General features: G+C 36.4%; 3 protein-coding genes across 3 annotated transcripts; 1 reads left to right on the plus strand and 2 right to left on the minus strand.

Annotated features, from left to right (window-relative positions):
• Nucleotides 1-23,748: 23,748 nt before the first annotated feature.
• LOC110791407 (uncharacterized) lies at nt 23,749-30,825 on the plus strand. The gene is made up of 5 exons (XM_021996148.2): nt 23,749-23,925; nt 24,945-25,431; nt 26,119-26,197; nt 28,223-28,399; nt 30,529-30,825. Exons 2-3 carry the CDS (start codon nt 25,043-25,045, stop codon nt 26,135-26,137), a joined length of 408 nt encoding a protein of 135 aa, XP_021851840.2. The 5' UTR covers nt 23,749-23,925; nt 24,945-25,042; the 3' UTR covers nt 26,138-26,197; nt 28,223-28,399; nt 30,529-30,825.
• A 5,787-nt stretch (nt 30,826-36,612) lies between these two features.
• Nucleotides 36,613-38,197, minus strand: LOC110791406 (2-hydroxyisoflavanone dehydratase-like). Its single transcript, XM_056839990.1, has one exon. It carries the CDS (start codon nt 37,775-37,777, stop codon nt 36,851-36,853), a length of 927 nt encoding a protein of 308 aa, XP_056695968.1. The 5' UTR covers nt 37,778-38,197; the 3' UTR covers nt 36,613-36,850.
• A 144-nt stretch (nt 38,198-38,341) lies between these two features.
• LOC110791405 (ARM REPEAT PROTEIN INTERACTING WITH ABF2) lies at nt 38,342-57,650 on the minus strand. Its single transcript, XM_021996147.2, has 19 exons — nt 57,209-57,650; nt 56,928-57,085; nt 55,713-55,885; nt 55,506-55,626; nt 55,321-55,395; nt 55,081-55,175; nt 54,262-54,337; nt 50,748-50,855; nt 45,750-45,878; nt 45,563-45,631; nt 45,329-45,388; nt 45,119-45,242; nt 44,863-45,002; nt 42,997-43,060; nt 42,768-42,847; nt 42,142-42,206; nt 41,924-42,041; nt 41,672-41,796; nt 38,342-39,123 (listed from the first exon to the last, which is right to left on the minus strand). The coding sequence occupies exons 1-19, from the start codon at nt 57,441-57,443 to the stop codon at nt 39,039-39,041; spliced, it is 2,100 nt and encodes a 699-aa protein (XP_021851839.1). The 5' UTR covers nt 57,444-57,650; the 3' UTR covers nt 38,342-39,038.
• Nucleotides 57,651-72,089: the final 14,439 nt, after the last annotated feature.

Raw genomic sequence — 72,089 nt, forward strand, 5'->3', positions numbered from 1 at the left:
AGTCTAGATTAGTAATTTAATAGTAGAAAGAACGCTTGTTTCCCTGTGGATACGATCCCTGCTTCCCTTGCTTTATTTTTAGTTGGTGAACGTTAGGTTTATCTTTGATAGGAGTACGATTTAGCCTGTCAGGCAACGCACAGAAACGAGTGACGTTGTTGTTGCGTGTGGTGTGCGGGGTGACGTGGGCAACAAGAAGCAGCAGGCACGGCAGAAGCGCCAAGGGAGAGGGGCGTGAGTGTGCGGGTGTTGGGCGCGAGTGCCACGAGGGAGGGGGAGAGCACGAGCTCTGGGCGTTGGTGAGGCTCGCGAGGGAAGCAGCGAGCGATGCTCGCGTGGGCGCTGGGCGTCGAGAGGAGCACACACGAGGTAGGGGGTGCACTCGGGGCTGGGCAGCGACGCAAGGGAGCAAGAGAGAGAGGGGAAACGAGGCAAGCACGTCGGTGATGCTCGTGAGGCTCAACCGAAGGGAAGGAATAGAGAGGAGGAGTGTCGTGAGGGGTAAGGAAGAGAGAGGGAGAGAATTAATTGAGGGTTTAATGAAGTGGGGATCTAATGAATACAAGGGGGTATTTAAAAGCTTCTATAATCCTAGTGGGCTAGGATTAGGAAGTTGGGTATTGGGCTTGCATTTAGGGATTGAGTTTGAATTAAAACTTTAATTGGATTATGTAATTGGGCTCAACATAGAAATGAGTTGCACTTTAAATTTAATTCAAACTTTTTTATAAATACAAAACCCAAATAATTTCCCGACTTGAATTTAAATTCGTTTGGTAATTAATAAAATAATAAATATTCTAATTAATAAAAATACATTTAAATGATATTTAAATGTGATTTAAATTCTAAAAATAATCATAAAAATGCTTCATAATAAATATAATAAAATATATTTTTAATTATCCAAAAATACGAGGTATTATAGACTACCCTCCTTAAAAGAAGTTTCGTCCCGAAACTTGGGAACATCAAAACTTGAAACTCAAACCTTAAGACTTTATTGCTTTTTCTTGCAAAATTTTAAGTTGTTGTACTCTTTAGATGATTAAACATGATAACACGAAGTGCAAATTCAATAGAAAGCAATAAATAAAGCATAAAATAAGGGAAAATAAGGTAAAAAGCGTGAAATTCTACTGCACTCTACCCCCCTTAAAAGACACGAGTTACGACTCCGAAACTCAACTAACCTCGGGAAAAAGCTCGGGATATTTCTTTCTCATTTCATCCTCGGCTTCCCATGTAGCTTCTTTTGATTCTTGATTAGACCATAAGACTTTTACAATCTTAACATCCTTAGTTCGGGTGCTACTCACTTTACTATCCAGGATTTTGACTGGTCTTTCCTCGAAAAATAAACTTTGGTCTAATTCTATGGTTTCCGGTTATAACACATGTGACTTATCCGGAATATACTTTCTCAATTGAGAGATATGAAACACATTGTGCACTCTTGGTCTAATTCTATGGTTTCCGATTACAACACATGTGACTTATCTGGAATATACTTTCTCAATTGAGAGATATGAAACACATTGTGCACTCTATGCAAGTCCATGGGTAAGGCCAGTCTATAAGCTACCTTTCATATCCGTTCTAGGATTTCTTAGGGACGTATGTACTTTGGACTCAATTTTCCTTTCTTGCAAAATCTCATCACACCTTTCATTGGTGAAACTTTGAGCAACACTTTGTCACCTATTTGGTATCTTCATCCCTACGTTTCAAGTCTGCATAACTCTTTTGACGGTCTTCCGCTGCTTGAATTTTGGATTGAATAGTTCTAACTTGATTCATTGTCTCCTCTATCATCTGAGGTCCTAGCACAATTGTCTCAATAATGTCATTCCAACATAGTGGACTTCTACATTTCCTTCCATACAAGGCTTCAAATGGTGCCATTCTTATACTGGCATGATAGTTATTATTGTAAGAAAACTCAATCAGGTCTAAGCTATCTTCCCGTCCTCCTTGAAAATCTATCACACATGCTCGAAGCATATCCTCAAGTGTCTGAATGCTCCTCTCAGTCTGTCCATTTGTGGCTGGATGGAACTCTATACTCATTTTCATTGTCATACCAAAGTTCTTCTGCACACTTTTCCAGAAGTTCAAAAGAAACCTTGAATCTCTATCTGAAACGATATCCTTAGGAACTCCATGTAGTCTCACAATGTTCTTGATGTAAGCCTTAGCAAGTTGCTCCATCTTCCAGATTTCCTTCATTGGTATAAACACTGCCGACTTGGTCAACCTATCTACCACCACCCAAATGGTATCGTTTTCGGTTTTCGACTTGAGAAAACAAGGGACGAAGCCCATTGAAATACAATCCCATTTCTTGCTCGGGATTTCTAATGGTTGGACCTTTCCTTGAGGTCTCCTATGTTCTATCTTTACCTTCTAACAAGTCAGGCATCTAACTACAAACTCGGCTACTTCATTTTTCATCCTTGGCCACCAATAGACCTTCTTTAGATCTTTATACAACTTGTCACCATCTGGGTGAACCAAATATGGTGTATTGTGACCTTCTCTCATAAGCTTTTCCTTCAGTTTTCCACACTTTTGAGGCACACACCATCTTCCTTTGTACCTCAAGCTCCCATCATCATGGTTCTTAAAATCTGTTTCTTTTCCTTGCGAAATCTTCTCCTTGATTCGCTCTAACTTAACATCTCCAGTCTGATTCTCTTTAATCTCGTCAAACACTAACGGTTGAATAGTCAATGCATTCATCATTCCCTCTAGACATTCACCGTTTACTATTTCTAGGTTCAATCGTTACACATCCTTTCACAACTCGTTAGCAACTACTAATGCATTCACACTATGGCTCGATTTCCTGCTCAAGGCATCTGCAACCACGTTGGCTTTTCCCTCGTGATATTGGATGTCCAAATCATAGTCCTTGATCAGTTCCAACCACCTTATTTGATGCATATTCAAGTCCTTTTGTGTGAAAATGTACTTCAGACTCTTGTGATTCGTGAATATCTTACATTTCACACCATATAGATAGTGTCTCCATATCTTCAATGCAAACACTATGGAAACTAGTTCTAAGTCATGGGTAGGTTAATTGGCTTCATATGGTTTCAACTTCCTTGACGCATACTCAATGACCTTCCCTTTCTGCATCAATACACACCCTAAACCATTCTTCGACGTATCACTTTATACGTCGTAGGTATAACCTCCATGTGGTAGAGTTAACACTGGTGCGGTTGTTAATCGCGTCTTCAAGGCTTAGAAGGCTTCCTCACATTTCTCATTCCACTCAAACCTAGCTTCCTTTTTCATCAAAGTAATCATTGGCTTGGCTATTCTAGAAAAGTCTTGCACAAAACGCCTATAATATCCAGCTAAACCAAGAAAACTTTGAATATCGGTGACACTCTTAGGTGTAGGGCATTCACTAACAGATTTAATCTTTGCAGGGTCTACTGCAACTCCTTCCTTAGACACAAAATGTCGCAAAAATGCAACCTTCTCCAGCCAAAATTCACACTTCGAGAATTTGGCATACAGTTGGTTGTCTCTCAGTGTACTCAACACAGACCTCAGGTGTTCAGTATGTTCTTCTTCACTCTTTGAATATACTAGGATATCATATATGAAAACCACTACAAACTTGTCCATAAATGCATGGAATACACGGCTCATTAAGTCCATAAATATTGCAGGTGCATTGGTTAACCCAAAAGGCATAACAGTGAACTCATAATGACCGTATCTAGTCCTAAATGCAGTTTTTGGTATATCGTGATATGCGATTCTCAATTGATGATAACCCGAACGCAAATCGATCTTTGAAAAGATTCCTGCTCCTTCCAACTGGTCAAACAAGTCATCTATCCTAGGCAAATGATACTTGTTCTTGATTGTGACCTTATTGAGTTCCCTGTAGTCTATACAAAGCCTCATACTTCCATCCTTCTTCTTCACAAACAAGACTAGTGCTCCCCATGGCGATGCACTAGCTAGGTCTGATGTAACCTTTCTCTAGAAAATCCCACAATTGACATTTCAACTCACTCATATCTGCTGGAGCCATTCGATATGGAGCTTTCGAAATAGGTGCAGTTCCAGGTACTAAATCTATGGTAAAGTCAATAGGTCGGTTGGGCGGAATTCTCTGGATCTCTTCCGGAAACACGTCCAGAAATTCATTCACTACTACCATGTCCTCAGGTTGATCCTTAGTTACATGTTCGAGGTTTCTCACATTTCACAAGAAATTTGGGTTTCCTTTACTGACTAGCTTCACGAGTTCCATTGCCATGATAATTCCTACGCTTCTATGTTTACCAAAACGACGATAGGATACTACTTTTCCTAAGCTAGACCTTAAATGAATCTTCTTCTTCTCAAAATCAATCTTGGCTTTGAACGTGGCCAACCAATCAATCCCTAAAATCACGTCTAGTTCTCCAATTCAAACTCGATTAGGCTAGATAAGAATAAGGTTTTGGCTACGGTCAAAGGCACATTTCTATGGATTTTGGTACACTTCACTATACTACCAGTTGGTATATCTATGGGCTTTCAAGCCTAATTTCTCCAAAATACTCATTGAGATAAACGAATATGTTGCACCACAATCAAATAGTACTTTAACTAAAATGGAGTTAATAGAAAAAGTACCGGCTATGACGTCGGATGAAGTTTCTGCTTCATGCCTAGTAATCACATTCAGCTTTCCTTGGGAAACTTCTTTGTTGTAGCCACCTCCATTGGCATTCCCATTGTGGTCTCTATTCCCATTCTACTGATAGTTTCCCCCAGACTTCCCATTATTCTAACCATTGTTATTGTTGTTACCACCTTGGTAACCTCTCTAATTTCCACCATTATTACCGGTATTTCCCCAATTCTGGTTCTAGTTATTCCGATTGTTGTTCTGAGGGTTATTTTGGTGATTGTTCTGGTTAGGCTTCCCATTCTTAACATAGCACTCAAATTCTCTATGGCCTAACTTCTCACAGAACCTACAAGTCACTAGATTTCCATCACAACCCTTTCCAGGGTGATTAGTATGGCAACGTCTACATTCATAGGTCCTCGTTCCATTTCCCCCAGACTGGTTTCTATTACCATTGTTGTTGGGAAAACTATTGTTGCGGTTTCCACCATTGTTTCCCCTGAACTAGAAGTCGTTATTTCCTTTGTTCTTCTTAAAATTTCCCTGATTCTGTTGGTTACCCCCGTAACATGGGTTCCCAATATCCTTTCTTTTCTCACCACCTCCATTCCTTCTCAGCTGTGTCCATACAAATGAGCAGCTTTTCCGTATAGGGTATCTAGAGAGGTGAAGGTCTCTCTAGCTAGCATCATCTGCGAATCCATGGTCAATCCACTCTCAAATCTTTGAGCTCTAAGCTCTTCCGTTTCCACCACTTCAGGTGCAAACCTAGACAGTTCTATGAACTTAGAGTAATACTGAGTCACAGACATTCCTTCCATTTTCAGTTCGATGAACTCCTGAGCTTTCTGATATTTCAGGTATGGTGGGTAAAACTTATTCCTTAAGAAACCTTAAATTATTCTCATCCAAAGTTAAGTGTAGCTCTCAAGGCATTCTCACATCTCTTCCACCATCAGTCAGCTTCTCCCCTAAGGTAATATACAACACTATTAACCCTAAGGTTCTCTGGGCAGTTCACAGCCAAAATTAACTTATCGAATTCTCTTAGCCAGTTTTCCAGTACACTCGGATCAGACTCCCCTTGGTAAAGTGGAGGCTTACTTGGGCCACCTTTTTTAACATTTCCCCAGCCGGGTCATGCACTGGGTTATTTCTAGCTTGTGCTAAGTTCTGTACTACTTCAGCTAACTGTCTAACCACATCAACAATTCCTTGGTTAGCCATATTCCTTCTCCTGAATAAAATAAAATACTAACTTTAATGACTGGGCCGGACATGACATTACTAAGGTATTAATCCAATTAAACAAACCAAATCGATAGCACAAAAGGCACAAAAATTTCGGACATATACGGGGAAGTGGCGCCACTATGGGCCAACATCCCACTTTGTTCGCATCACAAAAAATTAAGTGGTAGAAAATTCAACCACGATACAAGTAGAATTTCATTGTAGAAATAGAAATAAATCCCTTTGCGATAATTACTCAACTTAAATTTGAAACTTAGAATTTAAGGATAACGAAAAGAATCTAAGTACTTTTATTACTTCAGTGAAGAGAGTTCTACATCCTATAGATAATAACCTTATTACGCTAAAACCATAAATAAATCATTACTAAACCATAAGTAGTAGCTTTGCTACTTTATTGTTCAACGAAAACAAACAACTAAACTATTACAATGCTCATATGCTAAAGGCGTCACGTCGATCATTTCTTTCGTTGTATTGCTCTGGATTGAAGTCTTGATCTTCAGGATCATCCATGTCTTCTTCTGGATCAAAATCATACTCCATACCCTCATCATCTTGGTGTGGCATACTATTAACCTCATTATTAGTACATGTCTCAGGCTCTGCCTCAGATTCGCTAGACATCTGATCAATAGTTGATTAACGCTCTACAGGATTAGGATTCTCAATTTCGACTACATCGTCATCACTATCCTCCTTCACATCCTAGTCCTCATTCATTGCATTCTCAATATCATCATCTCCTTCTATATGATCTAGGTCTAAGCGTTCCAGTAGTCTACCATCCTCATAACTCTTTTCAGCAAGCTCTAGGATAGTGGTCATGACCTCAGTGTCATACCTCCGTCTACCATCTCCACTACCATACTTATAAAAGTTAGGAGTACCATCCTCATAATGCATGTCATGAAATTATTCATAAGTGCAATGTATGGTGTCGTATGAGGCAAGCAATAAATGACCATTTCGGACATAACATCGCTATTCCTTAGATGTGGCATATCTTCGATTGTAGCGAAATAGTTGCATGCAAATTCAATCTTCTTTACATACAAATGCGGAGGTTTACAATCCAGGTTCTCTAGTTGTCCTAGGTTGGAAAGTTTTGAGGGCAGCATTTTAAATCCTGAAACTACACAACTTAAACGTCTTACTAACGCGTTCCCAACAAAAGAAATCAATCCCCCAAAAGAACATGAATTAAGCTTGAAGCTTGAACAAATTGGATGCACAAATACATGCTTAATAATGAATTATGATGCAATTAATCACATAAAGCAAAACAAAACATGATCAAAGCTTTAGATACATTCCAATTAAGTAAACATTTAGCACATAAAAGACACTTAAATGCATATTTAGTCTAAGTTTGCCCTTCTTAATCCACCATTTCCTCACTTAGAATAATAATAATTTTCGAAAATAATTAAGAAATAACTTCTAATTTAGTTGAAATTATTCGAATTAAATCGAAAATTATTAATAAGTAATCGAATAATTGATTTTAATTAAATTCGAGTAAATATTTCATTTTTCGAAAATAATTATATGAATAAATAATTAATTAATTAATTAAATACGGATAAATAATTAAATTAAAAAAAAAACGTTTTTTTTTTCGGAAATTCGAATAAAAAGATTTCGTATAAATGGACCTAAGTCCGAAATAATTATTAAAACCGAATAATTGGTATTAGACTTTTCAAACTACTGAGTACTCAAAAATAACATTTTAACTTTAGGAAAATAAAATTTCAAAACATTTTAAAGTTCCGCAAAACCACTCAAATAGTATGGATTACCATTAAATAGCTTTTAAAATCGTAGTTTAAGGAATTACCACCTTGCATTATTATTTAATGCAAATCATCTCTTAACTAGAGCTCTGCAAATACCACTTTGTAGTATTCATTACTACAAAGTAGCCTTAAGCTCTTGAATACCACTTTGTAATACCCTAATAATTCCTTGCGTTTATAAAACCATTTTTCAACTTAAAATAAAGGAATTACTAAAGTATTATCGCCACCGTGATAAGGTTAGTACCAGAATTACGCAACGGAAATATAACTAACATTCAAAACATTTAATAATAGTTAATGGCCTTCATACAAACTGGAACCATAACGACCCAAAACCAAATCCATTAAAAATCCATTAACTAATCAGTTTTAATAGTCTAGACTAACAGAATATAATAGAGTTTAGAATGAAGGAGAAACATCGCTCAAACACATCCCCATGCCAGATAAGTTCTCCCGCAAGTTATCTCTAAAAACATGTTTATTAATAATCTACTCCCCAACAATTCAAATGCAATGGTGGATCATCATAGGGTCATTAAGGCGAAGGCACTGACCAAAAGACATGAAGCACGGAGTCAGTGAAAGATGACTACGAACAAACTAGAATGAAATCCTAGTACTAACATGTTTCACTCACAATAAAATAATTCACATGCAAAAGCCATTTAATAAACAATTAATCATGAAGGCAAGACTCGACTCATAACATGACTCTTGACTCATAGATTAATTAAGAATAAGATTCGAACGGGCCTAAAAAGAAAATATCCATTAAAGGAAGGGTGTTGGAAACCCACCAAACACCAAAATAAATAATAATAAAAATAACCCAAATGTCGGACCATACCGACAGAATTCCAGCGCATAAAAAGAAGAAATGAAACAACGTCTTGTATCATTAGCAGGAGTACAAGTTTCTGGCAAAACTCCCCCCATCGTTCATACTCAAGGTATATACGTTCCAAGAGTTTTGAAGCTTGTTCTGGTTGCACTTTACGTTTATTAATGTTTTATTCACAAGGTGAACTCAAGACACAACAACAAGACATTTAATAAACAGAAAACCAAACAACACTCCTTTTTAATCCATTAGGACTTTGTGATCAAACATTCAAGTCTTAAGTGATATTACTCCCATATATTGTTCCTTCTCAATATACTATTGAGATTCCACGACATGCCTGTTAACATGCGGGTTGCGCACTAGGCACGAAAAATCCTTAATTCAATTCACATATACTCCCCAAACATACCCTACATACGGGGTAGAATAATTAAATAGTATAACGAGGCACGAATACTTGGCTCAAAATACGCTAGACATTACGTGCGATAACATCAAATTAATCTCTTGCATGTGAAACGACCCATACATGCATATAATACTTGAACAACATGCTTGATATTAAATTCAACGATCATAGATAATCACAACATGCTTATTCAATAAAACAATAACTCCATAATAATCCAAACATGTTCGTTCACACATCAAACATGAATCCATAATAATAACATGTTCGTTCACAACATCAAACATGAATCCTTAACAATTCAATTCGCATGAATCACAATAATAACATATCACATGAATCCTCATGAAAATGGTGGTCACCCTAGACATGTACGTGAAGGAAATAATGCCCTTGGTCCAAATATGCATATAATATTAAGTCTAATAAATGCGGTTCAGTATTAATTAACAAGTTAATAATTCAGTGAGATCAAGTGAGATGAATGCCTAGCTAGAGGCCGCTTCAGTTCAAGTGGAATTAATGACATTAATCCACAGCTTACTCTTGACTGAACCCGTAGGGTCACACAAATAGTACGTAAACGGATCAGGTATTTAATGGCATTAAATACTCCATCTATGGATATTCGGAATCGACGGATCTTGGTTTCAGTGGGAGCTGAGATCGTCACAAGCAAGAAATGAATACTCCGGAAACGATGATATTACCGGAAACGGAAATATGGATCGTATCGGAAATATAAATATTATCCAAGTCGTAGATGTTGCCGGAAACGGAAACATGGTACGTATCGGAAAATATTATCGGAAATGGAAATATTGCCGGAATCGGAAATATTGCCGGAAACGGAAATATTGTCAGAATCGGAAATATTATCGGAATCGGAAAATAATTCCGGAAACGGAAATATTAAATATTTGTTCGAAACGGAAATTAATTCCGGAATCTGAAATATTAAATATTGTTTGTATCGGAAATGAATTCCGGAATCGGGAATTTAATCGGAAGCGTATCGTACGAATTAGCATCGGACGAGGCTCGCTAGACGAAGGCCCAGCACGAAGCCAGGCCGTCGCCCAGCAAGCCGCACGCATCAACGCCAAACCTCGACCAGGCCCAGCGCAAGCCAGGCCCAGCCAAGGCCTTGGGCGTGCGCGCGGACACAGGCAGGGGGCATGGGCCGAGGCGCTGTGCGCTCAGCGTGGGCCGCAAGGCCTGCGCGGGTGTACGGTGCTCGTGCGATGCTCGTGTGCGAATCCTAAAGCTATCGAGATTCGATAAAAGATTAAATCCTAAACCTATTAGATAAAGTTTATTTAATAGAGTCCTAGCAGGATTCTAATTAAATTAATTCATATCCTAATAGGATTCCAGTTCCTTTTCCATACCTCTATAAATAGGAGCCTAGGGTCATAATTTATAGACACAATTGAAGTATTCTAAAGGTAAGATTTTGAAGAAAAATCAGCCACTCTCTTGCCCCTAACCAGCCGAAAATCTATACTACCTTAAGGGCGATTCTAGTTGGTCAAGCTTAAGGCGGATCCGGACGTGCTGTGGACTATCTACGGAGGGACGACACTTGGAGTCCTAAAGACTTGTTCTTGTTCGGTTCGGGCGCAGCTAGGGAGGGCACGCAACAAAGTGTATGCATCTAAACAATGCTAAATGATTATGTGTAAATAATATGTTTCCTGGCATTAAGGTTTTTCCGCATGATTTATGTTTTGTCATATGTATCATAACCTATCAGTGGTATCACGAGCCTCTTATTATTTTCATAATCTAAATTGCATGAACATGGTTAAATATTACAAATTTGCAAGGAATTAAAAGGGGTGATTAATTTTCGTAATTGTTAATTAATTGCAAATTGCGTTTATTTAATTATATGTACGCAATTTTTCGGCAGTTTCTTCGTTACTCATCCAAATCGAGTAATTTTTGTGTCAATTCCGCATGTAAAAGGCATTCTAAAATTTTGACAAAAATAAATATTTTTCGGCCGAACCCAGAATTCCCAAATTCGAAGCCTAACTATGACTTTTCGGAGGTTTTAGTTTTTCGAACGCAAAAGTTTGTAAATTTAAGATGTTAAATTAAATATTTGCGATTCTTGTTGATAAATCTTGAATTTTTGATTGACCTACTGTATATGTTTAACAAGTTTGAATGCCTAGCCTTGTTAATTATGATATCTAATTTGTAATTATGATTAAATTGTTGAAATTCGAATAATTTAGAATTGATTTGTTTTTCATAATTAATTAATAATTTAATTAGATGCCTATGATTAAAAACCATCATAAAAATTGTTAATTTATGCTAAATTTTAAATTTTTATGAACTAGATTTGAATCCATGATTAATCGGAAATTAATTGATTAATAAATTTTCGATTTTTCGCCCTAAAATTATGAAATTAATATGTTTTATTAATTTGTCATTATTTTGAATTAAAAATTTTAGATTTTTATGCAATCGCTCATAAAACTTGCACGCACAAAGCAATGGACGCTACGTGTTACCCTCAAGGGGTGTTGTATAGTGCGGGCATGCGACGACGAGCAATGGAGCTCGTCGCCCATGCGGTACGAATGCAGCGAGCAAGGCGAGTGGCGCACGAGCACAAGGCAGCAGCCCTGCCTTGTGTCGAGTGCTGCGCGCATGTGGGCGATGGGCGAGCAGCGATGGCATGGCACAAGCAGAGGCGCGCGCGCGCGAGGGCGAGAGCTGGTCGCCCAGCGATCGCAGCTCAGCGCGCCAACACGCGTGGCCTCCAGCGCTTGCTTGCGCGAGCGAGCACCATCGTAGCAGCTGGGTTTGCGCGCGACTGCTGCGATGATGTGCCATGGGCCAGCGATGGTCGTGCAATCGATGGGGCTTGGGCGCAAGCCCAAGTGCTCGTCATGTTACGATTATCGAGTTTTGAATTTTAATTTGAATTTTCAGTTCATGTAATTTTAATTAATTTTAAAATTAAATAATTTAAATTGTTTTCTTGGATTTTAATTTTAAATATTATAATTATTATAAATTTTATTTATTTTAATTATTTTACTAAAATTAAAAACCTTGAATTAATTTAAAATTCGACTGAAAAATAAATTAAATAAATGGATTCAATTATAAATTTATATGAGCTTTAAATTTTAATTAAATTTGTATGTTTCCGGTTAGACTAGAAATACATTTTTATGTTTAAAATTAGTAAAGCATATGAATTTATTGGTTTAAGTGAGAGCCCTTTTTAGTCATAAACTCTTGATTAGGTCTACAAATCCTTTAAGGTTAAACAACTTGATTAGAATTAATAAGGACTGAATAATTGGTAGATTATTGGTGCCCTTGATTAATTGCTGCAAATGTTTATATGATGCATACAATGTGTTTTAACTAACCAATTATGTGGGCCATTCATGATAATGAATGGATGAATGGTATATATTGTATATGTACTGTTTTGCAGGTTATGAAGTGACTAGTATGGCCCAAATAGGATAGAAAATATGGTCTGCGTACCATTAATTTGAATGTAATTGGTCTAAAGTACCGAATTTGATTTTCAATTTAAATATGGTCTGCGTACCATTAAATAGTTGTAATTAGTTTTAATTATAGCTTATCCTATTTGGAGAAAATGGCGCCTCCCACGGTGAAATTCAAGACGAAGTTTCCATTTTCAAGACGGACTTTGAAGTTGAAGCTTCAAGATGAAGTCGGGCCATACTAGATCACATTTATCTTATGCATGCTTTAAGTTATTTATTGCTTTAAATATGTCTTAATTATGCATGAGATTGTGGCTTGATTATGTTGCATGATTAAGGATTTTAGTTCACTTAAAATCTAACCAACATAGTAAGAGCTTTAAGTTCCAAACTTAAAAATTGAGTTAAAAGGTGCCATGCCAAAATAACACTTACTTGGATATCCTTTACATCGATCTTAGTAATAGTTTTCCGCCATAGCGAGGTGTTACTTATCGATACTAAAGGGGTAAGGTACACAAATAATTTTGAGTACATGTTAGTTTTGGTGAAACTCAACGATATAAGTAAGGAGTCCTTTTATGTCGTGGCAAAATCGATAGGTTTACCTAATAAGCTCTTAGACGTACCTATCAACCAAGAGTAGTTTCTAGACTATTAGCAAAAGGTTTTTGCTTACCTAAAAGATTTTAGAATTGAGTCTAAATACATAATGTGCTTAATTCTTCAATGGATTTTAGGATCTTGGAATCATTTATTCACACCTGCCGGAACAATAAAATCGAATAAAATGCTAATAACTTGTTTGAATTGCATGATTGCTTTAATTTCAAGTTATTATTCATGATAAATGTTTAGACTTTGCATGCTTCAATGTATGTTTTAATTATTGTTTATAATTAAATATCTTGCACTGCAATAAATCCTTTTAGAAAGGTAATAGTAAATTTCCTCGATTGGTAGTGAATCCAATAACGATTCACGGAAATGAGAGAAAATGATGAACAATTTAAAATGTACGTTTCTTATAGCGACTTTTATGGTTGTTTTCGAGTATCAAAGTCGAATGGCAAACCGATTGGTGCTTGTGAATTCAAAATACAATGTAGTTTTGAGATCATAAAGCATTAAGTTTAAACACTCAGCTTTACCAATGGTTAACAACCTAATATCTTTCTCCATTTAATTCTCGAATGAGTCTAGTCCCTAGACATTCGAATAGATCGATGCTTAGAGAACTTTAGAAGCTTCTGGTAAGATCATCTAGTTGAAATAAAATATTCAACATAAATGGTAAGAACTTTGTTGGAGTGACATTGGACATGTCTAAACAAAGTATAAAAGTCAACACTAGAGAATTCAATTCTTAAGAAAGGGTACAAGAAATAGGAAAACAAGGAGCAAGTGAAAGGAATTTACAATTCTGTTTCTACCTAAAAGTTAATGTTTAAAGAGAAGTGACCTGGCAATCAAACTTCCTTGGTATCATATACCGCTTGAGGTTCTTATTTCGGTAATAACTCAAACAATGGAAGCTAGGCTACACTAATGGCCTACAATTGGGAAATGAAGCATGGCAATGCTACATTAGTTGTAGGGTCATCTAATTTGTTTTAAGTCCTTTCAAAGGCTGGAACTTAATGGCTATTTTGTTCCATAATCAACATACCTAAATTTCTATTTTCAAACACAGAAAGACTCACATTCAAGAAAAATAAAAACAATGTTTGTTTGTTTATTTGAATGAAATGGTCATTTACGGGTTGAGTCAATATGCTTGATTAAAACAAACAACTCTTTAACAATAAAAACTTTACTAGGTTCAAATCAATCTCTTGATTTGAGTTCCACTAATCTTTGGCATTATTACTTAGACCATGTCAACAAGTTAACATTCAAAAGCTCTATTTTGATGGACTTTTGAAAGTTGATTGATTTCTAGATCAATTTAAGACAACTAGTCTTACTTGTTGAAAATAACAAAAAATATGAACTATTGTTAGAACGCCTAGACAATAGAGTTCAAAGCTAAAGAAAGATTTTATGACTTTATTATTTCACACATATTTGAGTGAATATAGGTTTATTTACTCAATGTGATATAAGTTTGAATATGTTTGGCTAGTTCAAAGATTCAGAAGTATAAATCCCACTTGGTAAGAAATCATAAAGATCTAGGATAGATCATGTTAATGATTGCTTGAGACCAAAAATGATCATCAATGATTGTGTGTTGTAATTTCACAATCTAGCTCCATGAGATATGACATATCTAAGTGGAATGATCGAAGTCAATTAGTACTTGATTCAATCAATGATAATCATAAAGAATTTTTCCTATAATTTCTAAACAAAATGCTCAACTACCACCAAACTAAACCAAATTCGTCAAAGCTATTGAAAAGTAATTTCAGAATATCTTTTCAATAATATATATCTAGAGAGTTGCTAAACTCAGTGGGAGCTTAGTGTTTGTCATTCGACAAACTAAGACCCAAGTCTAGATATATGTTTCATTGTGATTTATTCAAATGAGACACAAGGGTATTGTTTCTACCACGAATTTTTGAGAACATAATGTTTGTTTGCTCGAAATAATGTCCTTTTAGAGATTCGTTTCCAAAAATGACAAGTGGGAGAAAATAGACCTCGAAAGTCTTCGAGGCGAACAACAAACATAAAACGGAGATTCCGGAGGCTTTTCGAAGTTCTTTAGAAAATCCGAACACTTATTCTTTGAGGACTTTATAAGTGGCTTTAAAGAATAGACATCTCTTAGAAGACTTTACAAATGCTTCAAGGAGAACAGAATATTCAAAGGACTTTAAAGTGGCTATTGATATTCTATCGTTTGATGTTCTATACCCTAGTAGGCATAGAGTTCACTGAAACTATGAGATTCTTCTATTAGATAGTAAAGAAACATAGATCGAGTTCAGGTCAATGAAACTATGAGATTCTTCTATTAGATAGTGAAGAAACCTACAACTTGCAGTCAAACTATTATCATGTAGATTAATGAGTTTGTGACCTGTAAAAAACCTATGACGAAACCCAGATTCCCTAAAATGGTTAGAGGCCATATATAGACTCAAATGTTTTAAATGGTTAGAGGCCATAAAACATACTCAATGTTTTGATGACAAAATTGAAACTTTGTTGATTTGCAAGAATAGTTTCACACCTATTGGTTGCAAGTTTGTTTTAAGGATAAAAACCATCAAACATGAAATTGGATGACAAAACGTATTCCTCAATCAAATGTTGGAAGAAACTATGTACATGGTATGTCATAGGATTTGTGGATCCAAATAAATGCTTGAATAGAAAGCTGGCTTATGAAATCTAAGTACAGATTTAAGCAAGCAATTGGGAATTGGAAATTTATTTTAGTGAAGCTAATAAGTATTTTAGTTTCATCAAATGTACATGATTCTTATATATATATATAAGAAGTTTAGTGGGAGTACATAAAACTTAACTGGTCCTATGTGTATCACACACATATCTCTCTATTGTGAAATAACATTCAAATGCTAATAACTTAGGTTTGAATTTATTCATCAATGATGGACCAAGGCGAAACTTAGTACATAATGGGTATTAAGATCCATTCACAAATATCTTATAATATTGTTTTGGATTAAGTAATGGCATTTACTAAATCAAACACGAAAGACTCCATTGGAGACATTCGACCCATATGAATAAATCTAAGTAATGAATGTTTGAACTATGTATAAGAATTTACTAAGTTAAACATCAAAGGATCTAAGTGAGATTCTTAACCTATATTATATGTCAAAGAATTTAGCTGGATTCAGTATCTACTGAGACTAGAATGAGCTAAAGTTACATGAATAGAATTCAATTGGGAATTATTCTGCAAAAGAATTTATCATGTATGATATAATGTGAGGATCGCCAAAAACGTATCGTATGACTTTAGGCATGACGAACATATACCAATCTCTATTGATCTAAGTGAAGATCAACTAGATTGAGATCAAGAATACTTATGGTACTTGAAGAAGTACATAAGATTAGTTCTTAATTCAAGGAAATAAAGATATGCTAAATATTGATGCTACACGCATAAACACTGGCAAAGGATCAAGAAAGATCCATTTGGAGTTAACCATTGACAAGGACGAGCTAAAGAGCATCGTGTTTTAAAATGGCAACATGGATTGCAGACCATGAGTTGTTGCGTGGGAAATTAAAAATAATAATTTCTATGTTCCAAGATATAGTTGGAAAGTCTTCCGCATATCTGTGAACTGCTTGGATAAGTAAATCCAAACAAAGCATCACTAGCAACCTAAACAGTTGAAGTAAAAGTACTTATTGCCTATGAAGCAATAAAACAGGGTTGTTTTAAAGAGTTCTTCACTGAACTTGTGTAGATCACCTGTCTGCTGACTTGATGGTTCTTCATTGCAAAATGCGTAGAACCACTATCGAAGTAAGAAAGACTAGATCACATAATAAACAAACTCAAAAGATCTTATCATCATATCTCCAAGAACATTCGATGAAAAGGATATTAAGATTGGCAAAGCATGATAACTAAACCTATGCAACAAGTGAGAAGCAACACTCACGTTGTAGCACTGGAAATCAAGCATAGCTTTGAATTCCATGAACTGTTTTAAAGATGGGTTTGAGGCCCATGGTTGTAAAATGTTGGGGTTGAACATTTATCATATATGAAATGTATTTTCATATTCCATTTAATCTTGGTTTAGTATTAAATGATGAGTCCCGTCAAATTTGACGATATATTCAAGATAGACTGTCAGGACCAGTCCTGTGACTAAGAAATGTCTATCAAGTGAACTTGAATGTCAAAAGTTGAAAATGGTCCCTGGTCGGAGTTTTCTATAAAGGTGGGCGCATAGAAAACGTTAGACGACTAGAATGAAAGATGACTAGTAGTTCTGTTTCTTGAACTATGTGGACATGGCAATGTCATAATCATTTGCATAGATACTTACTTTGGGAAGACTAGTATCGGACAGACCTATGAAACTTTACTGTAAGAGATGAAAATCTGTCATAAGTAAATTTCATTAAAATTATTAGACACTAAATCCTCAATACCTGAGTGATTTGAGATTACTTGTTTGAGAACTGGTTGCTTTGACGTTGACCAACCGTCGCACCGTAAAAGGAGGCTATAAAGGCAACGCTCAGGTAATCACCTATCAAACGAAGTCTAATCTCAAGATCGCAAGATTGGGATTGTCCTCCCATAAATCGGGATGAGATGCTTAAAAGTTGTACAAGGCCACTCGGAGAGCTAGAAACTATAAAATGCATGGCCGTGCTCGGATGAATCATAGGCTATGATTATCTGTTTATTTGATCAGTTGAACTCTGAAACCGAGAAACACCTCTGGACATAATAAGGATGACAACTCTTACCTTATGTTCAAGAGCAAGCATCGAGCGACAAAGGAATTAGGTAACGCACACTTGTCCCTAAGGACAAGTGGGAGACTGAAGGAAATAATGCCCTTGGTCCAAGTATGCATATAATATTAAGTCTAATAAATGCGGTTCAGTATTAATTAACAAGTTAATAATTCAGTGAGATCAAGTGAGCTGAATGCCTAGCTAGAGGCCGCTTCAGTTCAAGTGGAATTAATGACATTAATCCACAGCTTACTCTTGACTGAACCCGTAGGGTCACACAAATAGTACGTAAACGGATCAGGTATTTAATGGCATTAAATACTCCATCTATGGATATTCGGAATCGACGGATCTTGGTTTCAGTGGGAGCTGAGATCGTCACAAGCAAGAAATGAATACTCCGGAAACGATGATATTACCGGAAACGGAAATATGGATCGTATCGGAAATATAAATATTATCCAAGTCGTAGATGTTGCCGGAAACGGAAACATGGTACGTATCGGAAAATATTATCGGAAATGGAAATATTGCCGGAATCGGAAATATTGCCGGAAACGGAAATATTGCCGGAAACGGAAATATTGTCAGAATCGAAAATATTATCGGAATCGGAAAATAATTCCGGAAACGGAAAAATTAAATATTTGTTCGAAACGGAAATTAATTCCGGAATAGGAAATATTAAATATTGTTCGTATCGGAAATGAATTCCGGAATCGGGAATTTAATCGGAAGCGTATCGTACGAATTAGCATCGGACGAGGCTCGCTAGACGAAGGCCCAGCACGAAGCCAGGCCGTCGCCCAGCAAGCCGCACGCATCAACGCCAAGCCTCGACCAGGCCCAGCGCAAGCCAGGCCCAGCCAAGGTCTTGGGCGCGCGCGCGGACACAGGCAGCGGGCATGGGCCGAGGCACTGTGCGCTCAGCGTGGGCCGCAAGGCCTGCACGGGTGTACGGTGCTCATGTGATGCTCGTGTGCGAATCCTAAAGCTATCGGGATTCGATAAAAGATTAAATCCTAAACCTATTAGATAAAGTTTATTTAATAGAGTCCTAGCAGGATTCTAATTAAATTAATTCATATCCTAATAGGATTCCAGTTCCTTTTCCATACCTCTATAAATAGGAGCCTAGGGTCATAATTTATATACACAATTGAAGTATTCTAAAGGTAAGATTTTGAAGAAAAATCAGCCACTCTCTTGCCCCTAACCAGCCGAAAATCTATACTACCTTAAGGGCGATTCTAGTTGGTCAAGCTTAAGGCGGATCCGGACGTGCTGTGGACTATCTACGGAGGGACGACACTTGGAGTCCTAAAGACTTGTTCTTGTTCGGTTCGGGCGCAGCTAGGGAGGGCACGCAACAAAGTGTATGCACCTAAACTATGCTAAATGATTATGTGTAAATAATATGTTTCCTGGCATTAAGGTTTTTCCGCATGATTTATGTTTTGTCATATGTATCATAACCTATCAGTACGTACCTTGAATACCTAAGTACGGGGGCCACTTTGTGATTCAAGTCTCTAGATTAGAAATTTTCTCCTATCATTAAATTAATGAAATGCAATTATTATTCATGTTCATTAAATTTCCAGCAACTTTATTAACTTTGTAAACACTTGAATTAATTAGAAATTAGTCGTTTATGAATAAAATAATAGAATCAATTGAATAACTAAAACCCTAGCATGAAATTCATTTATTTTCATGCTAAAACTCATTCAAAATTGACACTTTAGGTCTTTAAAATAATCTGAAAAATTTAATTGATTATCATAATTAAAATCATCATCTATTTATTTTAAATTAGTCATTAGGTTAATATTAAAACCCTAACCCTAAATCATCATTAAAACCAATTTAAACCTTTAAAAATCAACACTTTATTTAATAATCCAAATCTGAAAATTAAAATACTTCAAATCAAAATATCCTTCAATAATCAAAACACATAAATCCTCAAGTTTGGTGTTCATAACCAATCTCAACAATATAATCAATCATAATTCAATATTAATAATAAAAATCCATAATTTAAAAACATAATTTGAAATAGAATAGGTTAGGAAGAAGAGAATTATACCAAGCCGGCCTATAGCACGGTACGATCACGAATTAATGTGACCGGGCGTAAAAGGGAACAAAATATACAGTGTATGGTGCGCGGCAACGCACAACAACAAATGTTGTTGCTGTTGCGTGTGGTGTGCGGGGCGACGCATGAAACAAGAAGCAGCAGGCACAGCAGCAGCACTAAGGGAGAGGGGCGCGAGTGTGCGGGTGCTTGGCGCGAGTGTGCGGGTGCTTGGCGCGAGTGCGCGCGAGGGAGAGGGAGAGCACGAGAGCTGGGCGCTGGCGAGGCTTGCGAGGGAAGCAACGAGCGATGCTCGTGTGGGAGTTGGGCGTCGAGAGGAGAAGCACACGAGGCAGTGGGTGTACTTGGGGCTGGGCAGCGACGCAAGGGAGCAAGAGAGAGAGGAACAACGTGGCAAGCACGCTGGTGCTGCTCGTGAAGCTCGGCCGAAGGGAAGGCAAAGAGAAGAGGAGTGCCGTGAGGGGTAAGCAAGAGAGAGGGAGAGAATTAATTGAGGGTTTAATGAAGTGGGGATCTAATGAATAAAGGGGGTATTATAGGCTTCTATAATCCTATAGTGTGCTAGGATTTGGAAGTTGGGTATTGGGCTTGCATTTAGGGATTGGGTTTGAATTAAAACTTTAATTGGATTCTTTAATTGGGCTCAACATAAAAACGAGTTGGACTTTAAATTTAATTTAAACATTTTTAGAGATACGAAACCCAAATAATTTCTCAACTTGAATTTAAATTCGTTTCGTAATAAATCAAAAATAATAAATATTCTAATTAATAAAAATATATTTAAATAATATTTAAATGTGAATTAATTCGAAAAAAGAATCATAAAAATGCTTCATAATTATAATAAAATATATTTATAATTAATCAAAAATACGAGGTATTACATATGAAATTAGAGTTTTACCATGGTATAGACTTATGCAGTTTGAGCTCATACCATGACAGAATCTTAAAATGCATAAGTCTACGCCATAGTGTGATCTTAATATGCATAAGTGTATCTTATTTAGGGGTTTGGTTTGTTGTTGAATTTGAATTAATTAACCCGGGAAAAAAAATTGAAGACTTATGAATTTAGAACTAAGACCATGGTATAGACTTATGCAATTTAAGTTCATACATACCATAGCGTGGACTTATAAAATTGAAATCCATAATTAAGGGTTGGTTTATAATATAATAGGGCAATTTTGAGTATATTTGGGGCGGCTTTTAGCGCTTTACCTTAATTATCGCAGCTTAAGTTTACTTGACGCAACCCTTTTTACTGTCATTTTTTCATTCTAAAAAAAATCTCTAACGTCATTTTTATTATTTTCTCTCAACCTTTTTTTATATTATTTTGGTTCAAATAAATTTGACTTCTTTGTTAGTGTAATGTGTATCTAATCAAATTAGAATATATATATATATATATATATATATATATATATATATATATATATATATATATATATATATATATATATATATATATATATATATATATATATATATATATATATATATATATATATATATATATTTTGATTGCAATTAACGATTTTTTTGACTTGGAAGGCCTTGGAATTGAGGTAATTTTCGGGTTTTTTTCCTCCCTTTTTTTCCGAGCTTTTTCATTCTATTTGCATGAAATAAGTACTTCTATTTTGTACAGATTGAATCGGATATAATTCACGATTTAGTACAGATTGAACAAAATATAATTTACCATTTCATATAGATTGAATACAAATGAACAACTAGTTATTGGAAGATGATGAACTTGGATTTTTACTTCAAATGTCAGTATTTCATGAAATTATGGACGTAAATAGGAAAAAACAAGAACGCTCTGTTGTTTTATTCCTTCCCATTCCTCCCATTTTATCTCCTCTCTTTTTCTCCTTTGTAAACCTAGATCTTTGTTGTTGAAATTAGGGGCTACCAGCCTACCATCAACCATTTGGTTGAAGGCTAGCTCCTATTTTCTTGTTTTTTTATTAGCTTTTGATTTTGTTTTAAGAGTAAAACTTCATTCTCTATTGGAAAATTATTTAGCAAATATATGAAGATTCGCGTGGTGTCGCGACAAAACACAGTTCTACATTTCCAATAAATTGGATCAAATTTAATTCAATTTCAAATTAACTACAACAGATCGAACCCCCTCGTGAAAGGTTTTATCAAACAACGATGTGAAATGATTCCGGATCCTCTAGAGTTTTAATAAAACTTTACAAGGCAGAGTTGTATCTAAACCATACATTTTAAAATCAATGGCTCATATTAGTGGGAAGGGAAAATCACGGGGTGGATATTAATGAGGAAAAATAAGGGGGGATTTTGGAAAGATAATATATGAGCCATTGATTTTTCATTCAATGGTTGATATTGCTCAAACTCTACCTCATAGAGTTAATTTAGAACTCTAGACGATCCAAAACTCTTTTGTATTATATAAAAAAAATAATGTTTTAAAGGATTAAATTGTTAATTTTATACATTATTAGTAATTTTGAATAAATATTTTTTATTAAAAAGAAAATTTTTATTTCTAAAAAATAGATAACTTTTACTTATATAAGAGTAATTTTTAAGCATTTTGAGTTAAATTTTACACCCATATACAATATTTAAGAATTTGTATTCACATATTTGCCATGGAAATGTAGGTAGCAATCCGTGGACTATAGACCGTGGTGCACATAGAGCATGGTGCACCAAAAGAACATATGTGCATAAACAAAAGAACATGACACTACGGCAAAAGAACATGCGATATAATATTTCACTTTTTTGTTATAAAAATAATACTTCCTCCGTTCCGGAAATATCGCACCATTTGTTTTTTACACTATTCACACTACGACTTTGACAATTTTTTGTGATTCGTACGTAAGGAAATTTTAGTCATGTGGGATCACGTTAGATTCATATCGATATATATTTTTTAAATATTAATTTTTTATAATTTTTACTTGCACGCAATTTGAGATATTAAGAGTCAAAGTAACGGTTAAAGAGGTAAAAGTCAACCATGGTGCGATATTTCCGGAACGGAGGAAATATATTATTTTACTATTTATTAAAAACCTAAATAAAAAAAATACTCATGTTCTTTTTTTGTAACCAGATGTTTTTTCAATTATATACTAGTGTTCTTAAGATGCACCATGATCTATGTGCACCATGGTCCACCTTCTAAATTGCGATTTAGGTAGTAAGGTTGTTAGTCAAAGGTGGAGGATGTCGGAGGGGGACATGAAACACGGTAGAGGAGTGGGAGGCCGGGGTAGGAGAAATGTGTACAAATGAGGGGGGATTAGTTTTATACCAAAAAAAACTTATGTATGACGGACTTATATACTCCTTATATGACTAATTTGACATATGCACTATAACGATTTGTTATAATTTCACAACTATTTCATAATTTTTTTCCTTTCTAATCAAATAGTTATACAATGTGATCTACGTACTCCGTCATAGGTATTTGTTACACTTTTCTTTTAGTCTCAATTTAATTATTGCACTTTCTTTTATGGCATGGACACACTAATCACTAGAGGAAAAATGCTTATAAGTTGCTCATCAAAAGTTACCCTTATTAAACAAGTGTAACTTTTAAAAGCAAAACAATTAAAAAAATTAAAATCTCAACTTTCCCTCAAAACAAACGCAACCTTTAACCTAGGCTAAAAAAAAAAAACAACACTGCTCTCCTCGTTCCCTGCTCACACACTCGCTCCCTGCAACCAGACGATACCATCTCCCTGCTGACCGGCGAAGCCACCGGCGCTCTCATCCTTCTCAGGTGACCGGCGAAACCACACTCACACACTCAAACCCTCTCTCCTCCTTCTCAGGCGAAACCACCACCGGAACTCCTTCATCCCCAACGCACCAGCCGTCTGCCGGCAACAAAAGGGCTCTTCTTCATTTCCGTTTCTCTCTCCTCAAGGTAATTTCAAAAACCCTGAAGTTTGTTTTCTTTTGTTATTTTTCCCTTGTCCTTTTTCGCAGCTTGGATCTTTCTGCTTTTTTCAATACTGTTTATGGGGGTAGATTTTTCATTTTTGATTTTTTAATCATGTGTTGCATTTTAGGGTTTTACTTTCTGATTCTCAATTTGATCTGGGTTCCTAATTTATTTGTTTTTAATTTCAATTTTGTATTTATTTTTTTAATAACCAGAGAATTTCTTTGTGGTTGATTTATTTATTTTAATTTGAGTGTTCTAAGCTGATGGCGTTGGCGGTTGGTGTATTGGATTCTTGAAGTTCTCAAATTTGTCGAAATCAAGGTTTTTAGTTCATAGCTGTAGATGTAGATAGGCAATGTTAATTCATAAGCTAGGCTGATAGTAGAGTTTTACTATTGATTGAACAATTTGAATTAGGTTTATAATTTTTTCATGTAATTGTTGTATAGTACACTGATCAATCTTTCGTTGTCGAATACCTGAAGTATAAATTGAATGGGGTTTTAAGTTATCGTGCTCGAGCTTCATTGCCCGAATGCCTATACTTACATACTTTTGGGTTATAGTTTGAAATAGCCTTTCTTTTGTTTAGTAGAAAGATATAGGATGGTGCCAAATTAAGTTTTAAGTTATTGTGCTTGAACTTCGTTGCCCTTACGGGTTACGAACATACCTTCGGGTATTTGTAAATGTTCGAAATGGCCTTTCCTCCGTGTGATAGCAAAATGTAAGATGGTGCTTTATACAATTTCATGTTGTGTGTATGTGTGTAGATGTCCTGTAGAATGATTCAAAAGTGTGCTTATTTAGGCTTGTTATAAACTTATAATGGGCATTTTCTACTTATAGAGCTTGCAACTTGTTTAAACATTGTCTTCGAATGCAACTTTGTGACTAGTGTTTTGCTCATGATGTGATTGCTTGACAACATTGTACCAATTACCCAACTAAAGTTCTGTTTGGTAGGGTGTTACGATTTTCCCATTTTCACATTTTAGGTCCTAGTGATGTAACATCTACAGGAACTAGTGACCAAAGTGGTCTTGATCGTGATAAAGATGGAGCCTATGTATGCGATCCACTAAACTCCGTGCATATGGTTACAAACGTGATGGAAACTCTGGTTAAAAGGGTTTTAATTGCAGAGTCTGAAACTGCTATTGAGAAGGAGAAAGTCAACTTTGGTAAAGAAGAAATTAAGAAGAAGGAAAATCAACTTGAAAACATGTCTTTGAAGCTTGAGGAAATGGAAAGATTTGCTTTTGGAACTAACTGTATATTAAGTGAGCTGCAACAGCGGGTTGAAGACTTGGTTGACGAGACATCTAGGCAGAGACAGAGAGCTGCGGAAAACGAGCAGGAACTTTCTCGTGTAAAGCGTGATTTTGAGTCTCTGAAATCATATGTCAGCAGTCTCATCAGTGTAAAAGAAACACTCATTTCGTCTGAGAAACAATTCCAAACTATTGAAAAGCTCTTTGAAAGGTTAGTATTTGTTCAATTCTTTACGTTAAGTGTAAAATTTGAATCCTTTTTTCTCCATTCAGCTTCATAGAGATGTTAAGTTTCTTGCCTCCTTCGTTATCATTTGTTGCTGTCATCATGGATGAGTATCAGATTATATATTGATCATGGTTGATTGAAATTAAAATTTGTGACTGTTGCGCGTTCCTCTGATTGCTTGAATTTAGCATCAACTGACATATTCAATTATGAAAATATTTTTATTTGTATGCAATATCCTGAAATCTTAGATGTAAACGTATCTGCCGTGTCCTTGTTATAACTTTGGGATTCACTAAGGTTGAAAATCATCTCAATTTAAATCATAAATGTAGATGAAATAAGCTGTTGTTTTTTATTTTTGGTATAAGAAGATTTTGTTTTTGGTTCTTGGTATATGATTTAAGGCTAGTTAGTTGTTAGGTCTTGCTTCCTTGTTTAACGGTTGTGGTTGTTCTAGTATATAGTGGATTTTTTCTGTTACATTGGAGTTTCACGAGCTAGATAAACGTTGATGTTGTTGATGTAATTAAACTTTGTTGTAATTTTATTCATTTCTTAAAATGATGTTATCTATTGATTTAATTTACAGTATATCTTATTATCAAAGCATATCATTCTATACTTTTATACTTTGATGAATTATGATTCTGTCTTTCAATTATCCAGATGGATTGTTCATTTCTGAATTGGCAGACCCGTAGTGACGCAAGAGAATAACTAGACTTGTTACTAAACATTTATTAAGGTAACATTCTCACATGTTTGAGATTTTTTTTGTTTAATGTCTATATCATTTCATTTGAAATCTAGAATCAATATCTTTTTGTTCCTAAATCCCATCTTACTCATCAGTTTCTCCTCTGTTTCTTCTTCTATCTTCCTCAAAGCATCAATCTCCCTCCTTTTCCATAGGTTTTCAGCCTTTTGATCTTTATTACTCAAACTAGAATATTCTCAATTGATAGACTAATTCTTCCTGGGTTTTGCTGATAATAATCCTCGAATGATACACCTTCATTGCTCGATGATAAAGCCCTGATCTTAGCCAAAGCAAGAGATTCAGCAGCCTTAGCAGCATCCTCAAGCTTCTTGGCAACAACCCATCTCATTTCTATCACTTTAAGGCTTTTTTTTGTCTGCTCTACATCTGACATTGCCTTCAGAACTTCTTATCTAGCTGCTTCAGCTGTCTGCATAAACTAATCAGCCTCAAAATTCAACTCTCTAAGCTCTCTTGAGATAGCTAATGGGTTAAACGCTTCATTCCTAACTTCCATTTCATGTCTACCTTCATTGACAGCACTCGAAGGTTGCAGTTCAACTGAGGCTTTCTCCCTGTCCATTTTTTGCTGAGAGCCTCAACAGACTGTTACAATGGTGTATTGGTGACTGGAATTATAAAATTATAATTGCTTCCACTAGAGCATTGATAGTCCTAGGAAACTACGTTGAGCAGCTTGGTATTGTGCGTACCGTAGAGACCCAGAAAAATACAACATTTCCTGGTATCTAGCAATCACTTTCTCTTGGTTTTAGATACTTGTGTTGTTATCTCCTTTATTCTCTGATAAATTGACGGGTTGTTTCCTTTGAGAGACTTGAGTTTTAGACCCTCATTCCCTGTAACTAAAAGATGAAATGAGTCCAGTTTTGAGATTGAAAAATGCGCTTGACTATGTAAGAGATGCAGATGCTGGAGCAAGTCTTTTTTGGAAAGAGTATAACTGGTGTTCAGTGTAAGTGGGAGAAGAACCAGACTGATGGTCAGGGACTCAGTTACAAGCCAAGCCCATAATTTGTCTTGCGGACTCTTGCCTTTATGGGTTTTGTTTGAGATGAGAGGAGGGTGGACAGGCTTGTCGAAATTGGTTGTTTAGTTTGTATCCCTTGCGACTTTAAGTTGATATGCACATATATTAGGATTTTATCAGCCACACATAAAATAATTATCTGAAAACCATGAAAAGTCAGGTTTTGTTTCTTTTGGAACATTCAAGCTTACGAGTCAGAGAACCGAGGGAAGCTAAAGTCATAATAGCGAAAATTCCCTAGTATGCAAAATGGATAAATTGATTAAAATCTTTGATATTTTGTTTTGTCCTGTCTTGTCCCTAAGTGAAAAGCTGGAGTTCAAACAACTTGGTGGAATCAACTGATGGTGTCAAGCTATGAGTTGTGGATGACATCAGGTTATATAATAAATCCAGGTTCTGTCATCAATTTCAGCCACACATTGAAGAGCCAGCTTCTTTGGCAAGCTCACTTGCCAATTTGGACTCATATATGAGTCTAGCGTGGTGAACTGTTGGAATGAACCAATGAGGCAAGGTATCACTTGCCAGCCAGGTTCTCACTAAATTAGTGTGCGGTCTGACGTAATGATTTGATGATATGTGGATATAACTTGCAAACTTGAGCTCATCTTGTGAAGGATTCCCCTGACTAGTTTATTAATACTTGCATTAATGTGTCCGTATGCCAACCCAAAAGTTAATACCTGATTTCTGGAATAACTCTGTCATTTAAGGGTGGTTATGTGTCAATTTCCTTCAATTTCTTTGCTATAGAAAGGAGACTTGTCAATATTGTGTTCTTTACCTTTTATTTCGATTTTACCTGCTTTAAGTTGATAATGAAATTTTTGTTTTTTGGGTGGATTGGGAAATTGTATTTGTGTTTCTATTTACTCAACTTGCTGGGTGATTTTTGAACTGTTAACTTTTTTTTTCCTTCTGGAATTTGATAACCCAAAACTTCTTTGTTGCAACAGGTTTGCAGCCTAATGGCAATGCTCCAATCTCTTGCACAGATAAGCCTGTAACACCACAAGATCAGGCCAACGGTACAATTAATGCAGAGTTCTCGACTCCAAGGCGGCTAACATCAGAAGAGATACCTTCAATTGTGAATGATTTTAGACTAGCTGCTAGGAATGCCATAGAAGCTGGTAAGTTTCTGCTCGACCCGAGAGTCTTTTTCATGGGAGATTGTAACTTTGTAAGTGCTTGTTCTAATCTTTTTAAATTGACGGTGGCATTTAACTGTCACTGTTCTGATGCTTTCAAAACAAACCAAATTTATGGATTTTATATATATATATATATATATATATATATATATATATATAAATTTTCCTATATAATATATATATATATATATAATTTTGCTTTAGACTAAAGAACTATATGACATTTTCAATCTATTTAAGCTAAAATGACATTTTCTCTCCCAAGTTTGAACTTAAGAACCTAAGGATTCATTTTATATTTATTACATGTTTAATATGCATAGTTTAAACTTTATAAGACTAATTCCAATATGTTTATGCACATTTAACTCATTGGGTCGTTTTAGGCCATATGTAGGCTAAAATGACATATTCGTTGCCAACTTTGAACTAAAGAACCTAAGGACTCATTTCAAACTTATTACATGATTAATGTGCTTAGTTTTAAGTTTCCAATACTAATTTCAATCTATTTACGCACATTTAAGGCTCATTGGATCGTTATAGGTCATATTTAGGCTAAAATTACATTTTCGCTCCCAACTTTGAACTAAAGAACCTAGAGACTCATTTTGGTTCTTTTGTTGATATTTGGAATCGAAAATGCCTTTTTGGCCAAATATGACCTTTATCGAGCCAAATGAGCCTTTAGATGTGCATAAAGAACTTTAAATGAATCTTAGTAACCTCTAACTAAACATATGAAACATAAAAAAGGTTTAGAAAGTGTCCTTAGGGTCATTTGTTGATATTTGGGATCAAAAATGCCATTTTTGGCTAAATATGACATATATCGGGCCAAATGAGCCTTAGATGTGCATAAAGAACTTGAAATGAATCTTAGTAACCTCTAACGAATCATATCAAACATAAAAAAGATTTAGAAAGTGTCCTTAGCTTCATTTGTTGGTAGTTGGGATCGAAAATGCCATTTTTGGCCATAAATGACCTATATCGACCCAAACGACCCTTAGGCGTGCATAACGAACTTGAAATGAGTCTTATAATCATATGACTAATCATAAAAATCATGAAAAACGTTTAGAATATGGAAATAGGTTTGTTTGTTGGTAGTTGGGTTCGAAAATGCCATTTTTGGCCGTAAATGAACTATATCGACCCAAATGACCTATAGGCGTGCATAACGAACTTAAAATGAGTCTTATAAACATATATCTAATCATATGAATCATGGAAAACGTTTAGAATATGGAAATAGGTTCGTTTGTTGGTAGTTGGGATTGAAAATGCCATTTTTGGCCATAAAATGACCTATATCGACCCAAATGACCCTTAGGCGTGCATAACGAACTTGAAATGAGTCTTATAAACATATAACTAATCATATGAATCATGAAAAATGGTTAGAATGTGGAAAGAGGTTCGTTTGTTGGTAGTTGGGATCGAAAATTTCATTTTTGGCCATAAATGACCTATATTGACCCAAATGACCCATAGACGTGCATAAAGAACATGAAATGAGTCTTATAATCATATAACTAATCATATGAATCATGAAAAAGGGTTAGAATGTGGAAATATGTTTGTTTGTTGGTAGTTGGTTTCGAAAATGACATTTTTGGCCATAAATGGCGTGTATCGACCCAACTGACCCTTAGGCTTGCATAACGAACTTGAAATGAGTTTCATAAACATATAACTAATCATATGAATCATGAAAAAGGGTTAGAATGTGGAAATAGTTCGTTTGTTGGTAGTTGGGATCGAAAATGCCATTTTTGGCCATAAATGACCTATATCGACCCAAATGACCCATAAGCTTGCATAACGAACTTGAAATGAGTCTTATACACATATAACTAATCATATAAATCATGGAAAAGTTTAGAAAGTGTACTTAGGTTCATTTTTTGATATTTGGGATCGAAAATGCCATTTTTGGCCAAATATGATCTATATCGAGCTAAGTGAGCCTTAGATGTGCATAAAAAACTTGAAATGAATCTTAGTACATTCAGAAAGTTGTTTTCGCGACCAATATAATTTCTGTTTTCGCACATGAAACTTAATTTAATTTATTGGTTTGCATGTACGTTGTTCTTTTAAAGGTTTTCACAACTCCAAGGGAGGGGCCCTTCACCAAAGAGGAGTTGGATGAAGTTCGAGACAAGTGGGCTACTTACTTCAACGATTGTGAATTACCCTCAGTGTAATAATTAGAGCAGGCTTGTAGTTATCCGTGACTCTACATTATTTTGTTATTTATCGATTTAATTAATTACATTTGAATTAATTCGGAAATATTATTGGAAATTTGAAATTTATATCATTTTTGAGGAATGTCAAGATGATGTTTGGTGAAACAGTATTCTATAAATTATAATGCAGAATTTTATATTGCAAAATATCAGGAATTATATTGCAGATTTTTTTTTTTATTTTTAAAAAAAAAAAAAAACTCAAAAGTTGTCCTTGTTTGCAACAAGAGCAACTTATGTGAAGCTTATAAGTTGCCCTTGTTCCAAACAAGAGCAACTTATGTGAAGCTTATAAGTTGCCCTTGTATGCAACAAGGGCAACTTATAAGTTTCACATATGTTGCCCTTGTTAGATTATAAGTTGCCCTTCACTACGCCAAAAAATGCCTTTTATAGCGCTTAATATGGCATTTTACAGCGCTTCTTGAAGCGCTGTTGATGGCTCCGCTATTAAAAGTAAAAGGTAGTTTTAATAGCGCTTGTCAAAAGCGCTGTAAAATGTACTGTTAGGATAATTCAAATATTTCTTTTATAGTACATTATAAGCGCTATTAAAGGAGTGCTATTAAAGATTTTGCCACCAATTTTAAAGTGTTTTCTAATAGTTGAATGTATATGAAGCTTATTAAAGCGATATTCTAAATTATTCTTTTTAATTTCACTCGCTATGCCATAAAATAAATACATATTTCAAAATACTATATATTGAAGAGTGTAGTAAATAGTTGAATATTAATTTCCAAACCTCAATGAATTTTACAACTGTCACCCTAATACAACATATTACATAAATATGTTCTACAATAAGAATACAAACTTTAAACTACGCAAAATATATTAAATTAATAGACTTGCATATTTTTTGTGCCTTCAACGTAACCTAGCTATTATACAATTGTTGAACATGGGCATCCATTGAGTTCTTACTTCGTCAATCTGCTATTTGTCATTACTTGAACCCTGACATCTCAAAATCTGAAAAATACTGCAAAATAACCGGTCAACCTTCATTAAATAAAAAAAGTAACCATCAAGTTCAAATCTAGAAACAAAACTAATTAAAGAAGGGGAAACCTGTACGTTGAAGCTCAAGCTCAAGGTCAAAATCCAATGGGATCTTATTCTTCCACACAAATGCATTTTCTTATAGTTTTTAAGCATAAGGGATATCTTATCAACTTCATTAAAATTTCTCGCCAAGACTGTTCCACATGCAAGGTTTGCATTAACTAGTGCCTTGTTAAGTAGGCCAATAGTAACTCCCACTTGCACTAACTGTTTGTAGCTGTCAGCAAGGTGTCTACAAATTCTCAATTCATGTAGAGTACTGCATGAAACTATATACTCCTGTTAATTCATGTAGAGTACTACAAATTCTCAATTCTCAAATTCTCCTTTTCTGGATGAACTTGAATCATCCTGCAATTGGGATTAGAAGTCCTATAAGTCTTTTACTTCTCCGTTCCTCATCAGTGCTCATCCAGGACAAAAGGAAAAGTAGAACCATCAATTGCACACGATTCTCTCAAATTTCCAATTTCCACAGTACACTGAGAACTAAGAAGTTGTACATAGTTGAACATAGAGAATACCAATTAAAAAGAGAAGAGAATCAATGCACATAAGTAGCATATAAATAAAGATGAAGAGTTGGTCAGATCCTTACATGCCAGCACCAAACTCCTTGTTCATGATTTCTTTAATGCTCTCACCAAAATGCATGGTTGCTTCAAGCAATCTGTAAACATAAGAGGATCAAAATAAAGAAAAGAACAAATCAATAAAATAACCAATGCATTAAAAAAGTGGCAACGAACTAAAAGATTAAGGTTGAAACAAAAAGTATTACCATAATTAATTATGAATTTGACCGCATAATCACGGTCCCGAGTTCAATTCTTGGAATGCCCAAATTCAATCAGAATACAAACAACTTTTTTATAGGTCATTCTTGTATAAACAACAAAGACATGCTAAGTATTGTCTTGTATGAACAACAAAGAGATGCTAAGTATTATCTTGTATAAATAACAAAGAGATGCTAAGTATTGTCTTGTATAAATAACAAAGAGATGGTGTTATTATTATGGAAATGTCAGGAAATTTCAACTGAACAATAATGGAAGAGCGAAACAAATGGACAAACATAAACAAATGAAGAGTCATAAACAAAAAAATTTTAAGTGCTATTATGATACTGAATTTTGGCAGTTTATTCTTCTGAAAATGCTGCTGATTTCAGTTCTGAGCTTAATATAGTTGTGAAATACAGGAAGAAAGTGAGAGAAACGGAAAAGATTTATGTGATTCTCTTGACTGAATATGTGTATCAGATATGGATGCAGCTGGACACATGACCAAAAAATCACCAAAGTCAACCAAGGTCAACTTTTGATTAACAACTTTATGCACAGATCTAAAGATCGGGATGAGCAGAACCAACAAAAGAGCAACACCAACAGGAATCATAGAAACAGATCAACCAAGCAGATTCTGAAGAACATTCAAACCCAAAACAGAAGCATCAGATCAACAACTAATTATCAAAACAAGCATCTTTCATTCACTTTTGTATCCAAAATCACACCGCTTCTTCACAAAACTATAATATCAACAAGTCTATAATGTGACAGTAGGAATATAACATAGGGTGTACTAAAACAACTACAAAAATTACATAGAAAGAGAGTGCATGTTTAATCAAAGTGTATCCTCTTCTACCATATCAGACCTCTTAGCTTTATAATTCCCATGACTTCTTGATGAGCTGAATACTCGACAGCAGACAAGAAAATACAGAAAGTTTAAAAAACACAGAATAGCAACCAACCAGTAATAGTAATCTACATGACCCTTATTCAGGTTAGTTGCTAACCAGCTCACCTTTCCCCCGGTGCTGGTGATAGTATCAACAAGTTCAACCAATAGGGTACCCACCAAACTAGAAACTGCCACTCCTAGCGTAAATATAGCCATTGCAATACTTGCCATACTCTTAGAAATGTCATTTACTAAGCAGTCGTGGAAATTAAAGTCTCAACCTCTGTAGCTGAAAGATAACTACAAAATCATGCCTTGTTTTTTCAACAAAACACCAACTGAATGTGATTATTCTATTCAATGTACCAGGAAAATTTTAAATCCTACCCAAAGAGAATCGATTTTAAATATTAACTTCAGCAACTCTTTAAGTTTTAAATTTTAGATCACTGCAAATCAAGGCACCAGCAAAGTATTAACTTCAACAACTCTTTAAGTTTTTTTATACCTACCCAAATGTTTTTATCCCCTGCCTATGTGAGGTGGTGAGGCAACATGGATGCTAGAAAACTAACTGCGGTTCTGCAACGAACTAATTCAGTCGTCAAGATAGTAAGATACAACTTTCCCACAATTCAGCTCAGTATGCACCCATTACATTAAAAACAAATTGCAAGGACAATAAAAGGACGATATGCACATCTTTAGTCCATCTACTGACATATATTATTGGTATTTCATTGTAGAAAAAACTGATGCAAAGAAAAGGAAAGTCTAAAGAACAATAAGTCCTCAAGAAAGACTTACATCCCTGCAATCAACAAAACTGCCCAGCAAATTCCCCAAACCTCACAAAAATTTGGAGAACAACTCCAATTTCTATATATCCCAAAATGCAACAAAAATAACTCAATTGACAAATGGTCTATGATATTTAAACAATAATTAGAACTCCAAATTAATTTTTTATCTTAAACCCTAAAATCGAATTGAATTGCAAATCAATTGGAAAAATAACTCCAAATTAATCGAGGAAGTGATAAGCTAGATAATTACCGCAGAGCAGCGTAGAAGAGAAATAAAAACGCGAAGAGAAGCGTAGAAGAGACGCAGCCAAGAGCATCGACCACGAGAAGAAACCGCCGAGCAACAACCACCGAGCAGCAACACAGCAACCCCAACAACGCAGCAACCACCGAGCAAAAAGAGACGCATCAAAGAGCACCAACTCCGAAAGAAATCGCCATTGCTTAAAAGATATCGCTGGCGTGTGAAGGATTTTTGAAGGCTGGTTTCTCCGTCAATAAAAAGTTCTTAGGTTTTGAGGTTTTGCAGAGTGAAGAGAAAGCTTGGGCGGTTCTTTTTAGTTTTTTTGTTAAGCTTAGGCGAGGAAAACTTTAGGCGGTTCTTTTCTCAATCTTTGTTTTTTTTTAATTATTTTGTATAAGTTTCAATAGCGTTTTTGTTAAAGCCCTATGATAAATTTATACTATGATAGCGGGTGTTTAAGGAGCGCTATAATATCTGGTACATATGACAGTGTTTTTTCAATAAGCGCTATGGTATGTAGTTTTTAATACCTTCAACAGCGAAAGGAGCAAAAGCGCTATTAAAAGAGCGCTATTAAATGGCATTTCTGTAGTAGTGCTTGTTAAGGGCAACCTTTGATAATTTCACAAAAGTGACCCCCTCATGTGTTGCCTTTACAATTGGCAACTTATAAGCCTATTTTAAGGGCAACTTATGATGTTTTTTCCTCTAGTGAATATTTTATTAGATCTTTCTTCTCACTACCAAAAGTTAGAGCCCTACCCACTCTCTCATTCAATTAAAAAATTCTTTCACTATTTGGTTGGCATTCAAAAAACATGGGAAGTTAGAATTCCTAGGAATTGCAAATCTTGTGAGTTGTTTGGTTCACAAAATTTTGATGAAAGGTGGAAAGTGAAACTTCCTAGGAATTTCAACTTCCCACAAGGAAGAGTTTGCTTACCTAATCCTCCCTAGGTAAGTAGAAACTCCCATGGGAAGTAATGGAAGTTACTTCCCACATTATTAACCAAACAAGTTTAGAAAATTCCCATGAATTTAATTAAGTTACTCATTTCCTATGAATTTGCATTACATGTGAAATTCTACTTCCTATGTGAACCAAACGACACCTTAGTATATTCCATCACAGTCTACTTTTCTATTAAATTCAATAGATAAGCTAATAATTACTTATCGCATAAAACTCTATAAAAAGCTCAGTGCGACGAATAAATTGGGGTAGAAAGAGTAATAGTTATGTTCAAATCATTTTACTTTATACTCAAATCGTTACATTCAAATATTATAGTTTATCAAATAGTTACTCTTTGTCAGAAAAGTAATGTTTTTTATTCATGACATCGGTAATCTTATGCGCATGGTTATTAAAATCGCGATTCAAATTGTAGAATCTTACTATTTCTGCTATTCAAATCGTAGAATCTTAGGATTTTGCGATTCAAATATGGCCAACGATTCGATTTATAATTCTACACTTTTTAGTTGACTAGTGAAAACCTCGTAAATTCAAACCGTGATGAGAAAGTTATTAATAGATAAATATTGTTAATTATTGCTTATTTAGATATTAAACATCTATATATTTCAATTATTAAAATTTTCAAATCTAAGCACTTTAAATTAACTTTGAGAATAAAATCTTGATTATACTTGTTCGTAGAATCTTACGATTCTACGATTCGATTTTAAGAGTCCCTTCCGATTCAAAGTAGAATCACGATTTTGATAACTTTGCTTATGCGTAAGAGGTTGTTATGATACTTACAAACTTTTGGAAAGACGGTCTAACGGTTAGACCACTTATATGCATGCACTTTAACTAATTAGTTAACCGTTGAAACCAAATAGTTATGTTTGAAATTCAATTAGTTAAGCAACGAAACCAATTAGTTATGCAACCGAACCAATCAGTTAAGCATTGAACCAATTAGTTAAACAACGAAACTTAAGCAATGAGATGAATTAGTTAAGATTTTATGAGTTTTAGTTATTAATAAGTTTGTTCGAAAATAATAACTATTCGACTCATAATTTTAACTATTTGTCTTTATGCCTTAGCTATTTTGTAATCAATTAGTTATGATTTTATTAATTATAGTTATGTTTTACACTAGTTTAGTTAGTACCAAAAAAATGGTCTAACCGTTAGACACTTAGACGGTCTTACACAGAAGCTTTTGTATGATACTTACCCATTTCCTTTTGTGTGTAATAAATTGAAAAGCCAAAAGCAAAAGACAGTAAACAATTTATTTCCAAAAATCAAATTATGCGTGTAAAAAAAGGTAAAAACACAAGAACATAGATCGACTTGTACACTGATCATGTAGGTACTAGGGAGTAAACAAGTTTGACATAACTAGTTGCGAAGGAAGGAAGTAAGCCGTTGGAACAACAGTTTGGAATTGTGGGTATCCGGGTTGAAGATATGGAAACAATGATCTTCTCCTTTGGTCTCAAACAACTCCACACTCCCTTGAAATCCACTATCCTTAACAGCATTATAGTATCTAATCTCACTATTTCTCTGCCCTTCCAATTCAGCCACTACCACAAGCACCTTAGAACACCCAAGCCCAGCTAAGCTCGGAGCTCCATCACCCATTGGATTAATCATGGGGCTATTTGACCCACCAAGTGCATTTGGATACACAAAGTCCCATATTTTATAAGCCATTTGAACATCCAACCTTGTTGAACTTGGTTCATCCAAGAAATATGAATGCGAAAAGAAAGCTCCTAGGATCTTAACCCCGTGGTCTAAACTCTGAGTGCCAGCCTTCATGGCTAGGTTGTGAACTATGTTGGCTCCCGAACTGTCACCCCCAATAAAGAGTGCGTCAAGATTTCCGTGTTTGGTTAACCATGGGTCATCAAGAGAGGTGACCCAGTTAAGTGCAGTCCAACAATCTTCATAGGCAATTGGAAGAGGGTGCTCAGGTGCAAGTCTATACTCTACTGAAATAACTAACACTCCAGCTTGTGAAGCAAGGATGTTCATGTAACGTTGGTGGTGAAGAGAGAAAGCGGATTCAACGCAGAAGTCGCCACCATGGAAGTAAACTAAGATAGGGTGGTTGTTTGTGATGATTTTAGGAAGATAGATCCGAGCTGAAATATTTTTGTCAGCAGATATTATTACGTCTTTTGAGGAGACGCCGGTTTCAGGATCTTCAAGGGTGGGAGGAACTTGTGGTGACCCATAAAATCTCTCAACTGAATCATCTTCATAGACTCGGATAAACCCTGGAAGCTCAACTTTCACCTCTTTTGCTCGAGAGTTCATCGGATGATACTGTGTTCGAGAAATGGTAAGATTTGAGATATGTGGGAAAGCTTTGCTAGGGTGAGTAGTTTTTGAGAATGTGGGAAAGCTTGTGATAAAGAGGAAAAGTCTAAATGTACAATATTGACAATTTCAAACTTCCTTTCTTGAAACTTTAATATTGACAAGGTGGACAAAAATATAATGTAAAAATTGTCGACAACAAAATAAAAATCTAAGTTGTTAATTCTAAAATCTACTTCGATACAATACGTTACATAATTGCCCTTTTCCAAACTAAAAGAAAAGAGCATCTAAATCATCTTTGTCCACCTGCTCTTTTGTTTAACTTCATAATTAAGTATCCAAGCTTGTGGAATGAAACCAAACTCCAGCAGACAAATATGACTTGAAACCTAACACCTCATTCAAGTTGACTGAGAACTGAGTAAAGCCATATATGGTCAATTAACCTGACTCAACAGCAACTAGAAACTATACAACTACATGTATGAATGCAGTATGATAATTGTCCTGACATTCATTACGATGCTAGTTGAAATAAGAGCAGCAACAATATCCTGATTACACATGACACCTAAATCACCAGCTTATAGAATCATGAAAACGTAATTACATTTAGTAAGAGCAAAAAAATATACAGGAATAAGATTCTATGCTTAAGGAGCAAACTACAACTTTTCCAGATTCTCGTAAATCAAGCACAATTTTCATTTAATTATATAATTGGTCAACTTACTAACTCTAACGGCATCATCCTAAAATTTGTATCATTTGAACTCAACATCTGCCAATGTCAAAAGTGAGAAGTCACCCTGGTAGTTCTGAAGGTCGGATGTTTAGACGCTTTCCCAGCGAGATCGGTATGAGCCTGATGTGTTTGCATGCACAAGAAACAACTATATCCTAAAACTGTTCCTGAAGAAACCAGATCAGACACCACATATGCTTGGTACATAACTGCTTCAAGAGATGTCAAGCTCTAATATTTTACTGCTTGTTAGAAAATTAGTATAGGACATGCCATAAAAACAGCCAGTATATGCTCTCACGAGGACACAACGTGATTAGAAAAAAGCAAGGTGGCTTAGACTCATCAAATAGCAAACGGTAGATATTGCAGGAGATTCGAAATGTCAGCCGAAAGAGACACCTTTTGGATCACGTAGTAGAAACACAACAATCTTGCTTGTAGGCGATTTGATGCTTCAACCAGACCATTTCTAAGATCGAAGATGAAAAACTGGAAGCTTTTAAGTCACTAATTCAGAGCATTCGGTTTGGTGAGTATTCTGAGAAAGTAATTTCTAATTTCTGGCAAAATATGCTGCATAAGAGATGAATGCCTGCACAGTTACACAATGAAAAAAGTTAGTCAATAAATTCCTACAACGTATATGTAATTTCATTTCATGAGTTTTAACTCGAGCGTTGTTAGCACTTACATTTTCAAGATAAGCAACAAAAAATGCACAAGTAGCAGAAGCAAACACTCCCTCTGCCACTTAAAGATCGCCTCATTTTCCTTTTTGGTAAGTCCCAAAGAATCACCCCATTTTCTTTTTAGATAAAATGGTCTCCAGTAGTCCAGTATTTCTCTCTACTAACACCACTCAGCACTAGGCACCCACTCAATACAACTCCTAAAAAAAGCCAAAGGGAATAGGACAATCTTTTAGGGATGAAGCCATAGAGGGCATGCGAACTTCATTACGGTCGAAGACTTACATGACAAGTTCCCCTTGTTTCTAATGTCATTAACTCCCTAGAAAAAACTTAGGGGTCGTTTGGTTCACTTTCATGGAATGGAATGGTATGGAGATCCATACTAGGAGATATGGATTCAAAATCCCATACCATTCTAAAACTGTTTGGTTCAACTTAGGTATGTATTATGTATCCATTCTTGATGTTTGGTTCATTTTACATTGGAATAAATAATAATTCAAGTACGCTGTGTTTTCCAATTGCAACAATGGTAAGAAAATAACAAATGAAACAAAGTATCAACCTTTCAAACTGAAATAACAAAAGTCCTAGAGAAAAAAAAAAAGCAAAATACACCAATTCAGTATATAGAAAAATCATAACATTACCAATATGATAATATCAATCATCTGATTCAAGTCTCAAAAAAAAAGAAAAGAAAAGAAAAGGGAAGATATCCAGAATCCCCAAATACCAAGTGCGCATTCCACCTTTTTACTGTATAATTCAAGCCAAATCAATTACAACAAAATACAACTCCCTTCAAATTTGACACTAATGATATACAATAGCTGGTCATTTGTGGAAAGGAAAATCAATCCCCAGTATAGCAAATAATTGACGAGATCTTCAGAGCTAGTGCACTTTAACAATCCAAAATCGGTGGTTACTGAGGTAAGATGAGGAAGGAAGCAACCACATACGTCGAAGAAAATTGATGGTTTCCGGTGAGTGAGCGGTGTTGGGCGGGTGGAGGACGTTCAACTTGGCAGCTCCTTCTTTCTCATCTCTTTTGTAAGTTAGGGTTTATAATTTGGGTGGAATGGAATATGAAACCTAGGGTGGGAGGTGGGTATCAGATTCCAGGGGGATTGGATGGAATTAGAACCCCTTGGGTATGAGATTCCATACCAAAATACTTCAACCAAACAGTAAAATGGATGGAATGGATTCTAACTCCATTCCAACCCATTCTAAAGTGCCCAACCAAACACCCCCTTAGTGAAAAACAGAAAATACTCCATAAATCATTGGTAGAATAGTAAAGAACAGAAACTCCTCCAACCAAAATTAGACAAGTAATTTCGTACAATTTCAATAGTTATAATCAGAAGTTTTGCAATTTCTTTTACAAAGTTAACCAACATTATATCTTTATTTTGTTTATCACACTTGGTGACACTTCCCTGGTAAATCATTCATGCCCAGTTGCTATATTTCAAAAGGTCAGTTTATTACTATAAGATGGCAAAAAGGTCAAGTAATTGATGTGCACGTTTCAAAACAATAAATATCAAGACTTGATGCATACGGAACACTTTGTTTAGCAGATTAGGAATTTCAACAGCTCTTAACTTCTCAGGAATATTTGTCATATATACTTCCTCTGTTTTCTTTTGGTTGTTCCATTTTGACTGAACATGTTAGCCAAAGCACAACTTTGACCACTAATATCTTTAATGATTATCGGTAAAAAAATATAAAAAGTTGAGATATTGAAAATATGCGTTGAGACAAATCTACAAGACCCAACATGACTGTTTTTCATCATGCATAACAACATAGGTTAAAGTTCGTTTTAGTTGCCAAAAATAAATAGGACCAAAAGCAATATGGTACCACTAAAAAAACGAGGAAGTAGGCATAATTTAATCTTTTTTTCTTCTTGCCTTGAAAAAAAACAAAACTCAATGGGGTAAATTTATGTTATTAGAATATTCTACTTGCTGGCGGTTATTATTACTTTATCAGTTGGGAAATTCTCCTTTATCAAATAGCTTTGGACATTCAACCTTTTCGGTAGTAACCTTCAAGTGTCTTTACAAAGTTTAGACTTTAGACAATGATATTGATATTTAGACTTCTAAGATTGCAGTTCTCAGTATTTTTAACAAAAGGCATGCGTTTGAATTAGTGAGTTTCTGTAGGGCAGAGGATTAAAAACATAAATGTATCCTATATTTCCTGCGTAAAATTCCAAAACAAAATCATGTATGCATAGAAAATCATCCTAAAAAGCAGAGTTTGCAGAATATAATAAATATAATAACTTAATAAGCTACGCCATATCATTTCACCTGCATTAAACATACTTTATTTGGATATGTACCAGAATTCCTGAAACACCCAGTTCGTAATGCTAAAACAAAAGCTAGTAAACAAAAAGAAATTAGATAAACTGCATACCCTGGTCTAGCACTCAATTTATCATGCTGCTCTAAGATGAAAAGGATGCTAGCCTGCCTCAATGACACAGCATGAAATGCCTCAGAAAGCTCATACATGCTTGACACATTCTCCAGGGATATGTCCTTCATATATCATAAAAATACTAATTAAACAAAAAACACTAAAAACAAAAAAAAACCATAAATATATGTCATCATCTAACAGAAAAAATAAACATGAAAAGAAATGAATGATGCTCAGGTAGCTCACCTGGGCTATGGTATATTCACAAAGGCGTTTTAGCCCCTCTAAAAGATACTGATCTGCAGCCCTAAGGAGATCTTGTGCTATGTCTGGTTTTATGTCTACTGATCCAGTATATATAAATCTGCAACAGAATGACAAAGACATAGAAAGCCACATAAATTCTACTAGTAGTTTTCCAAATCATAAGAAGAAAATGTTACACAAGTGCACATTTAAATAACCTCATCATCAATTCAAAAATCTCCCATCTGATGTTAGGAATCTCTATATCTCTGGCATCCTTTTCCTGTATCACCGTGATAACAGCATAAATCTTATTAGAAAAGATCCAAACATTTAAACAGCACACAGTAGACTGTTCTATATTAAAATGTGATGATCCACAGCTTGAACCCCAGGTGCTCAACTGCATATGTCTCAATGATCAAGAAAACTACACCAACAACATACGATGAATGATGTATACTATCTTTAGAACTAATTGACCAGATTATCCTAAGACATACTTTAAGCAAGCTTGTGTTCCCAGCAATTAATTCTTTTTTCAATCCATATTGCTCCCTCTCCACCCCCCTCTATCATAGTAGTTTTTTGTCTTTCGCATAAACTTGGTATGGGGTCTGCTCACAGCATATTTTATGGGTTTACTGAAATGGAACATATATTATAATATAAATTGGCATTTCCCTCAAACATACTTATAGCTCATAACAACATTTTAGTTCCGAAAAATAACTTTTCAGCAACATCATTTTATGTTCTGTAAATATCAAGTGAAGAGAATAGGGCCTACAGATAGAAGGGATGCAAAAAGCCTAATTTAATTAATTAAACAAGCAGAACTCACCCGATAACCACCATCAAACATTGCACGGAAGGCATCAGATGATGCAAGAAGGCAGATTCGATGAGCAAAGAACCGTTTACCTGAAATGTGGGGCATATGACCAGTTCAAACAAATAAGCCACATGCTTTTAAGAACTTAGAAATTGTGCTAAAATAATTAAACTCATAGTTCAGAACAAAGAAATAATAATTTTTTATAAACAAGTATGGTAGATGATGCATTTTGAACCTTGAACAAGAAAAGTAACATCAGACAGTGTTGCACTATTTACATACTGTTCGCCTAAGTAAACCTGCAAAATCAAATGTTATTCATCAGAACCCCAAACTGCAAAGTAATACAGATATCAAGAACATCACACAAGACACAAAGCAAACATCATCAACATTACCTAATATCACTAATGAAACAACCATAGAGGCAGGGTAGGGGAGTGGCGTATACGGAACAGTACCTCAGTCCCCAGCTATAATATAGATGCTGCTTCCACTCCGGAAACATATCATTTAGAAGGGGCTCAAAGGAATTTTGTGTACATACTTACACCCAATCACACATGCATACTTACACACACACACACACACACACACACACACTTTTTCTGTGTTTATTGTTGGGTTATGTCATAGCAAAATCATATTACACTATATTTATGTAATAGGAGTATGATTTTGCTAAACATAGCCCATACTTATTCCTGAAGCATTCTCAGATCTTTAACTGACATAAAGAGAGCATCGAATACTAATAAACTATCCCACATATTCGATTTTATTTTTGTTTACTCCTCCAAAGTGCACTTAGTTCTTCAGTTCCAGAGAATAATTACTTTTTTGTCTCCCTAACATACGCCAGTGTCTCTAATGGCCTAGGTTATCACCCTTTGTTTTCATTAATCTATGCATATCCCTTCACTATGAAAAAAGCGACGTCATTATCCTCTCCATTGACTGCCCTTAATTGTATCCATTAGTTTTCATTCAAGTCATGATTTGACTTTAAAGACGAGCTATTTTAAATTTCTAAATGACAAATTTTGGGCAATATGCCGCTGGGGTATATATATCAAGATGTTTTCCCTTCCTATATTTGATCCTATAAAACCAAAAACCCTTTACCTTTTCTTAAAATTTTCAACATCCTAGCATTCCCTATTTCATTGTTATTTGCTTCTTTTACATTTCCATTATTTGTCTTCTTCCACGGCTTGTTCTTCAATAAATGAAACCAAGACTTAAATTTGAAAGAGGCCACAGAGTAATAATCCAGGTCTACATCCAAACTAGCTCTTACGTCTACTTTTCATGGCTTGTTTTCTTCCAATCCAATGAGTGACTTCCAATATGGTAGTCACACTTGTCGTATTATAAGGCTTCCATGTAAACTAAGGAAGTTTTAGTTCAAATACGAAGATTGTGGCTTTTTCATTTTGATAACCCAAATCATCAACAAGATTCGAGGTAAGGCTATATGATTAAGATGAGACATCAAGGATTAAAAGAGAAAGCTGGGGAAGGACAAAAGTTGAAAAAAATCAGTTTTAATATAAGTATGCCGTGAACGGCAAGTTTAAGCTTTTGATGCGCGGAGAGAAATTATTGGAAGACATAGAATTCAGGGGAAGACAACACTGAGGGAAATGTACAAAAACACAATAGTGAAGCGAAATCACAATTTAACGGCAAAAATTAATGGCTAACGAAAAGGTAAGACTCACATTTTTCAAAAGCACAACTACAAAGAAAACTAAAGGGGGTCAACCCAAAAAAAATAAAATGAAAAAACACATGGAACAGCATAAAAAAACCCGTACTGCTTTCTTATCTTAAGAATAAATCTTGTTTACAATGGAGCGGAAATTAACTCCCCCATGGCCACTTGACCAGTCCTCAAAGTCATTCCAAATAATTCCGTGCACAATCAACTAAATACACTTCACATACATAGACAGAACAAAACCAGTAGAAAAAATTTCAACAGGTGCTGTCTTTGTACGAGTTGACTAAAAGAGCTAAGAAATTTGTCTACGTAAAGAAAAATACCGTTATACAATCATCACCCATCGAGAAATATGGAGCATTAGAGGAAGTTCACCTGTGATATGGGAGAAGGAGGAGCTGCATCAACAGGGGAAAGGGTCATAGCTTTGCTGGCCAATTTACAGAGGGCCACAGCACCATCATGTTGTTGCTTAGTACTAGTGGATTTGAGAAGCCCAAGAAGTAATTCCAGTCCTAGCCAAAACAATTGGCACCATAATGTCAATAAATCAATAATGGCAAATAAAATAAATGCCAATGGAATAGGAAGAATTGAAGACCATGCTGCTATAGATAGATAGATAACATGCCATTGCTATCAATGAAAATTGATCTCTGGTCCTCCGGAGAACATAGATGAGCAAGAGCCAAAGCGACTTGTCTTTGAACTAATTTTTCCCCAACACGCATGAGGTACATCAAGTGGGTCAAAACCTTCAAAATCATAACAGGATATAAGTGCTTTCAAAATTTTGTTGGACTAAAAGCATGCGTAAACAAAAGAAGTCAACAATACTAACCCGGCCATGAATCTTCTCTTCTAATCGTTTAAGGGTCTTCGCTACACAGTCTTTGGTTGCCTGAGAGCACATATTTGACACAAAATATTTGATAGAAGATTCATGTATACAAGAATAAACTGGAATATGTTATAGCTCCCACAAAAGACTACCCTGTTGCTAGAGTCCTTGTCTAAACCATAGCAAAGGCAAAAGAGCAGTAAACTGTGATATATACCAGAGCAAGAAACAAACCTGAACAATAAACTCTCCTTCCTGCAACTTCTGAAGACCACCCACTTTTACAAAATCAGCAACATTATCCTGGAATTTTTAGTAATTAACAAGGGCATGATATTTAGTCATAAGAAGTTAAAATCCGGAAATAAACAAAATCCTAATTGATGCAACTCCGAGCATCTCAAACTGTGGACGAAGATACCTCATTATCTGCAAGACCATAGAGAGCAAAAGCAGCATTATGTTGAAGAGACCCATTTTTTGCATCAAGAAGCTTTAATAGTGGCACCAAACCACCACTATGAGAAATCCCGGCTTGATTATGTGACTCCTAAACAAAATCCATGAATGTCTCACTAGATGACTCGGAGAAAGCAGCACAAATAGAATAGCTTTAATAAAAAAATGAGATAGTTGCAGAATTGGAGAAATCGGCAGAAAACATTTCTGAATAGAATAGTTTCGCCATTTATCATACATTGACATCACAATGAGTGGTAGCTTTTTTTTTCTGTAGATAGATTGTTGCATGATAGGTCAAGGACAAGGGTATGAGATTTTTACCAATGCCCTCCTTTAGTATATGGGTGACACCCCCTTGGTGTCTTTCACGTAAATGTCCTTACTACTTATCAAAGAATTCAACTGTTTAAACTGACAACAAAAAAGTATACTTCGAACAGTTACTTTACAAATCAATATATGTTATACGTAATACTTGGTAAATAACGTTGAAACTTGTAATGCCTCATCCGATGTAGTAGACAGACAAACACATCAATTCAATATATAGGCTTATGTCATATCAGGATATAGGGACTAATATCAGGGTAAGATGTACTCCCTCTGGGTATTTGTTTTATGTACCCAATTACTGTAGACTCTTGTTTCTAAGAAAGGTGAGTGGGTGTAAGAAAAAGGTGGAAAAAGTAAGAGGGATGAGTAAAATAATGGTAAATAGTGGGTGGGTGTAAGAAAAAGGTGGGTAAAGTAGGAGAGAGATAGTAAAGGTGTAATTGAGGGGAAAATGGGATGAGATGATAAAATTATTTGCCAAAAATAGAAAAGTAGAAGTGGGTAGAACAAAAAAAACACCCCTTCTGGAAAGTGGGTACATAAAAAAACAACAGAGGGAGTATGACAAACTGAATAGTGTCGGAGTCAAATCATAGATTCAACATGCATGGATACCACAGAGGCTTACTCTTTAATAAGAAAAATATTTTCGTCAGAACGGGCAGAAGAATTGTAAATAAAGAGCCAAAAAAGGCCAAAAGTCTATAAAAATCACGAGAAAAGAGACAAAAAAACTCCAATCTCACATTGAATTAGAAACTCGATTCCTTAAATAAAGCCAGAAATATATAAGACTGTCAACCACGAAAAACCTGTCTTCCCTCTCCAACCAAAGAACCCACATAACTAGAGTTGTTCAGAGTTTGGTTTAAACCGGACCAAATAGTAAACCAAACAATATTTGGTTTACGGTTTGGTTAATTTTTTGGACAAATTGTATTTTACCACCTACAAAAATCGAAAAATTGTTTTTTACCACCTAAAAAAAACGAAAAAAATAGATGAAACCTTTAGTATGGCTACCTAATTCAATTTTCCTCCAACTTTTTGTGCCGGTCATACCGGAGCAAGTATTAAGGGACGGAGGGAGTAACATATAATTTAAACTTTTATTGTAAAATGTGAAACAGTTTAACATATTTAAATATAACATATACAACAACAACAAAGCCTTAGTCCCAAAATGATTTGGGCTCGACTAACATGAATCGTCGAACTGACCAACCCTCAATTTCTGCTGTGCAAACTGCAATTTCGCAAATAAAAATATTGATTTGGAAATTGATTTCGCAATTTCGCAAATAAAGCATAAACCGTAAACCAAACCGGACCAAAGGTTCAGTTTGGAGACTAATACGGTTCTCTTTGGTTTGGAAAAATGTCAAACCGTAATATTACGTTTTAGTTTGGGTTTTGTCCCAAACAGGACTGTGTTCAGTGTTCACCCCTACACATAATGGCAAAGAAAAAGACTGGTATATTTCTTTTGTCCCTTGCACCTTACAAACTTCATATATTGAAGGCGTAGCCACGTACATAATCTAAAACAGTAACCGGAGCAGCCTAACAAAGCACGTGAGAATGCACAAACAATGCACAAAAAGATAATTCTCTATCTCCTTGCTAAAAAGGCAAATAGTGCACATGTGAAGAGATAAAGCCTAGTGTGGTCACCAACTCTGAAGATTATTTCAAGTACTGCTCCAAACTAGCAACCCAAACAAAAGCTTTTACCTGTTCCGAAACCAGGGCCCTCAAAATAAAAGTTTAAAGAGGGAGAAATTGTGAAAGGACCTTTCCATATGTGGCTATAATAAGATACGACAAGTAAAGGGTCCTGAGGAATCAGCCAGCCACACTTCTCTATCATGGGAATTTGACAAAGTAACAAAACCAAGGCAGCTCAACAGGTTAGTAAGCTCCTCCAACTCCAAATCATGAAGGCCCCTCCATCCCTCCAAAATGAAAATTCGAAGAAAAACTATCACCATACCTCGGCCGAAAAGATGAAATTGGAGTAAATCTTTAGAGAGGGGGAATGGATACTAAAAGCTCCCAATAATTCTCCAAAAATACAATGCACTCTCTGCTACCCACCTTGCACTTGACCAAGGAAAACAAGAATGATCAAATCCGTGATGAACTTCCAAGGGCTGGCATAGGGAATTGCACCTCTATGCAAAACAGATCCATGGCAGGAAATGCCAAAACCATATTCCTACAAAGGAGAAGACTTTCGACGCCAAATTACCACAAACCTACATCTAACTCTTCCTTAGACCAACAAATACATCAAACTGATAAATAAGTCTTCACTTCACCAACCTTAGACGGTGAGACCATACTCTCATTAGCTTCTCCAATCTCCGAGCTAACTCGTATAAGCTATGTTACTCAGACACGGGTGTTGGTGTCGTGTCCGACACGAGTGTCAGAGTATCTGACACTCCGATCCAAATATTTGCAGACACTCCGACACGGTCAAAGGAGTGTCTTGACTTGTTTTTTAGACACGGCTGCCTTACAAAGTGTCGGACAAAAACATCGACACTTATAAAAAATAATTGTTAAATTAAAAAAAAAAAGATAAAAATTATTAATGAATAATAAAATTAAAATTACAAAACAAGAAAATAGTCTTTGAAAGAGTTTAAGAATACAAAGAGTTCAAAAGTAAACATATAAATATATAATACCCCTAAAAAAATGGTACGGAGTAAACAGGAAGTAATAAATTAAAAAATAGAAAAGCTGAATAATAAAAAGCTGACCCACTCACCAATCAGCAACACCCTAGAGTCCTAGACCATTCTTTACCCACGTGATATCATCAGTATATCAATAACTTTTTTTTTTACTTTTTAAAAAACAAACTAACGTATAATACCAACCCACGTGATATCATAACCCAAAAGTGAGAACAAAACTATAAACCACGAACCCAAAGATGGTAGCCCAGCACCTCAAAATAGACGCAAAACATAAACACGAGAAGGAAGAAGACGCCGGAAACAATGGCGATTCTCAAGCAGTCATGAAAACAAGGATTGAAGAATGCTTTCAACTCGTTTTTTCTTCTACAGCAAAAGCCCCAACATATTTTTTTCTTAATCGTCTTCCCCGACCTTCAATTTCTAGATCTAGGGTTTTGATTTTTTTTTTTCTCAATTTCTTTTCTCTTCCCGATTTCGACACTATATTTCGGACTCTTTTCCGACACTGGTGTCGACACCTCCCCGGACACGTGTCGGGTGTCGTGTCGCAGGTCGGGTCGTGTCGACACCGACACCAACCGCCGGAAGAAGTGTCGGAGTAACATAGCGTATAAGCCTTAAAAGGGAGAGAAAACAGAATAAAAAGGCAACTAGAAAAATAACTTGTCTCAACATCTGTCCCAAAACTTCTCCTCCCAGATTACCATCCTCAAAAGGGAGACAGACCATAAATATGCTCTTTAGTAACTTTTTTATTTTTATTTTACAGGATAGTAACTAAAGAGTTAAGTGAATCATTTTATTGAGAATTTTCTTCAAGAAACTGTCAGCTATGCTCTCTTGAACTAATAGGTGTTGACATTTACACTGGGTGTATACCCACCCCAAATTCTTATAACTTTATAAGAATAGCAAATCCATAAACGTAAAGCTTCTATAATCCCTTCTAAATTCTTATAAGAATAGCAAGATCCATATACATAAAGCTTACACAAAATCATCATTTTTCCTGATGGGGTCAAGAATCCAACATATTTAACTTCATTACTTGAAAAGACGGAAACCAATTTTCAATTTACATTAGAAATTTTACCATGGCGTGATTCGGTTTGAGCAACGGATCTTGACGTGAAACATTTTTGTCAGGGCGCACCTTGGTAGCTGTTAGAAGAACTGATACCAAAACATTTCACAGATGTGATGTTCATGTGATGTGTTCTTTTTATTATTATTTGAGTAAAGAATGTGTCACCTTGTGCGGTTGTGCCTGGGCGTTTTGGCACTTTCACAAGGATAAAACAATTATCATCATTTATAAGCAATTTTTTCTATTAGGGCGTGGTAGTGAAAATTTGAAATTTACAAGGTCAAGCCAGCATACTAGCTACATTTGGTATATATCAAACAATTTGAATCATAAATCAAGCTCAAACCAGCTTACTAGCTACATGCTTCAAACACTTTTGACCCCCAGACATACCACGGTAGTTAAGTTGACATGCGCCACCAGTGGGCTCAGGCCTTGAAAAAAGCATAGTACTTAGTAGAACTCCTCTTAAAGCAGTACCCCCAACCCCAAATAACAAGGGAAAGAAGATAATGAACACGTATAAGACATATCATTTGTATGTATGTAAACGTGCACGTTCTTGTTCCAAGTACTACTATAATTAATTTAACCTGTAATACAAGCACTTCCCATCCATACAAATTAACCCTAGCATCTGTAAATCATTTGCGCCACCTTTAGTCATAATATTAAGAGTACAAGACACTAGAAAAAAAAATTAAATAAGCATGTTTAACTGATACATCTACAATTCTACACCAAGGGTCAAAAAAGTATGCACCATGTAAATATCTAAAGCAATGGAACACAAAAGCAATGGAACAGAGATATTGGTAGTGACCTGTGCTAGCCTCCCCAAAGCAAAAGCTGACATTTCCCTCAGCTGTAAATCTGGGGACTGGAGCATTTCAATCAAAGGCGGAACAGCACCTCTCTGAACAATATGAACCTAGAAAAAATATTGTGTCAAACTTTACCATCGCTAAGATATTCTGTGATAAATTCAATGCAATAAGATGCATATTCCTTCAGTAACTCAACAACCCAGCAAGAAAAAAACTATCCCACTGCTCACTCCTCACTCAAGCGGATGGTATAACAGATAAATAATATGGACATAATCAACAGATTCACACTCAACCACATTTTAATCAGGAAGCCATCAACAAGGCCAACGAATTTCAAACTGTAGCACAACTACCGCAAAAATACAAGAAGCAATTTTGAAACAAAGCTTTTAGAAAGTTACTCCAAAAGCTCCTCATCCACCAGAATAAAGGGGGAAATCCAAAAGGAGGGATGCAAATCATGTTCTAGAACCCAGGTCCAGACCTCCATTCATATCCTGGCTTTCTAACTTGCGATAGTCAATACTATCAGAACCACCAATCATCCACTCCACCCAACACCAAAAACTAAAATCTCCTGAACTCATTAACCCCATGATGTAGCACCACGGTCAGTGCTTGCTTCCAAATACTTGCCACTTCATATGGGTGTGGAGAGTTAGACACTTCGATTTTGGCCTAAAATGAGAAATAATACTTATCTACTCCCTCTGTCGCCAAATAAAGCTTTCATTTTTCACAAAATGTTAGACCCCAAATGAAGTTCTTGTTTCTCATTTTGAGATGAGTCCACATAATGAAAACAAAAGACATTAAACAATAGCACTTACTTCTTTATTCACCTTTAATCAACAAAATCCCACAACATTTATCTCTTAAATACTTGAGCACAAGAGAAATGGGATATTTATTTGGGAGAGGGAGTACTTATATATGAATGTATAACAAAGGAAAATATCCTAGTTCAAATCCCCTGATCATCACTATACTCCCTTGTAAACAAGTCCCTGCACTACAGATTAAGAACTTTTTATATCAGACTCTTAGACATGAACCCGAGTTTGATACTCGTATCTGAGTCTGAACATCATAGCAAACTCCCTTATATAGTGCTCTTAACTGCACTGGTCTTCCCTCAAAAGAAAAGAAGGGGGGAAAGAAGAACAGAAAATGATGAGACAAAGAAGATAAGCACTTTATTGTCAGCCACAACTCAAAATCCCTGATGCCCAACGGTTGAACATAGCATTACCTCTATCCACCATCCTCTTCTTTTATTGTCCGGGCCAATTCCAAGCATCAATCTCCTATGACCATTCCATGTTCCTTAGTCTTCACCATCAAAGAGTTAGGATAATTTTGCAGCTTCTCCCTTAAGCTCAAGTCCCAATATGAGCTCTTGTTTTGTTTCCAATAAGGAGGAAGACAGCCTTATTGACAGCCAGTGAATCAAAAAAGAAAAAGGAAAGAATAAAATAGCAAAGGAATACGAGGAGAACAGAACTGAAAAGAAGAAAAATGACAAAGAATTGGAGTTAGAAGATCAAGTGAAGAGGAGAGAGTGAACAGAACTTTCGATGGCATATCCTCACCCCTGCTAACAGTCGTGTCAGACTTAATAGCAACTGCAGAGTGGCCCGAGTGCATTTCCATCTACCAGAACTCTATTCAAGTTCCATGTTCGCACCCAGGACTTTACATGTCGACATGAGTGTAACAGGGTAAAGTGGCAAGTCCAAGCATCTTAGAATTATAGTTTCAAACACTCGGGACAGTGCACAGATTTATAACTCTTTAATACTTATATGCCCATTTTAATATTTTCTAATTTTCTTTGTCCAGGGAGCCCTTGAAAACAGATAGATTTTATTTTTGAAAGGTATAACATATCAACGAGGGTAAAAGTGATGGTGCTCCACTCATCAATAATTTCAGACATTAAAAATGAGTGCATCACTTATAGTTTAGCATTCTGATATGTCAACTAGTCACCTTAATTATCAAAATGTGAAGTCACCTAAGTGGCTAAGTGTCAAATAGCCCAAAACTCATGCCATATCACTGTGATTTTTCCTATAAAAATAGCTAAACTATTTTGTTTTAAATGACACTTTTAGCTCTCCAAATGTGATGGATATGACAGCAGAACCATCAGTAACTATTACTTTTTTATTCTATATTCTAGAAGTTCTCAAATTTGCCAACAATTTACCTACCGCATCCTATATCACAAGTGTGCAACTATCTAATTCCAAAACCAAACTACAGCTGGTAGGTTTCCACTAGTCTTTCTAGTGTAGAAACAAAGGTTGATGCGGACAATAATGAAGCGATAAGGTTACATCCTATAGTATAAAGGAGTTCATATAACTATATTAATATACTCACTATGGGTATTAGGTAAACACCCCCAAGAAAATTACAAGGAACAACTTAATTAAGAAATAAATATATCTTCCTTCGATAGTTCGATTCTATCAACAAGGAATTGAAGCAAGTATTCACTTGGGAGTAGAGCTATAGAGGATATTTTAGTGAGAGAGGCTCTGCTTCTCTCAATAGAAAAGAACACTTAGAAAACCCTACCCCGAGGTTAAGCCGCCACCCTCGTCGGCCAAAAAAACATATGCAGATCTAGCCAACTCATTAACCAAATGTTCATCCATTTTCCATTACTAAAACTCCTTTAAGTCAGATATACAACAATCTCAAATTCCCCATGAGCAACAGTAACTTTGATTTCAGTAGAAACTTATATCCTTCATCACTTAAGTCCTCAGTCGGCCGTGATGAAGGCCCTGTATCTTCCCTCAAGCTAGAGCCCAGCTTTGAGTTTGCAACTTCGCCGCTATCGTAAAATATTTTCCAGTCTAATCCCCCCCCCCCTTTCGGTGGTGTTACTCCTGGGACAACCGGATTGTAAACATTTAGTCATAGCAGATCTAATCACAGCACCCAACCTCTAATCTCTCGCCGCCGTCGCTCATAGCATCTGGAGCGATCTGATCTATTTCTCCGTCGCGAATTAGCCATTATTGAGATATATGTCTGATTTTTGATTTGGTTGTAATTATCGTGTAATTATCTTTGAATAAATTGTAAATTTGATTTTTAGTCGTTTGTAGTTTAGGTTAGATTAGCTTTACTTTGATTTTACAATGTAGTTTGTTCTAGTGTCAGGTTTCAGGCTTACTCTCTTCTAGAGGATGGGGCGTCATCATTTAACGTTCGGCTAATCGTCTATCTTTTAAGTCTATTCACCAAGTTTACTTGGAACCGGGGCATGGGTAGTATGAGGTTAGAGTGTTAGTTTCATTGTACTCTCTGTTTTACATCTTATTTGCTCGGAGTCTATGTATTTCATCCGAAAGGGTGAACTAGGTAATCCACCTAGCTTTCTTTCCTTATCATAAAAACAAAAAAAAAAACAAGAAATTGAAGCAGATATGATTTGTTTTTGTTCCAAAATTATAAACAAATAATAAAGAACATAGCTCTGTTAAAGACCTTGCAATCTGAATCGGTTGCAGCAAATTGTCCAAGTAATAAAGCTGCCTCCCTCTGGCTCTCAGAGCAGCATGAACTGTTTACCCAGAATATTCACTCAGTACAAGCATAATTACGAACAAAATGAAGGATTAAAAAATGCATCAATATCAGCAAACATTTAACATCTGTAATTGATAGAAAAACAACTTTTTCCCTCCAAAGTCCAATCTAAAAATAGTTTACATTCACAAGAATCACAAAAATGACACATAGAATAAGATGATGTAAAAGTTATTCTAAAATATCATATGCATATTTTCTGCAAAGACAGTAGAATCAGTAGTTCAAAAGGCAGTAAAAGCATTCCTTGCTAAATCTTAAACATATTGAGGATTTAGAACAAGAAGGGGGACGGGGGTCACATACAATCACCATCAAAGTACGCTCGGGAAGCTATATACATAGTGAGTTTTACAGATGACCGAGTGACTATGGATAATAATCCTAATAAGAAATATGTGAAATAATGTGAATCAGAGCAAGCACTTAATAATAGCTATAACACTTCGTGATTTTTGTAGGCCGAAATTAGTTAAATTAGTTCTCTTTTTATTTTCTTTATGACGTCTTGGAATAGGAGAAGGTGTTCCTAATTATAGCACAAAAAATGGACAAAAAACAAATTTCTAAAACCCGCATGGCAAGAACAAAAATTCCAATGTCCTAATGATATAAAAAACAAAAAAATATATTAAAAAAAAACAAGAAGAAGGTTATATACAGGTACCATCAAATATATAACTGTCAAACAGATGGAAAACGATTGTGTGCGATTACCTGAGTAACCGAATAACAGGTTGTAAAGCTCCAGCAAGCAGGACATCTTTTTTTATGTTGGGCGACGAATGAACCAAATTTCCAAGCACACCAACCTGAAAGATATTAATGCAGACAAAATGATATCATGATTTTAAAATGTTCAAAAACCTCGTATGTGTCAATATAAGTGGGATAATAGGGGGTTTGACACCCCTCCATACAAAAAACCACAGCATGATGTACTCAAGTTAAGATTACCGCTTCATAATGTATAGCAGAATCCTCAGATCTAAGCATCAGAATCAAAGAAGGAAGAGCATTGCATTCAACAATCTGTATTGTCATAAACTTGAACTTGTTAAAAGAAGACTCGGATAACTTATAGAATTGTTATTAAAGACAGTATCAATAATTGATAAATTGGCTCCCGAAAGGTCCATCACCTGCTTCTTATTTTCATCATTTTTAAAAGCGAGAGTGCGCAGTGCCCCGGCCACTGCCCTCTGTACCTTTGCATCATTAAATTCAAGTAGTTCAACAAGAGGTGGAATACCACCTTCCGTCCTGGATACAGTCCAGGAGCCACAATCAGACAAGAAAATATTATCAAATTTCCAGTTCAGGCACGTCCCAGCTAATCTAAACCAAACCTGACACGCGTTTTGATGCTGCTATTCTCGTGAGCAAGGTTAGTTACTGCATCAGCAGCTCTCCTAATGACACCATTGACAGCCCGAGAATTCAAGCCACACTTGTGCCTTTTTAAAAGATCTACGAAGAGAGGTAAGGCACCTGCATCAACAATGAGTTGTTGATGCTCTGGCTGCAAACAGAAAAACATAAACAAGGCTCTGTAAGCATAAACAAAAAAAAGAATACGGTATGAGGTGTCATCCAAGTCACACGATGGTAACCAACTAAACAGTCAGCCTCCCACCAGCCAACTGAAGAAAAATAGATGTATAGGCATTAAAAGCTAGAGAAGTAGAGAGTATGAGGTATGAAACGACCACAAAAAATAAATTATTGGTTCATACATAAGAAGAAGGTTTTGTTGTTGTTGTTGTTGATGGTGTAGAATATGAGGTATGAGGTGCCATACAAGTCACACGATGGTAACCAACTAACCACACATAAACATTAAAGTAATACACCATCGCAGCAGAATATGACAGAAGAAGAGATGCCAAAGAAGTAACAAATCATCATGTTAAATCAACATCGACCAAACCAAAGCATATCCTACCACTCAATTTAGGTCTTCGGATATATGCAAATTACATTTTGACTACCACCTACTGAATCTTAAATTGATATCACATCAATGTCACCAATATGCCAACTCCTGCGACGAACTTTACAGTCCAAATGCAAGTTGAACAATGTACATTAAACAAACGTATGAGAAACAAAAACAGGAAAAGTTTCCTTCTGCAAGTGATGCGCCATATTATGGAACAGCACTACAGCAGACACCAGTTTCCTCCTAGAAACATCCTTACAAAATCTCGCTATCGTCCATGAATATCATACATTCTTACCACCTCTTTGCTTGCGACAATTAAGCTGCAAACATCTGTACCTCACCAAATCCAACTGGTAGTAGAATCCGCATTGTTCTAGTGATTTAAACAACGCAATTAACCTTGTATTGAAATGATCCAATTTAGTTTAGAACTCAATAAACAAAACCCTTGATAACAGCAAAATACTCGTTTTCCTATCCCTTTCAATTATAAAACATGCATCGTATCATTCACTAATGAATTGTGTATACTTCAATACCTTATCAAATAAATGATAAATCCATACTGTTCTAGTTTGGCATTTAACAAAAAAAAAAGACAATAAAGAAGCTCACTGACCTTTACTGCAAGAAGTCCAAGAGCAAAAGCACTAGCTTTCTCAACCTCATGCTCATATGGCTTTACGCCATCGTCCTCCACCGGCGACGGCGGCGCCTGAAGATGCTTCACCAATATAGGAACCGCTCCACCTTCCACGATTATACTCACTACATCCTCTACAATAATACAAAAGCCAACAAGCTTCACTAATTCAGTGATTGATCGTTGATCATACCAAACAAAAGCCCTAATGAAGCACAAAATCTCAAATTACTGAACAAATAAGGTTAAAGTCATACCATTTTTCGCCAATTCCGCAAGTAGATGAGTAGCACGCTTAGCAGACGCTCTATCGGACTCAGTCCACGAGAAATTGGCGGCGAGAATATCGACCTGAGCAGCCACCTCACGGCGGAGAGCATCGCCGGAAACAATGGCGGTGGATTCTCTCTCCTCTTGTTGTTGGTCTAATTTCCGTTTTTGCCCTTTCCTGTCCGTCGAATTTTCCTTCCCTTGCCACTCCTTAGACCCCATTGCTGCAGCCAAGCGACGAAAAAGAAGAAGAGAGAGACTGAGCGATTTTGGACAGCAAGAAATAATAGATTGGAGTGGCGATTTCGGGAAGGGGTAATTCGGGAATTTTAAAAGTTTTCTCTCTCTACTGATTGTATGCCATGGTTTTTTTTCAAACTGTAGGCAGTTTTTCGAGACCGGTTTGATTGCCGGTTCACGGTTGTTTTCTTGGCCAGGTACCCTGATGGCCTGATGTGCGACTATTTCGCGAACGGAATAACCCAACGTGCACATGCTAAGCAAGGACGTGGGATATACGGCCCAATTGATGATAGCTACTACCTTTGAGTTTATGGCCCAGGGGTGTTTATTAGCGGGTATCCGGCTCTTCAGATATCCGAAAAACCGCATACCCGCTTTGTCGGGTGGTAAAAAAATTGGCCAACGATTCGACCCGTGAAAAGCTGGTACCCGATTTTTGGGTACCCAACTTTCTCGGGTCGAGTCACAGACTCACAGGTACCTGAATTTATTACGCTTTATTTTAATTCTACCAAATTCTATACCAAACCTTAAAAGCAAGCCTATTAATTACTTAATCAAGTCAATTATTTATCTTGTGATTACCTTTTCTCTATACTCTGATTATTCTCCATCTTTTTTTCTAAAAAAAAACGAAGAACCAACAACATACTTGGAGAACATCCTCCAACTAAGATATAGTCATATAACTCATTTTATTCTTAGAAAGAGGCATGGAAGCGGTGGGGTTGTTGCGGTGGGGTTGGTGCGGTGGAGCGGCATAGTGGTAGGATTGGTGCAGTGGTGCGGCGGAGTGGTGGAGATGACGTAACATGTGGTAGGGTGGTGCACGCGTTGGATCCGACGATCTAGTTTGGGAGTGACATTGTGACACTGAATGAGTATGAGAATGGAAAGAGAGGGGAGGAAGAAAGAGAGAGGAGCTATGTGATTCAGTGAGTGGGTTTATGTGGCTGGAAATAATGAAAGCAGATTATAAGAAACCCTACAGACTACTTATGCTCAACTCTTTTATATTGTAAAAAGTTATTTTAACGGGTATTCGGGTACCCATTTAAGGATACGAGCGGCCCATGCCCCCGACCCGGATACTCAGAAAATTCCTAGGTCGGGTACCCGGCCCATTATTTTAGAAAAAGTAGAAAATTACCCGGTTTATTGTTGTCGGGTCGGCGGGTCAGGTAATGGGGATCGGGTATTTATAAACACCCCTAGCAGTGGCGGATCCAGTATTTTTCGGATTGTGTGTCACCATCGTCCACCGACCACTATAAGTTAATATCCGATCATTGCATGATTAACGAAAATTAATATGTCAAAATGGTTAATAACAATTAGATTGAACAATCCAACTTTAACGAGGGGAAAATATACTAGGCGAGGGTAAAATCAAAACATAACAACTTTTAAATTTGACTATACGGTACGATATGATAACGTCTAAAATATTTTTAAATCCAAAGTTTAAAAGTAAAAGGAAATTTTGTGAAACACTATCTTAATATTTGGACATTTTGTGAATTACTACCTTATAAAAACTTTTTAATATTTTACTACCTTATAAGTTTCATTTGTTTGAGTAACACTACCAGTTAACGTTTGTTGTTAATATTCTCCGTTTGTGGGCCCCACCACAACGGATTTCTTCAACAGGTTTATCTCCCTTCCCCCTTGTTTAAACACAGCTAAGAACCACATTCAATAACTTCAAAAAGAATCTCTCAACATCTGGGTAATTGGTCTTGTTAAAGGAAATTGCGCAAGGGATATATGGGATTCGAGTAATCAAAAGGTAAATGAAATCAATATGTTGATCAAGAACAATTTCTGGGTTTTTTCTTTCAAATTAGGATTTTTTGTTTCTTGTTGGGTTTAAGTAAAATTCGAAGCAATTTGTTAAATTAATTGTTCTAAACCTTTTAATTCAGTTGTGAAACAACTTAATTACAAAATTAAGGTTCTTGATTTGATAAAAAAATGTGTGATTTCATGTTTTGACTATTCAATTAGGGTCTTTGATTTCAATTTGGAGGTTTTCGATTGAATAGTTGTATAACAAAAATTTGGGGGTTTTCGATTGCGTAGTTGATTGATGAATTGGGGATGCTCAATTTGTCTTTGATGAAATGCTAGCTAAGAAAGTCTACTGTTGGGTGGAACACGATCATTGCGGGCTATGCATTTCATGGTTACAGTGAGGAAACTTTGACTTTGTATTATGAAATGCAAGATGTTGGTGTGCCAATGGAGGAACCTGCTTCTGTCATTCACATATTGAAGCAAAAAGGTTTAAGAATGCTATCGGCATGTACTTAGGTTGAAATTAGGAAAGACTCGTATGTATTTTTGTCATGGTTGAAGATGGCTGAGAGGTAGAATATCATCGTTAATGGATTCTTAAGTTTGTGGTGAGAGTAAAGGAGAAGACATAGAAGAATGGAGGGAACAAAGATTGATGAGAGGGCAAGGATTGAGAAAGAGGAAAGAGAAATGAGAAGAGAGCTGGTTGTTGGTCGGGAAGTAAAGGGAGGACTCAAGGGTAAATTCACGTTCATAAATGGAGGGAACCTCTTGGGGTGGGGCTCACAGACGGAGAATGTTAACAACAAACGTTAAATGGTAGTGTTACTAAAAAAAATGAAACTTATAAGGTAGGAATATATATAAAAAAAATTATAAGGTAGTAATTCACAAAAAGGCCTAAACATTAAGGTAGTGTTTCACAAAATTTCCAAAGTAAATATGGAATTAATTTTTTTTACAAATATACGTTAAAAAAAAAGACTTAAAATAAGGAGTAACGATTTTGAAAAAGACAAAGGCTACCACCATAACACGTGAGTACAAACTAATTAATTATCAACCCCATCTAGTAAATACACAGGGAAGAAAACAAAAAAAAAACATGTTAAAAAAATTAAAGGATAAAAGAAAGAAAAAAACAGAAAAGGTGAATTTTGTGTGGCTGCCAACGTGTTAACTATCTTCCTTTATTGTTTTACTTATCCTTCTCTACGTCTTATCCTCTCTTTCGCAAAAGTAGTATTTTCTTTCTCTTTTGGTTGAAGGAGAAGAAAAAAGTACAACAATGGTTTAGTAAGGCATAAATTTACACCGTCGTTCCACTTAAGTCTCTCCCAACCTCAAGGTGTTACATCTGCAAAAAAATAAAATAAAAATTTAAAAAAATTAAAGCTTTATTTTTCTGTAAAATAATGGTGGGTCACTTGACCCACCATGACACAAGGTGGATCTTCCACTGCTTATGACTGTAAGTTATAGCCAATAAAGTCGGAAACGTAACTAACGACACGAAGGTGTTATAATTAGGAAACATAAGAAATTGGTCCTATTCTAAAACGCAAATATGGAAATATGAAAGGGATGCTAGAAAATCAAATTGTCTTCATCCCTGATAAGTGGGTTTTTAACCCACTTTATATTGTGTTTTTAGGTGGAATTTAGTGCTAGTTTAGTGGATTTTTATTTCTTTTTCCTTAGTTATTTCTGTTTTTTCTTATGTTTCTTAGTTTTCGTTAGTTTTTGTAGTTTTCAGGCTATTTTATACGGTGTTTTTGTGTCTCGTATTTCTTTTCCCTTTTTTGCAGGCATTTGGAAATTCACGACCATACTTGAAAAGCCAAAGAGCCACGAAAAGAGCCGAAGAAGCCAGAAAAGCATAGGAGCAGAACTTGTGCACAACAACCACACTAAAACGATCATAAGTATTTTTATGCTCAATATGTCCATGTGATGCAAGTTGGAGATGAAAGTTTATTCCAATATCTTTCCAACTAGTGGTCACACACCTTTTTTGGACGAGAAACGAAGTAGTTATGGTCGTTTGAAGCTGAAAAATGTTAGAAACTCTGCGCAGTCCATCCCGGACTCGATGGCTGCCGTGGCCGCTGTTAGGTTATGATACATATGACATTTACATAAATCATGCGGAAACAACCATTAACCCAGGAATCATATTATTTACACATAATCATATAGCATAATTAGATGCATACTCTTTGTTGCGTGCCCTCCCTAGCTGCGCCCGAACCGAACAAGAACAAGTCTTTTAGGACTCCAAGTGTCGTCCCTCCGTAGATAGTCCACAGCACGTCCGGATCCGCCTTAAGATTGACCAACTAGAATCGCCCTTAAGGTACTAGAAAATTTCGGCACTTTTGAGCAAGATGTGTGTTTGATTTTCTCTCAAAAAACTCACTTTTGAATACTTTGAAACTTGTGTATAAATTATGACCCCTAGGCCTTTATTTATAGAGTTATGGAAAAGGAATCGTAATCCTAGTAGGATGCGAATTAATTGGAATTAGAATCCTACATGAATTCTATTTAATTAATTTATCCAATTAGGAATAGACATTTAATCATACACTGACTCTTGCAGATTCAGGAATCACGCATGAGCACAAACTCACACACACACGGCAGCCACAAGGACTGCCCATGCGTGCGAGCTGCAGCCCACGCAGCAAGGCCCACGCATCCGTGGCCTTGGCGCGCGCTGGGCTTGTGGCGTGCGTGCTTGCTGGGCGACGGCCTGGCTTCGTGCTGGGCCTTCGTCCGGCAGGCCTCGTCCGACGCTAATTCGTACGATACGCTTCCGATTAAATTTCCATTTCCGGAATCTATTTCCGATACGAACAATATTTAATATTTCCGATTCCGGAATTAATTTCCGTTTCGAACAAATATTTAATATTTCCGTTTCCGGAATTATTTTCCGATTCCGGCAATATTTCCGATTCTGACAATATTTCCGTTTCCGGCAATATTTCCGATTCTGGTAATATTTCCATTTCCAATAATATTTTCCGATACGTACCATGTTTCCGTTTCCGGTAACATCTACGACTTGGATAATATTCATATTTCCGATACGATCCATATTTCCGTTTCCGGCAATATCATCGTTTCCGGAGTATTCATTTCTTGCCTGTGACGATCTTAGCTCCCACTGAAACCAAGATCCGTCGGTTCCGAATATTCATAGATGGAGTATTTAATGCCATTAAATACTTGATCCGTTTACGTACTATTTGTGTGACCCTACGGGTTCAGTCAAGAGTAAGTTGTGGATTAATATCATTAATTCCACTTGAACTGAAGCGGCCTCTAGCTAGGCATTCAGCTCACTTGATCTCACTGAATTATTAACTTGTTAATTAATACTGAACCGCATTTATTAGACTTAACATAGAATGCATACTTGGACCAAGGGCATTATTTCCTTCAGTCTCCCACTTGTCCTTAGGGACAAGTGTGCATTTCCTAATTCCTTTGTCGCTCGATGCTTGCTCTTGAACATAAGGTAAGAGTTGTCATCCTTATTATGTCCAGAGGTGTTCCTCGGTTTCAGAGTTCAACTGATCAAATAAACAGATAATCATAGCCTATGATTCATCCGAGCACGGCCATGCATTTCACAGTTTCTAGCTCTCCGAGTGGCCTTGTACAACTTTTAAGCATCTCATCCCGATTTATGGGAGGACAATCCCAATCTTGCGATCTTGAGATTAGACTTCGTTTGATAGGTGATTACCTGAGCGTTGCCTTTATAGCCTCCTTTTACGGTGCGACGGTTGGTCAACGTCAAAGCAACCAGTTCTCAAACAAGTAATCTCAAATCACTCAGGTATTGAGGATTTAGTGTCTAATAATTTAATGAAATTTACTTATGACAGATTTTCATCTCTTACAGTAAAGTTTCATAGGTCTTGTCCGATACTAGTCTTCCCAAAGTAAGTATCTATGCAAATGATTATGACATTGCCATGTCCACATAGTTCAAGAAACAGAACTACTAGTCATCTTGCATTCTAATCGTCTAACGTTTTCTATGCGTCCAATTTTATAGAAAACTCCGATTAGGGACCATTTTCAACCTTTGACATTCAAGTTCACTTGATAGACATTTCTTAGTCACAAGACTGGTCCTGACAGTCTATCTTGAATATATCGTCAAGTTGAAGGGACTCATCATTTAATAAACCACGAATTAAATGGAAAAATGAATTCCTTTCATTTATTGTGAATGATTAACCAATAATGTTTTACAAAGATTTAAACTCTAAAACTTTAAAACATTAAACAGAGACATCAAAGCCATTCTCCAATATGCTTGATTCCCATAGCTGCAGTGTGCGAGTTGTGCTTCGCTTGCGGCAGAGGTTTAGTTAATGGATCTGATATGTTGTCATCAGTTCCAATTTTGCTTATCTCGACTTCTTTTCTTTCAACGAACTCTCGTAGAAGGTGAAATCTACGAAGTACATGCTTGACTCTCTGGTGGTGTCTAGGCTCTTTTGCCTGTGCAATAGCTCCGTTATTATCACAATACAGGGCTATTGGTCCTTTAATGGAGGGGACTACACCAAGTTCTCCTATGAACTTCCTTAGCCATATAGCTTCCTTTGCTGCTTCATGTGCAGCAATGTACTCCGCTTCAGTTGTAGAATCCGCAATGGTGCTTTGCTTAGCACTTTTCCAGCTTACTGCTCCTCCGTTGAGGCAGAAGACAAACCCAGACTGTGATCTGAAATCATCTTTGTCGGTTTGGAAACTTGCGTCCGTATAGCCTTTAACAATTAATTCATCATCTCCACCATAGACCAGGAAGTCATCTTTGTGCCTTTTCAGGTACTTCAGAATGTTCTTGGCAGCAGTCCAATGCGCCTCTCCTGGGTCTGACTGGTATCTGCTCGTAGCACTGAGTGCGTACGCAACATCCGGGCGTGTACATATCATAGCATACATTATTGAACCAATCAATGATGCATATGGAATCCCATTCATTCGTCTACGCTCATCAAGTGTTTTTGGGCACTGAGTCTTGCTTAGAGTCATTCCATGAGACATGGGTAGGTAGCCTCGCTTGGAGTCCGCCATCTTGAACCTATCAAGCACCTTATTGATATAAGTGCTTTGACTAAGTCCAATCATCCTTTTAGATCTATCTCTGTAAATCTTGATGCCCAATATGTACTGTGCTTCTCCTAGATCCTTCATCGAAAAACATTTCCCAAGCCAAATCTTGACAGAGTTCAACATAGGAATGTCATTTCCGATAAGCAATATGTCGTCGACATATAATACTAGGAAAGCAATTTTGCTCCCACTGACCTTCTTGTATACACAAGATTCGTCTGCGTTTTTGATGAAACCAAAGTCACTGACTGCTTCATCAAAACGTATATTCCAGCTCCTGGATGCCTGCTTCAATCCGTAGATTAATTTCTTTAGCTTGCATACCTTTTTAGCATTCTTTGGATCCTCAAAACCTTCAGGCTGTGTCATAAACACAGTTTCTGTTAAAACGCCGTTTAAGAAAGCAGTTTTGACATCCATCTGCCATATTTCGTAATCGTAATATGCAGCGATTGCTAACATTATTCGAATAGACTTTAGCATTGCAACTGGTGAAAAGGTTTCATCGTAATCCACACCGTGGACTTGCCTGTAACCTTTTGCAACCAATCTAGCTTTGAAAACTTCAAGTTTCCCATCCTTGTCCTTTTTCAGTTTGAAAACCCATTTGCTTCCAATGGCTTGGTAGCCATCTGGCAAATCGACCAAATCCCATACTTGGTTTTCAGACATGGAGTCTAATTCAGATTGCATGGCTTCTTGCCACTGCTTGGAGCTAGGGCTCGTCATAGCTTGCTTGTAAGTTGCAGGTTCATCACTTTCAAGTAATAGAACGTCATAGCTCTCGTTCGTCAAAATACCTAAGTACCTTTCCGGTTGAGATCTATATCTTTGCGATCTACGCGGGGTAACATTTCTAGATTGACCATGATTCTCACCAGATTCTTCTAAAGATCTCTGAGTTTCATCCTGAATGTCATCTTGAGCATTCTCTAGAGTTTGTTGTTCGACTCGAATTTCTTCGAGGTCTACTTTTCTCCCACTTGTCATTTTGGAAATGTGATCCTTCTCCAAAAAGACACCATCTCGAGCAACAAACACTTTGTTCTCAGATGTATTGTAGAAGTAATACCCCTTTGTTTCCTTTGGATAGCCCACAAGGATACATTTGTCAGATTTTGGATGAAGTTTGTCTGAAATTAATCGTTTGACGTATACTTCATATCCCCAAATCTTAAGAAAAGACACATTTGGAGGCTTTCCAAACCATAATTCGTATGGAGTCTTTTCGACAGCTTTAGACGGAGCTCTGTTTATAGTGAGTGCAGCTGTATTTAGTGCATGTCCCCAAAATTCTAATGGAAGTTCGGCCTGACCCATCATTGACCTGACCATGTCTAGCAAGGTTCTGTTCCTCCGTTCTGACACACCGTTCCATTGTGGTGTTCCAGGAGGAGTCAATTCTGATAGAATTCCACATTCTTTCAGATGGTCATCAAATTCATAGCTCAGATATTCACCGCCTCTATCAGACCGCAGTGCCTTGATCTTCTTGCCTAATTGATTCTCTACTTCACTCTGAAATTCCTTGAATTTGTCAAAGGATTCAGACTTATGCTTCATTAGGTAGACATAACCATACCTACTGAAGTCATCAGTGAAAGTGATAAAGTAGCTGAAACCACCTCTAGCATTTGTACTCATTGGTCCACATACATCTGTATGGATTAAACCCAATAGTTCATTTGCTCTTTCTCCAACTTTAGAGAAAGGTTGCTTTGTCATTTTGCCAAGTAAACATGATTCGCATTTACCATAATCCTCTAAGTCAAATGGTTCTAGAATTCCTTCTCTTTGAAGTCTTTCTAAGCGTTTCAAGTTTATATGGCCTAATCGACAATGCCACAGATAGGTGAGATCTGAATCATCCTTTTTGGCCTTTTTGGTATTTATGTTATATACTTGTTTGTCGTGATCTAATAAATAAAGTCCATTGACTAATCTAGCAGATCCATAAAACATCTCTTTAAAATAAAACGAACAACTATTGTCTTTTATTATAAAGGAAAATCCCTTAGCATCTAAGCAAGAAACTGAAATGATGTTTTTAGTAAGACTTGGAACATGGAAACATTCTTCCAGTTCCAAAACTAGCCCGGAGGGCAACGACAAATAGTAAGTTCCTACAGCTAATGCAGCAATCCGTGCTCCATTTCCCACTCGTAGGTCGACTTCACCCTTGCTTAACTTTCTACTTCTTCTTAGTCCCTGTGGATTGGAACATAAGTGTGAGCCACAACCTGTATCTAATACCCAAGAAGTTGAATTAGCAAGTATACAGTCTATAACGAAAATACCTGAAGATGGAACGACCGTTCCATTCTTCTGATCTTCCTTTAGCTTCAAGCAATCTCTCTTCCAATGCCCCTTCTTCTTGCAGTAGAAGCATTCGGATTCAGAAGTGGGTTGACTGACCTTCCTCTTTGCAGATTTGGCGCCAGTTTGCTTAGTTGGGCTGGCCTTGTTGCCACCTTTCTTAGCATTCCTCTTCTTTCCAGATTTCTTGAACTTGCCCCCACGCACCATAAGCACATCCTGCTTATCACTTTTGAGCGTCTTTTCAGCGGTCTTCAGCATACCGTGAAGCTCAGTGAGCGTTTTGTCCAGACTATTCATACTGTAGTTCAGTTTGAACTGATCATACCCGCTATGAAGAGAATGGAGGATGGTGTCTATAGCCATTTCCTGAGAAAATTGCTGATCCAGCCGACTCATATTCTCAATGAGTCCAATCATTTTGAGAACATGTGGACTTACGGGCTCGCCTTTCTTAAGCTTGGTCTCAAGAATTTGCCTATGAGTCTCGAATCTTTCGACTCGAGCCAGATCTTGGAACATGTTCTTTAACTCACTGATGATTGTGAAAGCATCTGAGTTGATGAACGTTTTCTGCAGATCCGCACTCATAGTGGCGAGCATTAGACATTTCACATCCTTGTTGGCATCAATCCAACGATTGAGGGCTGCCTGAGTGATCCCGTCGCCTGGAGCTTCGGGCATCGCCTCATCTAGGACATACTCCTTTTCTTCCTGCATAAGAACTATTTGCAAGTTCCTTTGCCAGTCAAGGAAGTTTTTCCCGTTCAACTTCTCCTTTTCGAGAATTGATCGAATGTTGAATGAATTGTTGTTTGCCATATTAAAAACTACAATTGAAAAGAATAAACAAATAAATAACCATTCACAGTTTCTCTTAATAAACTTAAATTCTAGCATACATGCATAATTCAATGTTTATTAAGCATTTTATTCAAGTTATGTGTTCCGGCAGGTGTGAATAAAATGATTCCAAGATCCTAAAATCATTGAAGAACTAAGCACAGTTTGTCGACTTAATCCTAGAACATCTTAGGTAAGCAAAAGCCTTTTGCTAATAGTCTAGAAACTATTCTTGGTTGATAGGTACGTCTAAGAACTTATTAGGTAAACCTATCGAATTTGCCACGACATAAAAGGACTCCTTACTTATATCGTTGAGTTTCACCAAAACTAACATGTACTCACAATTATTTGTGTACCTTGCCCCTTTAGGACCAATAAGTAACACCTCGCTGAGCGAAAACTATTACTAGATTGATGTAAAGGATATCCAAGCAAGTGTATATTTTGGCATGGCACCTTTTAACTCAATTTTTTTTTTAAGTTTGGAACTTAAGGCTCTTACTATGTTGGTTAGATTTTAAGTGAACTAAAATCCTTAATCATGCAACATAATTAAGCTTATGATCTCATGCATTTTAAGACATATTTAAAGCAATAAATAACTTAAAACATGCATAAGATATTTGTGATCTAGTATGGCCCGACTTCATCTTGAAGCTTTGACTTCAAAGTCCGTCTTGAAAATCTCCGTGGGAGGCACCATTTTCTTCAAATAGGATAAGCTATAACTAATTACAACTATTTGATGGTACGCAGACCATATTTGAATTGAAAAATAACTTTGGTGCTTTAGACCAATTACATTCAAATTAATGGTACGCAGACCATATTTTCTATCCTATTTGGGCCATACTAGTCACTTCATAACCTGCAAAACAGTACATATACAATATATACCATTCACCCATTCATTATCATGAATGGCCCACATAGCTGGTTAGTAAAACACATTATGCATCACGTAAACATTTGCAGCAATTAATCAAGGTCACCAATAATCTACCAATTATTCAGTCCTTATTAATTCTAATCGAGTTGTTTTAACCTTAAGGATTTGTAGACCTAATCAAGAGTTTATGACTAAAAAGCGCTCCCACTCAAACCAATAAATTCATATGCTTTACTAATTTTAAACATAAAATTGTATTTCTAGTCTAACCGGAAACATACAAATTTAATTAAAATTTAAAGCTCATATAAATTTATAATTGAATCCAAAAATTTAATTTAATTTCAGTCGCATTTAAATTAATTCATGATTTTAATTTTAGTAAAATAATTAGAATAAATTCCATTTATTATAATTATAATATTCAAAATTAAAATCCAAGAAATTAATTCAAATTATTAATTTTAAAATTAATTAAAATTACGTGAACTGAAATTTTCAAATTAAACATTCAAAACGATCTAATCGAAACACAAACACCCTACGCGTTGCACGCCCATGGGCCGTACGCACACAGCCATTGCTGGCCATGTGCGCGCAGCCCATGCGCTCGTAGCATAGCTGCTGCTGTCCCAACGCAAGCCTCCGCACAGCGCCCCATCGCACGCGAGCTATCGCTCGCAGTGCGCGCGCGAGATCGCTCGCTGGGCGCGCTGGCTCGCTCGCTGGCGCGCGAGATCGCTCGCTGGCGCGCGAGATCGCTCGCTGGTGCGCGCGAGCCATCGCTCGCTGGCGCGCGAGATCGCTCGCTGGTGCGCGCGAGCCATCGCTCGCTGGCGCGCGAGATCGCTCGCTGGCGCGCGAGATCGCTCGCTGCGCGCGCGCGAGCCATCGCTCGCTGGTGCGCGACATCGCTCGCTGGGCGGGCGACGTCGCGCGCTGTGCGCGCGAGTGATGCTGTGCGCAGCGCTCGTGGCACGCGAGCTTGCGCTCGCTGCGCGCGAGGCTGCGCGCACTTGTGCGAGGCAGCGCGCGTTGTGGCGCAGCTCGCTTGCTGCCCACACGCGACTGCCTTGGCTCGCCCTTCGCCCATGCCCATTCGTTCATTGCTCGTGGCACACGACACAAGGCAGGGCTGCTGCCTTGTGCTCGTGCACTACGCCCTTGCTCATTGCATTCGTGCCGCACGGGCGACGAGCTCCCTTGCTCGTCGTCGCATGCCCGCATTATACAACACCCCTTAAGGGTAACACGAAGCGTCCATTGCTTCGTGCGTGCAAGTTATTTGAACGAATCGCATAAAAAATTTAAAATTTATATTTAAAATTAATGACAAATTAATAAATATTATTAATTTCATAATTTTAGGGCGAAAAATCGAAAATTTATTATCCAATTGATTTCCGATTGATATGGATTCAAGTCTAGGTCATAAAAATTTAAAATTTATCGTAAATTTACAATTTTTATGGTGGTTTTTAATCATAGGTTTCTAATTAAATTACAATTAATTATGAAAATCAAATTAATTCTAAATTATTCTAATTTTCAACAAATTAATCATAATTACAAATTAGATTGCATAATTAACAAGACTAGGCATTCAAACTTGTTAAACATATGCAGTAGGTCAATCAAAAATTCAAGATTTATCAACAGGAATCGCAAATATTTAATTTAACATCTTAAATTTACGAAATTTTGCATCCGAAAAACTAAAACCTTCGAAAAGTCATAGTTAGGCTTCGAATTTGAGAATTCTGGGTTCGGCAGAAAAATACTACTTTTGTCAAAATTTTAGAATGCCTTTTACATGCGAAATTGACACAAAAATCACTCAATTCGGATGAGTAATGAAGAAACTGCCGAAAAAACTGCGTACATATAATTAAATAAACGCAATTTGCAATTAATTAACAATTACGAAAATTAATCACCCCTTTTAATTCTTGCAAATTTGTAATATTTAACCATGTTCATGCAATTTAGATTATGAAAATAATAAGGGGCTCGTGATACCACTGTTAGGTTATGATACATATGACATTTACATAAATCATGCGGAAACAACCATTAACCCAGGAATCATATTATTTACACATAATCATATAGCATAATTAGATGCATACTCTTTGTTGCGTGCCCTCCCTAGCTGCGCCCGAACCGAACAAGAACAAGTCTTTTAGGACTCCAAGTGTCGTCCCTCCGTAGATAGTCCACAGCACGTCCGGATCCGCCTTAAGATTGACCAACTAGAATCGCCCTTAAGGTACTAGAAAATTTCGGCACTTTTGAGCAAGATGTGTGTTTGATTTTCTCTCAAAAAACTCACTTTTGAATACTTTGAAACTTGTGTATAAATTATGACCCCTAGGCCTTTATTTATAGAGTTATGGAAAAGGAATCGTAATCCTAGTAGGATGCGAATTAATTGGAATTAGAATCCTACATGAATTCTATTTAATTAATTTATCCAATTAGGAATAGACATTTAATCATACACTGACTCTTGCAGATTCAGGAATCACGCATGAGCACAAACTCACACACACACGGCAGCCACAAGGACTGCCCATGCGTGCGAGCTGCAGCCCACGCAGCAAGGCCCACGCATCCGTGGCCTTGGCGCGCGCTGGGCTTGTGGCGTGCGTGCTTGCTGGGCGACGGCCTGGCTTCGTGCTGGGCCTTCGTCCGGCAGGCCTCGTCCGACGCTAATTCGTACGATACGCTTCCGATTAAATTTCCATTTCCGGAATCTATTTCCGATACGAACAATATTTAATATTTCCGATTCCGGAATTAATTTCCGTTTCGAACAAATATTTAATATTTCCGTTTCCGGAATTATTTTCCGATTCCGGCAATATTTCCGATTCTGACAATATTTCCGTTTCCGGCAATATTTCCGATTCTGGTAATATTTCCATTTCCAATAATATTTTCCGATACGTACCATGTTTCCGTTTCCGGTAACATCTACGACTTGGATAATATTCATATTTCCGATACGATCCATATTTCCGTTTCCGGCAATATCATCGTTTCCGGAGTATTCATTTCTTGCCTGTGACGATCTTAGCTCCCACTGAAACCAAGATCCGTCGGTTCCGAATATTCATAGATGGAGTATTTAATGCCATTAAATACTTGATCCGTTTACGTACTATTTGTGTGACCCTACGGGTTCAGTCAAGAGTAAGTTGTGGATTAATATCATTAATTCCACTTGAACTGAAGCGGCCTCTAGCTAGGCATTCAGCTCACTTGATCTCACTGAATTATTAACTTGTTAATTAATACTGAACCGCATTTATTAGACTTAACATAGAATGCATACTTGGACCAAGGGCATTATTTCCTTCAGCCGCGACCTCTTCCGTCCTGGTCGTGATTTATCTATCGGAACATTTTGAAGGAAATAATGCCATTGGTCCAAGTATGCATTCAATGCTAAGTCTAATAAATGCGGTTCAGTATTAATTAATTATACAAGTTAATAATTCAGTGAGATCAAGTGAACTGTATGCCTAGCTAGAGGCCGCTTCAGTTCAAGTGGAATTAATAATATTAATCGACAGCTTACTCTTGACTGGACCCGTAGGGTCACACAAATAGTACGTAAACGAATCAAG

This window comes from Spinacia oleracea, chromosome 3 (genome assembly GCF_020520425.1).
Source record: "Spinacia oleracea cultivar Varoflay chromosome 3, BTI_SOV_V1, whole genome shotgun sequence".
NCBI classification, from domain to species: Eukaryota; Viridiplantae; Streptophyta; class Magnoliopsida; order Caryophyllales; family Amaranthaceae; genus Spinacia; species Spinacia oleracea.

Bases quoted from the DNA above. Each gene is read 5' to 3' on its own strand.
- LOC110791406 (XM_056839990.1), bottom strand. From the start codon at position 37,777: ATGAACTCTCGAGCAAAAGAGGTGAAAGTTGAGCTTCCAGGGTTTATC.
- LOC110791407 (XM_021996148.2), top strand. From the start codon at position 25,043: ATGGTTACAAACGTGATGGAAACTCTGGTTAAAAGGGTTTTAATTGCA.
- LOC110791405 (XM_021996147.2), bottom strand. From the start codon at position 57,443: ATGGGGTCTAAGGAGTGGCAAGGGAAGGAAAATTCGACGGACAGGAAA. The intron at 57,086-57,208 runs GTATGACTTTAA...GTATTATTGTAG, and splicing joins TGCGGAATTGGCGAAAAATG to AGGATGTAGTGAGTATAATC. The intron at 45,243-45,328 runs GTTAGTATTGTT...ATGATTTTGAAG, and splicing joins AAGAGAAGATTCATGGCCGG to GTTTTGACCCACTTGATGTA.